Consider the following 66,130-nt stretch of genomic DNA (forward strand, 5'->3'; position numbering starts at 1 on the left):
CGATGATATTTCTATAATGATTCACTGAGTAGTGATTTCTCTTCATATAGCTTGGTGTTTAATCGATTATGTGATTTTCTTGATTACTTATACTTTTCAATTGATATAGCGTGCTTGGTTAAATTCTTTGACGCAATATGCTTTAGGATTGATATGTAATACTTTAGAATCATTACCCGTGAAGCGAAGGAAATTACAACGGAGAAACCATATTTTAGAATTTAAACATATTATCTTCCGAGACATGAGATTGATTTCGAAATTTGTCTTGAGTAATAAATAGAGATTAGTCGAGCTTATATGCTTGAATTGGTGGAAATCGAAAACCTTAACAACCCGTTACCCATTTTGTTTATTGTTAGAATTATTTGTTATTTCATTTTGTCCCGAATATCTGAAAAATTGTCAAACATCATCTTATTGATTTGTTAGTTTTTGGTATTAGTTATTAGTAGTATTTTCACACTCCTCGTGGGAACGACCTGTACTTGTCATTGTTCTACTAGTTAGACGGTGTGCACTTGCAGTATTTTATTGTAGGATTCTGAGCCTACCAAGTTTTTGGCGCCTCTGTCGGGGAGTGGTTGCAAAATACTCTCTATTTGATATCATTGTATTTTTATTTTAGTTATAGTTTTTGTACATAAATTTATTTTTTCTTTTTCTTTTAGACTTTCTTTAGTTTCTTTTTACGCAGTTTGTTTGATTTTTTTTTAGGTACCTTAGTGATTGAAGTGCTGCAATTGAAACCAGTAGTAGGAGAAAAGAAAGTATGCACTCAAAAAACTTTTGCAAGAGCGACTTGGAAGATCCATTAAAGGTTTGCTTATCTCATTTTGGGTATGATTTTGATGATGATGGTGTTATTTGTGAAGGCAATGCTTTGTTAGACTCCACACCGCTGCTAGACACTAATAAATGGAAGCCCAAACTAGAACCTCTAGTTTTTTCTGATTCTCGACTAGTTCCATCAGCCGAGAATGCTCCTACCTTGACCCATAAGCCATTAAGTTCTGAATTTTTTTCGTCTTGATGATATTCATAATGAAACCGTTTTAGATGATAATGGGTCTAAGAGTCGTGATATTATGGCTCCAATGAGGCCTTGTTCAGCGAGTGAATTTGAAAAAATATCAGTCGTGGAAGTTATTTCCGCTGACTTAGAACCAGATTTAGGGAGTACAATAACTGTTCAATTCTTTAGACAATCTTTAGTAATCATCTGCGAACCTGATTTACTTCATATTCAAGGTTTGAATAATGCTTTAAATAAGATTGAATCTAGTTTTATCTCTCTGGGTACTAATCTTTCTTACTGTAGGTTCATGTTTTCAACTAATCAGATTAGTTGGGTTGATGCCCAACTCTCCAGGCTTTATATATATAATATACCTTGGGGTACCAACCCCACATTGTTTGAGAATGTGCTACAGGCAAGTCGGGAGACAAACACATTTCGCTTCATGGGAGTCAACCCATCAGATTTGTTCCCTGCACTCTATCTTTTATTTTTAGTTTTTTAGTTTTTGCATATGTATTTTAGAATTTCCCACATTAATTTCTATGTTGGATGACTCAATGACATTGAGGACAATGTAATGTTTAAGTGTGGGGGAGCGGCGCTTTTGTTAGGATTTTTCTTAAAAAAAAATTAAAAAAAATTAAAAAAAATTAAAAAAAATTAAAAAAAAAAAAAAAATCTATTGCATAATATCTTTGTTTTGCTCGAAGACTAGCAAAATATAAGTGTGGGGGTGTTGATAAGCATGTAAATGCTACATTTTATACCCCTATTTATATTAGATAGGATACAATATTTTAGCTGCTAATACTATTTTAGTGCTTTTGTAGAAAGTACAAGTGAATTCGATCATCCAGCGAATAAACAACAAGATGTGAGACTTAATGGTGTTTGCGACGAAAATTGCAAAATGTGGTTGGCCTGGTATTTCCATATATCAGCAACCACAATGATGAAATGTGGTTGGCCTGGTATTTCCATATATCAACAACCACAATGATCAAATATGTTGGCCTGATATTTCTATATATCAGCAACACTTATTATGCTGGCCTGGTATTTCTATATATCAGCAGTACTTATTATACTGGCCTGGTAGTTCTATATATCAGCAACACTTATTATGTTGGCCTGGTATCTCCATATATATCAACCACATATAATTATTTCACAGTCGAGGTCACAATGGGCAGACAAGTTTTAATTTGCTCTTCAATTAATGCATGGTGAAGCGAGTCGACGTCAGCACACTAATGCCACCTAAGATTGGTCAAGAGTGACTTTATTATTTTTAGCATAAGAATGGAAGAATATCACCTCCATGACCACGTGCAAATGAAGTGCAAATGAAGAAAAAGGAAAGATTAACATATCTTGTCCTTACATAAGTTCTCTTGCTATATATATATAAAGAATATGAAGGAATGTTTGAGACCAAATGACGTCATTTGTGCAAATACAATTAAGGTGGGCCCAGCACATGCAAGAAAATATCATGCTTTTTAAATGAAATTAATTCATTTCCTTGGTGGTTTCATATACTATGGAAAATGTATATTCGCTGATACTTTACAATGTTTCGTCATATTACGACACGCGGCACAATATTATTGGGCAGATTGTATTTCATGACATGTGGTAGACTTCTATTGGAAGGTGATGTGGCGGCGACGTGAATTCATCTGTAGGCTATATTTATGTGTTGTTTCAAAATGAAAAAGGAGGAGGCGGCCGCAGAGCCGTTGACAGAGAGAAGAGGCGACAAGGGTTTGGTGTATTTGAGTTTTCTTTTCTCATGGTTTGCTAAGTTGTTTGTTAGGGTTTAGATTGAAGCCAATTTATTTATATGAACTCTATGATGATATTTATAATAATGATTCATTGATTAGTGATTTCTCTTCATATAGCTGGTGTTTAATCGATTATGTGATTTTCTTGATTACTTATACTTTTCAATTGATATAGCGTGCTTGGTTAAATTCTTTGACGCAATATGCTTTAGGAATGATATGTAATACTTTAGAATCATTACCCGTGAAGCGAAGGAAATTACAGCGGAGAAACCATATTTTAGAATTTAAACATATTATCTTCCGAGACATGAGATTGATTTCGAAATTTGTCTTGAGTAATAAATAGAGATTAGTCGAGTTTATATGATTGAATTGGTGGAAATCGAAAACCTTAACAACTCGTTACCCATTTTGTTTATTGTTAGAATTATTTATTATTTCATTTTGTCCCGAATATCTGAAAAATTGTCAAACATCACCTTATTGATTTGTTAGTTTTTGGTATTAGTTAGTAGTAGTATTTTCACACTCCTCGTGGGAACGACCTGTACTTGCCATTGTTCTACTAGTTAGACGATGTGCATTTGCAGTATTTTATTGTAGGTTTTCGAGCCTACCAAGCAGCACCGTCCATCTTGGCGTTGGGCCTTCCCATCGTTGGTGTTGCGAGTACCAGCACACATTATCCATTATTGGCAAGCCAACTTTGATTCCTCCTTTGTCGTTAGTGCATATTGCACCATCCTATGATCTTAAGTGCTAGCATACCACCGGTGGCACATGAGTGCCCTTACCCCTCATTTGGCACATTCTTTGACCGATATAGTGTGTACTCACTATGTGCTTGTGCTACTCCATTTGATGTCGTACGATATTCATACTCCAATTTGATGCCTCGGGCTACGAGTATTCAACAACCAAGTATTTCGAATATATGTGCCAATATTTGGCCCCATGTCCTTCATAGACATACATCGATGACATGAAGTACTATATCAACTCCGTGTAATTGGCATACTCAGATGCCTGCAGCTGGCATCATCAGATATTAATGCTCTCACTCATTGTTTAGAGCTCATTACTCATAGCTCACTACTAAAAGCTCATACTTAAAACTCATTGCTCACATCTCATCGCTTAGAGTTAATGGCTCCATCACTCACATCTCATTGCTCATAGCTCATCGCTCTCATCACTCATATCTTATTACTTGTAGTCTATTAAAAAAATCAGAGAGAAAGATATAACTTACATACAACTCTAAAACCTGATTTTAAAGAAGCCTTCTCCAGTCTCACACATAGAATCATTTACATATAATATTACATGCATATTGCACTATAAAAGTGGTTAACACTATAATCTCAACACTTTCTTTTGATCTCTCGTTTTCACACAAACTTTAGTCACATTCTTGTTTTCACCCTAAAAGACCATATCTAGTAAAATCATTATTTCTATCTAACTAATTTTATAACCATGTCATGCAAGAATAAATAAAAATTATTTGTTACACCTTATGGTTTATAAAAAATTTAAGATGATAATTTTTTATATAATTCAGTTCATACCAAATGAATTCATATTGTGGGTACCAAGTCATCGGTAATTAGAGAGTCAAGGAGTGAGAGGGTCTGTTTAAAAACGATTTTTCAGGCGACACTGACTAAAGTCAAAGGTTTTTTTCTGATTTAATTTCTCGAGTTTTTTCTCTTAGATTTCTTCTTGTTTTTCATTGATTTTTAACTATGGCTTCTGGTTCTCAAATAGTAGAAGGAACTAGAGTTTCTGCTAGTTCTAAAATGGGTTCAGTGAATTCTCTTAAATAGTCTGATCTTGTTTCCCGTGAGAAGGATGAGGGATTCAAGATCCATTACCCTTTGAACCTCCTTCGATGGTTGAGGGGAAGAAGATGATGGTATTTTCAGAGGAGGATATTGAGAAGGATATTCATAGCTGTGAAGATATGGTTGTTGGATGCTTTGTGGGTCGAAGATTGGCTTATCAAGTGGTAAGAAACTCTGTCAAGCGAGCATGGAAATTGAAGGCAGACTTCAAAATGACTCTACATGGAGATTCCATTTTTGTTTTTGAGTTTCAGTATGAGGAGGATATAATTTCTGTATTGGAACATGGTTGTTTTTCATTGGAGGTCAATTTTTTGTAGTTCGACCTTGGACGCTGTTGATTGAGCAGGAACTGAATGACCTCAGACAATTCCCATATGGATCAACTTAAGGAAAGTGCCTATGCACTTATGGAATGCTAGAGGTTTTGGAAAGTTGGCTAGCTTCATAGGAGTTCCTTTGATGTTGGATAAGCAGACATCAACACAATCAAGAATGGCTTATGTAAGAATTTGCGTGGAAATAGTTGTGGATTCCGAGTTTCCAGCTCACATAGATGCAATGGCGGGTAAAGTGCCAATACAAATTCCAGTGGGATACAGTTGGAAACCTCCTAGGTGCTGTCATTGTGGAGTATTTGGACTTCATCAAGAGAAATGTGTTTCAGCTGCAAAGCTGGTTCAGGGGATAGCTAATCAGAAGAAGATTTCAACTAGTCAAGAAGTCTGGCAAGTAAAAACTTTGAAAATAAGGAGAGACCCAAATGAAGGTAAGCAGGATAGGACTATTAGTGAAGGTGGTTTTGGGAGTAAAGGGGGACCTACTGCTGTTTTGCAGAATAAATTTCAACAACTTTCTAGGATTGGTATAGATGAGGATATGGGAGGATCAAATACTTCATCAAGAGATGTTGAAGTTGAAAATGAGGGTGTAGTGAATATGAAGTTGATTGAATATTCTAGCGAGTCTCAAGTAGGGGAAGGGACTCTTAATTTGACTGGAAATGTAACAGGAGGGTTTGTGCTTTCACAAGTTGGAAGAATAGATGAAGGACAAATGATAGAAGAGGGAGGAGGAGAAAGAGCTCATTTTATCTCTAAGCCTGTTGGGGTAAGTATATAAACCTAATTTGGGAGAGAAGGGAGTAGTGAAACCTGTCAAGGGGAAGAAAGTCATTCCCCCCAATTTGCTAAATGTTTAGAGTGGGATATTGCAATACAAGGTGATTAAATGATCCCTTGAAACAAGTAGAATTTAGTAGATTCATTAGAAATAATAATTTGAGTATTGTAGGGATTATAGAAACTCATGTCCAAGAGGTCAATAAGGATGTAGTTAGAAATAAAATTTGTCCACATTGGACATTCATTGATAACTATTCCTTACATGGTGTTGGTCGAATTTGGGTGGGTTAGGATCCTCAAGTGGTGAAGGTGCAAGTTATTCACTGTTCTTCTCAAGCCATATTTTTTGATAATGTGGACTTGAAAAACAAAATATTTTTTGCAACTTTTGTTTATGGTAGTAATGATATGATAATAAAAAGACATTTATGGAGAGTATTAGTGCATTTGTTGAATTTAACAATAAACTTTGGGTCTTATCAGGAAACTTTAATTCTCTTTTTTTTTTGGAGATCGAGTGGGAGGTGCAGCTGTTACTTCCTCAAATTATAAAGAGTTTTATATTGCTCTCAATAGGCCCATATCTTTGATTTGAGGTACATTGGCAGTTTTCACACTTGGAGTAATAACACAGGAAGGAGCTGATAGGATTGCTTCAAAAGTTGACATAATGATGGTTAATATGAAGTGGTTGTAAATGTTTTCTGACTCAAGTGCTGAGTTTCTTCTTCCATGGATCTCTGATCATTGTCCAGGGGTGGTTAATATTTTTGAAGGTAGATATCATGGTCCTCCTCCTTACATATTTGTAGTGTTTGGGTTGATGAGCCAGACTTTTTAAATCTAGTAAGACAATCTTGGATGGAGCCAATTCTGGGTAATCCAATGATGGTGTTGGTGAACAAGCTTAAGAGATTGAAGAAGATTCTTATTGATTGGAAGAATGAGAGATTTAAGAGATTCTCTGACCAAGTGTTGGATGCTAAGAATGCTATGGATGAAGTTCAAAAGAAGTTGCAAGTCTTCCCTCTGAGAGCTGATCTTGCTACTAAGGAAAAGGACTGTGTAAGGACTTATGCCAGGTTAAATAAATATGAGGAATTTATCCTTAAGGAGAAATCAAAAGTTAAATGGATGGATACTGGGGATTCTAACACAAATTTTTCTATAATTCTCTCAAAGATAGAAGGTCTAGGAATAATATTCTGGTGTTGGATTCTAGAGAGAATGCTAGACTGGAAGAGGGCAAGGATATTGGAGCTGAGTGTGTGGATTTTTTTCAAGACTTTATTTGGGGTGGATGCTAACAAGGAGGATACTTCAGAAGTTATAAGTGGTTTGCATTTTGATAGACTGGTTTCTTTAGAGGATGCTGAAAAGTTGCTTTTGCCTGTGATTAGAGATGAAATTATTGAAGCTTTGGATTCTATTCACTCTTCTAAAGCACCTGGGCCTGATGGATTCAATAGATATTTCTTCAAGAGTACTTGGTCTATCACTGGAGATGATTTGTGAAGGCCATTCGCAATCTTTTCAGGTTAGGTAAGCTTCTCAAGGAAGTTAATAGTACCTTTATCACTCTTGTGGGAAAATGTGAGAATCCTTCTTTTGTCCTTGATTTTCGACTCATTGCTTGTTGCCATGTAATTTATAAGTGCATTTTCAAAATTATTGCTTCTAGAATGAAATTTATCTTGAAAGGTTTAGTGAGTTCAAATCAGTCGGCTTTTATCTCTGGGAGATTAATTCAGGACAATATACTTCTTGCACATGCAATTGTTAGAAATTATCACAAGTTAATTGGAAGTCCTATATGTGCTCTTAAGATAGATCTTCATAAGGCATATGATTTTGTCAGCTGGGAGGCAATTGTTGTTGTGATGAGGAAGTTTGGTTTTCCCAATAAATTTATTGAGTGGATTCATGTCTGTATTTCTACTGCAAAATTTTCGGTTATGATTAATGGATTTCCATATGGATTTTTTGGAGCTAGAAGGAGATTGAGACATGGATGCCCACTATCCCCTTATCTCTTTGTCATGGTCATGGATGTGTCTAGTGGTCTTCTACAACAACAAATTTTATCTGAAAATTATGGGCTTCACCCAAAATGTAGAGCTACAAAACTTACTCATCTTTGCTTTGAAGATGATGTTTTGGTCTTCTTCAAGGGTAATGTGCAGTCTGCTCAGGTGTTATCTCAAATAGTGACAGATTTTAGCAAGTTCTCTGGATTAATGGTCAACTGTGATAAAACTTCTCTATTATCCTCAGCTGTTGATCCAAGGGATATTGTGGTCATTCTTGATTGTTTGAGTTGTGCTAAAGGGGAGCTACTTGTCAGATATTTGTGAGTACCCTTGATTTCCACTAGACTTTCCTATTCTGATTGTCAACCTCTTATTTGCAGTGTGACAAAAAGGGTTAAGTCTTATAAGGCAGAGCATTTAGCTTTTTCAGGTAGAATGCAACTTATAAAAGTTGTGTTGTGTGGAATGGTATACTTCTGGTTTTCATGTTTTATTCTCCCAAAAAGAGTGATAAAGGAACTTAATACCATCTTTAAGAGATTCCTTTGGGCTAGCTCTGACCTTGGTAAAAAGCACAATCCCATCAGTTGGTTTCAAGTTTGCACTGTGGAGAGAGTTGGGGGTCTTGGTATTAGAAATCTAGAGCAGACTAATATTGCAGCTAATTTAAGACATATTTGGAACATCACTTCATGAAGGGAATCAATATGTACTCAATGGGTTCACTTGAACCTCATTAAACATCGGGATTTTTGGGATTTAGTGACTCCTCAGGATTGCTCATGGAGCTGGAGAAGAATCTTGGAGCTCAGAGAAGTTGCTAAAAACAGTTTATGGGAACTTGCTTGTGAAATGGTGCAGCTACTAACTTTCTATTTGGGTTTTGGCACCCCAAAGGAAGATTGTGGGATTGGATAGCTGATGAATGCATGTGTTCTATTTGTCCTGATAGGGAGAGTAGAGTTACTGATTTTATGCAAGATAGAAATCTTGTACTTCCTAACTACTCCCATAGGATCCAATGTGAGTGTGTGGATCTTCTGCAAAGGATTGAGTATGATGTTAGAGATGAAGACAAAACCATTTGGAAGGGGAGTAAAACATGGGAATTCTCCATGAAGGACACTTTCAAGGCTTTATCTGGAGAAGTTGTTGAGGTTGGGTGGACTAGACTGGTTTTTTTTAAGCATAACATTCCAAGACACTCTTTTATCAGTTGGTTGGCTTGTCATAGGAGATTGAAAACTAAAGCAAAACTGATGAGATGGGGAATTGTGGACAGTGCTGGCTGTGTGCCCTGTGAAAATGGGATTGAAGATAAAGAACATTTATTCTTGAACTACACTTTTTCCAGGGATATTTGGCAAGGACTTTTGATTAAGATGGGAGTGTGTAAAGAGTTATCAAATTCTTGGGATATTGAGCTCTTATGGTGCCATAACAATTTACTAGGTGATGGAGCTGTTACTACTGATAAAAAACTATGCTTGAATATCTTTATTTATCATGTGTGGATGGAGAGAAATAATAGAATTTTCTCCTATAAGAATATGACTGTTGTAGGTGTAAGCCATTTGATCTATATGGATGTCAGACTCAAGTGCTTAGCTTCTAAGCTTTATGACAAGGACAAACCTTATATAAGGAGATATATGGAGGTTTGGGGTATTGAATGCATTTATAAAATTGAGAGGGTTGTAAAATGCAGTTCACTTTATCCTGCTGACGATGAGGTCATGGTGAATATAGATGGGTCTAGAAAGGATAATTCAGGAGGCAATGGAGCAATTATAAGAAACCATCAGATGGGAACTATTGCTGATGCTTGTGGAGGCTCTATTCCTGCTACTATAATGGCTCATGAACTGCATGGAGTGGAGGTAAGTATGAAATTGGTAATTGTTAACAACTGCAGAAGAATTCACATTTGCACTGATTCAATGGGAGTCTATAAACTGCTCTCAGGTGAATTAATTGTTGCTTGGAGTGTGTTGCATGTCTGGAGAAGAATCCATCACTTGATTAGGGAGTTCTCTTTTGTTAAATACTCACATGAGTACAGAGAAACAAATAGGGCAGCTGACAGGCTAGCCAGTGAGCACCCCATAGACAATTTTGTCATCATAGATGTTACCAGTTTTGATAGGGAGATGCTTAACATCTTGTAAGAGGATAGGGAGGGGAAGATTTACCATAGAAAGTAGTTTGTTGTTTTTGTTTTTCTTTGGTTTTTTCTTTGGTTCTTAGTTTGTAAGGTTTTGGGTTCTCTTTAAACCCGGCGGAAGGTGTCAAAACCAAAAAAATAAATAAAAATGAATTCATATTTTTTATGAAATAATTTATAAATGACTTAGATAAAACTATGACTACTAATCGTGGTCATGTGTCAGAATGCAAAATTATAAGTGGTGGTGTCCTCTAATTTTTACTAATATGAAAGTCAATTTTGATGTCTCTTTTATTACAAACAATATTCTTGTAGACATATGACTTATAGTGCGCTTTAGAACATATGATTTCAATGGGGGTGGGGAGCAATCATTTACATCAGATGATAAAACCAGTAAAATGGGCTACTAAAAAAGGAGATACCTCTTTTCACTTGGAAGGAGATAATAATTTTAATAAGGAGATAATAAAAACATTATCATTATAATTAATGGTTCATTAATGAATAAAAAAAAGTGTTGTCTATAAATGTTTATTTATCTTTGCTTAAAAAATTCACAAAAGTATACTTGTTGCTCTTATGTTGGAAGAGGTGTAAATTATGTTGCCAATGTAATGGATTATTTTTCAGAAGAATTAATAGATATGAATGGTTGGATTGACGTCTTCCACATTTCTTTATTGAGAGTCTAAAAAATGCTTGTATTCTCATTTATATCTTGTTTTGATACCGCTTAAAAAGTTACTATTTTGACTTCTACAAAGAAAAGAATATTAGAAGTTAATTTGACAACACATTTTTCGAACGATTAAAAGAAAAAAAAATATTTTTTCCATAAAACAAAATATTTGTGCTTATGATTTCTTAGATTGACTTATGGTTCTGAAAATACCGATAGTATCTAAAACATCCTATTAATATATCACTAAAATCTGTCATCTTTTTTTATAGAATGAAAGAAAAGAAGATAACAGGTGAAGTATTGAACTCGCCGAATCTTTCATGCCACTGGGTTAGTGCAAAACGTTGATGGTCTGCTTAAGTTTTTTTTTTTTAATAAGCAATAAACAGATAATTACATATGTCCAGTCCAATGGTTCGTACATAGAGAACCCATGAGCCAGATATGGGGTATAGACCAAACCATATGGTTAATATTTGTTTCAGCCCATTGAGCTAGATCGTGAGCTACTCCATTTGCAAAACGGTTAACAAATACAAAGGATATAAACTTAATCTTGGAAATCAAGGTTTTTATATCCTGCAACAGGCAATGGGTTCTCTGATCTCCCATGAAGGTCTTCTTGTTAATTTGCTCCAAAATACTAGTGCGTCACTTTCAACAATAATCCGATCAAATCTCTTTTTCAAAACCACCATCAAAGCATCTCTTATTACTCGAGTCTCTGATTTTTCTGCAGAAATATAAGCCAAGTAAGTTGACCGAGCATATACAAATATATAGTTCGAGTCTCTAAATATGAAACCAATTCCTACGTTTGTAGAATTTGGGATCCAAGCATCATCGATTCATCCGTATTAATCTTGGTCCAATTCTTAGGTTGAACCACCTAATTAAGGTGAAGCTGGTCTGCTTGAGTCAATTCCAGCCCCCCAGCAACTCCGAGCGTGCACTAGCACACAAAAAGTACACATTACGCAATCAGAAAAAAAGAATCCTAGTAATTGACAGTCGTTTTACGCTCTGTCAAAAGTCGTCAACCAACCCAAATCTTGATTTCTTAATTTGGAAATAAACTAAATTCGACAAAACCCAAAACCTAAAATTGAATTTTGATCTTCCACACAGAGAAGAAAAAAGAAAACGAAGAAGGTGGTCCTGATCTGAATTCATCATTCAATCATGGCGATAAGAGCGACGGTATCTAGATTTCCAATAGATGCTGATGCTCAAGAAGCAAGTGGATTACAATGGGGTGTCACAGTATCACCATTTTCACTTACAGATGAAAATGGTATTGCTCCTGTTTATGGTAACGAAGGTCATCTTCTACCAAGGTGTGAGAATTGTTGGGCTTATTTCAGTACTTATTGTGAATTAGAACAATGGGCATGGAATTGTTCTCTTTGTGGTACTTTGAATGGTCTTACTTCTCAAGCCATTGCTCGTTACTCGCATCCTCAATCCTGTGCTGAAATGATGTCTTCTTTTGTAGATCTCGAAATTCCAGGTAATTTTCATTTCAATTTCAATTGTATTTGTTTCCGTTCAATTTGATTTACTGATTATGGGGAATTTGTAGTTGATGGATCTGAAGAAGAAGCTATGCAAGCTCGTCCAGTTTATGTTGCAGCTGTGGATTTGTCTTGTAAGTTTTCATTTCATTATTTTTTTCTATTAAGGTGATTAGATGTTAAACTAGTAAACAGTGTCGCAGTGGATGCGGAGTTGACTTAATTCCAACTGATAATGCAGTGAATCGGAAGAAGTGGTAGTGAAATTGTAGTTTCCTACTTACATACTTCTTACATAGGGGACATAATTCACCCCAAGAGGGCCTCCAGGGTTGGCCCATGATGTTGGTGTATTGTGTTACTGATAGAAAGTTGATTATGAATTAGCTGATTTAGATACTTCTCCTCTTTGAATTGTTATGATTTTTTTGGTTAGGGATGCTATTTTACTTGTGTATTATGTCTTGTAAGAACGAGGCTATGTGATGTAATCATAAAGAAGTAATATTTCGTTCATGAAACTAAATAATCGGATAATTTTGTGGGTGATTGTTTTCTTATGGTGGTCACCATAATATCTACTATGAATTGTTTACGTCAATAAACTGATGGGTCAGTATCTTTTTATCGATGCTTAATTGACGAGTAGTACTGCGTAGTTCACAGTACTTGACAAAACTAGGAATGGGTGGCTAACATTTTTAAACTTCTCCACAGCATCTGAGGAGTTCTTGGAACTTACAAAAAGTGCTCTATTAGCAGCTTTGGAAGGTAAGTGATTGTTTTGATCAGTTACTGTAATTTTACTGTAACTCTACGATTTTTGTTTGGAAGGCTAAAATCCTCTTTTTATTTTCTTGAAAATGTTGGCAGCTCTTGCACCAGGTTCTCTGTTTGGGCTTGCTACGTTCAGCCATAAACTGGGATTATATGATGTTCAAGGGCCTATTCCAGTTGTTAAGAACATTTTTATCCCTCCAGAGGTGGTGGACGGGGAGCCAGTCACACCACCAATTGAGCTAGAAGATGTCATGCCCCTGCTATCTTTTCTCGCTCCTGTATGTTATTTCTAGCGCATAGTTACTAATTTTGTTTTATTTTCACATGAAAATGGACATCTGGTACATCAGGTACATCAGGTCATGATGCAGTTGGTGGGAAGGCATTTTAGTGATAGTATATAAAACGTTTCTTCTGAAAACAGGTAGAAACTTGCAAGGACCGCATTGCTGCGGCTCTGGAAACATTAAAACCAACTACTTCCTGGGAAAGGAGCACAGCCGCGGGGCAAGGTGTGGAAGGTGTTTTTCTAGGAGGCCGAGGTTTTGGAGTAGCAATGGAAACACTTCTAAACTACCTTGGATCAGAATATGGAAATACATTTGCATTAGGTATGATAACATCCAAATGCATCTCATATAGCATCAAAGGGTTTTAAGCTCTCTTGAGATGGTCTCTGGAGATTAAATATTTTATTTAATCCCGTTAACGGACATATTATATAATCTGAGTGGCATTTCCTTTTCCTGCTTTGAAATGCAGCTAGGATTTTTGCGTTCCTGTCTGGTCCTCCCGACTTTGGAGCTGGGCAATTAGATACAAGACGGTACGGTGAGCAGTACGCTAGCAAAGGAGAGGATGCGGACCGTGCTTTACTTCCTGAGCAAACACCTTTCTACAAAGAGCTGGTAAGATAGGTTTTGTGGAAAGCTGTTTATTTTCTAGAAGTTGTCGTATATGTTTATGCTGACCGTTTTTGTGCAGGCTGCTGTTGCTGTTCAATCAGGTGTTTGTGTCGATATTTTTGCTGTTACAAATGAATATACAGACTTGGCATCTCTTAAATTTCTTAGTATTGAAAGTGGCGGATCTCTGTTTTTGTATTCCAATACGGATGATTCAACTCTTCCTCAGGACATGTAAGCTTTTACTTCACTAGATAAATTCAAGTCCATATCATTACAATAATATGCAAGTTTGTGACTGAAAGTCTCATTTCAAATGTAAGCTACTGAAGAAGGCCGGTTATAATGTAGCAGTCCAACTCATTTGAATGATTGTCATGTGATTCTATTGCAGGTACCGGATGTTGAGTCGTCCATATGCATTTGGTTGTGTGCTTCGATTGAGGACATCTACCGAATATAAATCCGGTCATTCTGTATGTTCTTCCACTTAAGCGGTGCTGGATTTTCGTTGTGCTCATCTAATATGGAATTAATCTTTGTGTTTATTTTTGCAGTATGGTCATTTCTTCCCAGATCCTCAGTACGAAAATGTTCAACACATTATCTGTTGTGATTCGTATGCAACTTATGCTTATGATTTTGAGTTCGCAAATAATGTGGGCTTTTCAAGGTATATCTCATTTTGACACTAGGTTTGTTGGGTATTCATTCCTGCTTATTCCTCAGGCTTGACACTTGACAGAAGCAGTCATATGTTTCCAACTGCTATTGCTTGACTGGTGTACGTGGTTGATGCAAAGGAACTCCTGCACCTAAAAGTGCATATCAGTTAGTTCCATAAGATTGAGCCAGATAACATTTAAATGATGAGTTTAGCTAAATCATACTTGAGGCCACTATACATTGTTTCCTACAACTAATTTCTTTTAGCCACCCTTGCTGCGGGTGAGATTGTTTGTATCATGCTTCACCTATAACTCTGATTGACTTCATTAGCTAATAGAAGTTGAGCTGGATTAGGCTGCAACGAAGAGGGTAGAGTGTAACACAATTAGCTCTTTCTGAATATCTGATGTGTTACTTTTAGACCATAAGTTGTAGCTGGTTCTATATTTTAGGAATCCATTTTATTGGGAGATATATCAAATTGGTTGCATTTATGGTAGATGAGACTAATTTTCGCCTAACTTCAGGTATACTCTAAAGCATGTTACGATGATTTTGAATAGTTAGATGAAATCTGAGTTTGTGCTTTTGCAGACATTCAGAGCCTCCTGTTGTGCAGATTGCATTCCAATATTCTGTTGTTGTGCCACCAGCAGAAACGTCAAATTCGAAATTGATCTCTTCAAGTAGGTATGAAGTATGATAAACCTCACTTGGTAATGTCAGTGCATGTCAACTTTTATTTGTTTCAATGAGTATGATTTACTTTTATGCAGGCCCAGCTATTCCGTCCAAAGAAGATTGAGGATACGAACTTTACAATTTGGGACTGCTAAAAATTTTAATGAGTTGTATGACAGTGTAGATTCTGAAGTCATTCTCTCTATACTTGTTCACAAGGTATTTTATTCTGCTTTCTTTTGATTTGTCCAAAACTCTCAACCAGTAAACATTGTTTAAAGTACTCACTTCAGAGTCCATACTCATAACCTGGTCCTAGTGCTAATAGATAGGGTTGACCCGGTTCTGGTAAAAGTCTCTCTTGCTATTCCCCTGAGTTGCTCCGCAATTGCAGCCCTTTTAGAAGCAGAATATAATTGTCCACATTCGACGAACAACTAAGTTTGATCAACTAACTCGTGGTGTTTTTTTTCTTTTTTGTTATTTGCCAACTTTTGCACTTTAGGTTATATTAGCTTCTTTGGAGCAAGGAGTTCGTGAAGGCAGGGGACTACTCCATGATTGGCTTGTAATCCTTACAGCTCAATATAATGATGCTTGCAAACTATTTCCCTCCCAAAATGGAACTTCAACAGTTTCTCAAGTTGATGTAGCCTTCTCTCAATGTCCACAGTTACAGTCTTTACCTCGCCTTGTATTTGCTTTACTCAGAAACCCTCTTTTACGCTTCCATGAAGAAGGCGTTCACCCAGATTACCGTATATACCTACAATGTCTTTTCAGGTACGAGTTATATAAAACATCATATCCTCTAGGCTTAGTGGTTTTGGCATTCTTCTGTTTTTCTAGCTTTCTTAGCATACATCCTTTTCGTCTAACATATTGGAGTTCCGGAATCTAGCTTTAACAAATTGACTAATTATGCTTCCAATGCAGTGCACTGGACCCAAGTTCGCTCAACCGTGCCATCTATCCTGTATTGACATCGTTTGCCACTCCAGACAAGCTAGCATATCCACGCCACTCATTGAGTCGTGCTGCACTGTTAACCAGTGGAAGTCCAATATTTTTCCTTGATTCTTTCACAACCTTGATCGTCTATTACTCTTCAACTGCAGACCCTTCGCTTCCCTTTCCTCCTCCCCATGATTGTGAGTTTCTTTTTTCCATAGTCCTTTCTTCTTCAAGATCAGTGTGATGTGAGTTTTGACATTTCTACTATGTTGCTAAGAAGAGTTGTCTTTTGCTGCAGGTTTACTGCGAACCACAATTAACAAATTGAAACAGGAGAGAAGTATCACGCCAAAGCTCATGTTTATAAAGGGAGGGCAAGATGACGCTACTGCGTTTGAGAATCATCTAATTGAAGAACAGGATGTTGATGGAAATGGGCTAACTAGCATAATGGGTTTTGTTTCATTCCTCGAAGAGGTTACTCACAATGTGTTAGAATACATGAAATAGAATGCTGCACCATATACCAAACCACAAATGTAACATCAAATATAGGCTTCTCTAAAACCCCAATTTGCTGATCCATTACGATCAAGAAGGGGAGAAGGATTTTGTATGAACTTCTTAAATTTGTACTGTAGGTTCTGAAAGGATTATAGGTCATGACAGGAGTCTTTTATAGCTGTAGTCTAAGGTGCTGAAGCTAATCTCTGGGAGCAGCTTACCATCTCTTTTCTTTTTGTTGTAAATTTGCTCAAGAGGTACGGTTTTCTTATGCAGATATCATTCTTTACATCCACACACAAGTGGAATTTCTGCAGAATTTGATGAGAAGAAAGAAGAGGATGACCTCTAGGAGAAACTAGCATATGGTGTTTTAACTTTCGTTCGATATGATCAGCATATATGTTCGATATGACCAGCATATATCTGGAGGTGGTAGTTGCCGTAAAATATGGATCTGGTGTGCTAAGGAGGGAAGTGTTGTAAAGTATGTATGGCGTTGTGGCATAGAGGGAGGGAGATGTATTTGTTCTAGTTATTAGCTCCTTCACGCATGGAAGAGAAAATTAACGCAGATAATCTGTTTAATGCGATTGCCATTGTCACGAACAGCAACTGCATCTTACACACCAACCGAGCAAGGTTCAATTTGTAGCAAACCACATGCAAAAGCTTCCCACTCGGCACATCTCTTAAAATCTGCCAAGATCCTTGACTAGAATATGTGCCTATTAACTGGGGTACCAAAACGTTTTTTATGCAAGACTTGCCACATCAACAGAAACATTTTATAGTTAAAGAAATTAGAGATTATCAGCAAGTTTTTTGACAAAAAATCACCACCCTAGTTTTAGTTGAAAAGACTAAAAGAACAACGGTACTAAAAGAACTATTTACTACCAGGTTGGGCATGAAACCAATTGGAAACATAATGTACCAGCATATGCTCATTTGAAAGAGATAGAAGCACAATTCAAACAAACAAAGAAAATCATTTTCATGAAACCAATTGGAAACATAATGTACCAACATTTGCTCATTTGAAAGAGATAGAAGCACAATTCAAACAAAGAAAATCATTTTCATGAAACCAATTGGAAACATAATGTACCAGCATATGCTCATTTGAAAGAGATAGAAGCACAATTCAAACAAACAAAGAAAATCATTTTCAACTAAAAGAAGGTGCAATATTAAGTTATCATTACCAGAGAAACGAGATCTTGAAATCTAGAGAAGAAAAATAACAGCTAGTCCATGACCAGTCTATGAAACTGAAACTGACAATGCAACTCTAATTATCTTTCATCTAGGTATTAGTGGCTCTGGTGTAAATCTGCTGACTGGCATGAGAAGATACCATCCTGATGAGACCTTTTGCCGTCAAATCCTTGATTGCTCTTCTAGCCAAAGATCCATTAATCTGAATAGAGGGCAAAAAGTGAGAAGAGATTTCACCATTCAACAGTATCATGAGCTTGTGGGTATGACAGCGTTGTAACAAAATATAAACCTAAGCTACGGAGAGCATAGTGAAAATGACTCGGAATAGACATTAAACATACTACGAGCTATTGCAAAGGCTTTGATAAACATAATGTACAACTGAGAAACTTGAATAACTAATAAGGATGATAGAGAAAATTGTAAGACAACCAGCGATGTTGCAATGCCAGATTACGCAAACATTTTTCTTACAAACTAGCAACAAGCTACAATTGAACATCACCGTACTATTAACATTTTTTTTGGAACAAACAGCGAAGTACTACGAGTGAAAACTCATACAGAGTGCTACGAATTCAATTAGCATGACTCAACACCCAAAAATAGATCACATAATAACTCACTATTGCGGCTTTATTTATCAAATAATCTACGAGTACGGTTCCAAAGATATTAGTAACAATCTTAGAGACGAACGGATGACACCATGTCAATAAATCCCGATTATAAAACAGTGGTGCCCCCCCACAAAAACAACCATCCCTCCCAACAAAATGTTCTTTTCACTAAATATCAATTAACTAAGCATACAAAGTGGAGATCATATAAATTTTCAATTCAAAAGAAAGCCTAGTCATTGACAATCTGAGACACACAAATAAGCTAGATGACCCAAATGTGTAAAAACGTTATATTCACTAACAATAGCATAGTTATACACACACAGAGTCAAAGTAACACAAAGACACAATCAATAATGCTGTAAATTATTATCAGAAAGCTAAAAATATATACTCCATATGAAATTATGACGTTCTAAAACCCAAGTATCAACTAAAAAGAGTCCATGAGTTCGAAAATTCATCATACCCTCAATCTGTCGGACAATACTGAGGGAGTGATAAGCTTGTATTTGGGAGCTTCAGTAAGAAGTTTGTCATAACTAGCTTGATCAAACAACACCATGTTGTTCACCTTCTCCTTTTGCTTTCCCTTACTCCATTTCTGAAAACGGAAAACCACAAACCATAAATTTAACTCATCAAAAAACCAGTAATAACCACACAAAAAGACCATAATAATATCACGAATCCCAGGATTTATCCACATTCTTACCTTCTTCTTCTGCTTTCCTCCACCTGATTTGGCAGGCTTGGATGATGGTGGAGGTGCCTTCTCCTTCTTCGGTGCCATTGACTTCTCGGATTAGGGTTTTGGACGGAGAAGATGAAGCTGCGGCCGCGTTTGGAGAAGAGTTTTCTTTAGAATCCTCAAACAGAACAAATAGGTTTATAAATATATTAGGGTTTTGGTTTTCTTTACAAGTCTCTAATGTACGCCGGGGTGCTGATGCGCTCGAATGTTAAGGGCACCCGCTGTAGGCAAGATTGCTATAGGGGATCACCAATTTGTATTGCAATGATTCTAGATAGGGGTGTCAACGGATCCGGGTCCTCCCGGGTATCACTAGATCCGAATTCGGACCCTACTTATAAAGGTCGGGTCCGGTTCCTAATGGTTCCGGGTCCGGTTCTTAAACTTGTGGATCCAGAACCGGACCCGTTTAAATATCCGGGTATCCGTCGGTTCCGGGTACCCATTGGGTCTAAAGAAAACTATTTAAAAAATCTCAAAAACTTAATATATTTCTCTTTTTAGCTTGGATTTAAGTAATTTTTATAAAAAATTATTATTATGTCTTATGAATGTACTAAATAAAGATTAAATGTAAGAGAAAAAAATTTAATGAGTAAAATATCGAAGTTAAAACTAGAAAAAATACTTATAATTTTGCTAAAAACATGAATAAAAGAATGAATAAACGGGTACCCGATACCCGCGGGTACCCAATGGGTATTACCCGTTTGGACCTGTTTAAATTCGGGTCCAATCGGGTAATTACCCGCAAGGGTCCTAAGTAGCTAATGGGTCCAACTTTAGGACCCGGAACCGGACCCTAATATACCGGGTCCGGTTCCGGATCCGGGTAATGTGTACCCATTGAAAGCCCTAATTCTAGACATACAACATTTTAGACAACACTAAAACAACCTCCTCACATGGAGTTAGCAGAGGGTCCATTTTTGGGCCCTACAATTAGAAGGAACCATTTTTTGGGACCATGGTTTTCTTGTGGGGGATCATGATTCTATTTTAGCCAAGACATTATAAGTAATCCTAAATCACCTCTTATCTAAATGTTTTTTTTAATACCAAACTTACCCTCCTTAATTAAATGTGTTAGTTTAATGATTAGTTAGTTATTAGTTAATGATTAGTATGATTAGTGGTTAGTATGATTAGTTACCATTAAGAACTTCTATTACAAAAAATGGAAAATTTTCTTTGCAATAAATTTTAAATTTTTTGCGATTAAGTTCGTTTACCCAAATTATGACCAAAAACGAACTTAATGATTAGTGATTGATATGATTAGTAATGATTTGTTACCAGTAAGAAATTCGGTTACAAAAAAATCGAAAATTTTCCTTGCGATCAAACCGAACTATATATTTGGTGTGACCATTAAATAGTTCGGTTACAAAAATATTTAAAACTTTTTACGATCAAACCGAACTTAAAGTTCGGTTAAGAAACATTTTTTGTGATGTAACCGAACTGACCAGTTCCGCTGGGAAATATTTTTTGCAACTAACCGAACTACAAGGTTCGGTTGGGAAATGTTTTTTGAAACTAACCGAACTGTTAGGTTCGGTTGGAAAATATTTTGCGAAATAACTGAACTAAGGTTCGGTTGGAAATGTTTTTTGCAGTTGTTCGGTTGGGAAATATTTTTAGCAACTAACCGAACTATTAGGTTCGGTTGGGAAATGTTTTTTGCTACTGACCGAATTATTAGGGTCCGGTTGGGAAATGTTTTTTGCTACTAATCGAACTAAGGTTCAGTTGGGATTTTTTTTTTTGCGAAATAGCCAAACTGTTCTTCATGTTCATGATTTCCATTAGGTTCGGTTAGTTCGACAAAGTTTTTCACATAATTCCTATATGAACTTCTCTCTGCAACTTCCATTTTCAACTCATTTGATGGTTAATACTCATTTTTCAATCGAACGAGGAACGTCAAGGAAAGAGAGAAGAAAAAGAGAATTTTTTTTTCAAAACTAAATTTTTTGATTCGCCTCTGTTTTTGTTTTTGATTTTGATTTTGGTTAATAGATTCATTTAGATTAGATATATATGATTAGATTTATATAGTTATTAGGTTAGTTTTAATTTAAATTAAAGTAAAGGGTAAATGTGTATTTACCCAACTTTAGGACACCCCTTATAAGTATAGGTAGGTTGGCCTAATAACACCATGGTCCCCCCAAAAAAACCATGGTCCCTAAAAAATGGTTCATTAGAAATTATGTGAGAGGATAGTTTTAGTGTTGTTTAAAATGTTGTATGTCTAGAATTTTTGTATGGCTTGGGGGTAATACCAAAGTCTATTAAGCATCGGTAACCCTGCAGCAATGATAGCTTTATGATGTATGATTGTAGGCTGATCAGTATTCTTGCTTCTTTACATCGGAAGTCGATAAATGCTAAATGCTAGATTTTTACATTTACTTTTCAGGAAGTTACATGATATGTTGCACGTCACATAATATTTTTTTTTCATTTGTCATCAAAATATATACTAGTATGGATTCGTGTTATGTACCGATTGAGAAGGAAAGGTCTCAATTAACTACTCCAGAACTAAAACGACATGATATATATACTAAGTATACGTACCATGTATACATACCCCAAGAAGTTTATGTATTTTTTCTCTCATGTGCAAATTCATAAACATTCCCAATAGCAACAGATATGCATACTCTGTATGCGTACCTTAATAGCGTGTTCGGATACAAATTTGCTTCTGAATTCTGCTTCTCCAAAAGTATAAATCAGAAGCAAACATATTTTTCTTCACAAAAGTTAACTTTTTTGTTTCTAAAAGTCGTTTTAAAATTCTATATACAAACAGACTTTTTGCTTAAAGTAACTTCTGAAAACGCGCTATAAACAGTTCGTGCACTGTTTTGCTTGGGAGATTTCTTAAAGATCAATATAAACAAAAATAGTTTGTGAACAATAAATTTTTTTAGACTAAGATAGCTAAAGATCTATGAACTTTCATTGATCGAATCATATTTCGAGAGTTTATACAGGACAAGCTTGAACTCGAATTTCTTCTTTGCAATATTAAATTTATTAAAATCATATGACACAGTTAAAATCGTAGATGCAATGAGTAAATAGGATAAGTAAATCTTCACATACCTCTTGTTGATTGAAGTTTTCGCGAGTGTATCCGTTTTTTCTCCAGTCTTCAATCTTTGAAGATATTCGATGATATCTTATACTTAACTACCATGCTATAATCCTAGTTCGAGACTTCACTTTAGCATAGTAGAAATCAAGATGTAGTTTTGTACATATAACGATGACAACAAGCTTGAGATATCAAAATTTGTGAGTTCAACCGAGCGATGCTCTAACAGTAACCATGCTAGGATGGATAACGAAGAATTTGATGAGAGCACAACTGCTAGTCACAGATCAATCATTGGAGTACAAATAAACATGATAAATCAGGTTTTTCTCAAGCCCCTTTCCTGGTATTTCAATAATCTAGTAGTATTGTTTGGTTCTATCGTTTTTTATTTGATAATTTTTCGTGCAACTTTAAAATTGTCTGTCAGATTTGGATTGTTGTGAACTTTAATTTTCTTCAAATTAGTAGTATGTTGTTTTTTGTGAACCTTAATTCTGATTTTGATTCTCAAATTAGGTTTTCCAAAATTCTTTATATTAATTCTAGAGATACCACATCATTAGGATATGAAGGTATTGTCTTGGAATGTGCAGGGATTTGGTAACAAGTAATACTAGGTATCACATGGGAGAATTAGTGAGATCTAATTATCATGACATTGTGTTTTTTCTAAAACTAATAATATAGATCAAAAAATGATTAAATACATCAATTTCCCTTATTATTGCTATATTGATCGTATTTGTATGTCTGGTAGTTTGTTCTGTTTTGGAAAGATGCATAGTAACGAACATAATTGATTACAATCAAAATTTTATAGTTCGCTTTGTTCAATTTGATGCTAGAAGTGGATAAAATCTATAGTATGCATGTATGGTGCTCTGGATGACGTAAGAATTGCTAAATAATATGATTATTCGACTAGGCTCTATAATAATAATAAATGCCCATGGGTATGATAGGTGAGTTGAATTTCATCACCAGAAATGATGAGAAACTAGGAGTAGTCTTGTTTGTCAAACTCAGCTTAATGAGGTGAATGCTCATCTTGATTTTCTGGATTTACATAGTACTAGGTTCATTGAAAACCCTTATACTTGGTCCAACATGAGAAAATGATTCTAGTATTATTTTGGAAAGTGCCCGTTCTCCTTATAGCTTGATAGGCAATCTTAGTTGGTTTAATTTTTTTCCTAGCTATAAGGAGTGACCATTGCCTCATTCTATTTGTTAGCTAGTACTAGAGATGATACTCCCACTATGAAACCATATATAGGTTTAATAAGTGTTTGTTTAATTTTTTGATGAATCTTAAGCATATTCTTAGAGATCGAAATTGAGTTGAAACATGTTTAGGATCAGTTGAACATAATAAATACAATAGTAATACTTATGAAAATCATAGTTTGGTGAGAAACCTTGAGGAAAAATTAAAGCAACGATACGATGTACAACAAGATTTCTATATGTAAAGAGCTAAGAAGAATATCCTTAGTTTTGATAATGGAAACACTATATACTTTCATGATAAGGTAAAACATAATGGAAAACTATATACTTTCATGATAAGGTAAATTTTAGGGGGGAGAAAAACTCAGATTGATACTTACATAATAGGTTGGGTATTTGGTTGTCATATATGAGTAGCATACCTGAGGAACTTAAAAGTCACTTATCTCATATTAGTATAACTTCTAATCCCCATAGCCCATGTGTTTTCTAGATAGGATTCATCCTTGCATTACTGCTGAAGATAATGAAGCTCTGCTTAGGTGTCCTTCTCATGGAGAAGTTAAACAAATTGTTTTCTAATGCAGGTTTGGACCTCTTTGAGTCCATATGGCTATCCTCTGGGCTTCTATCAATAAATGCGGGGTATAGTAGGTGATGATGCTATTAAAATGGTTCAAGCCTTCTATCATTCAAAAAATATTTTAAAGCAAATGAACCATGATTTCATCTCCTTGGTTCCTAAATTTTCTTGTCATAATCTTGCTTGTGAATTTAGACCTATTAGCTTAAGCAATGTGTCTTATTAACTATTAGCAAGTAGACTTAAAAAAAAAATTATGGATGAATTTATAAGCCCTTATCAAGTTGTTTTCCTCTCATCTAGACAAATTACTGACAATACTGTGCTTGCTCATGAGCTTGTTAATAGTATGGGGAACTAAAGCTAGAAAAAAAGGTCCTATGGCTATCAAAATTGATATGTTAAAAGCCTTTGCCAGAATAGAGTAAGGTTTCCTAGATGCAACTCTAAAAAAGTTAGGATTTCATGAAGATCGGTGTGAAATGATATTTGCATGTGTTTCCACTGTATCTGCCTCTATCTTATTGAATAGCTCACCGTGTGATGCATTATCCTACAAGTGGTTTTCGACGGGGAGACCCCTTGTCTCCTTATTTGTGTTTATCATATGCATGGAATATTATTTTATATTACTTATAGATGCTGAAAACAACGGGCTCTTGCAGGGTGTTAAAGTGAGACAATCCAGCAATAAGTCTTTTTATTATTTGCTAATGACTGTCTCATTTTCACTAAAACTAATAATCAAAATGCTAGGCAATTAGATAGTATTATTTTAGTACTTATTTTGGATAGTCAATTATCTTTGACAAGTCAGGAATTGTTGTAATCCCAAATTAAACAAGTTTAACAAACTGCATATATACGGAATGTTAAATACTAAGATGTTAGCTCTTAAAGACAAATATTTAGGGGTGCCGCTCCTAATTCAGGTAAACGAGATGAAGTCATTTGGAAATTTGGAGGAAAAACTTCATGGTACGTTAGTTACATGGAAAAGTAAACATTTCAATCAGCCTGCTAGGACCATTATGACACAGTATGTGTTGGGCTCTCTAGCTTCTCACCAGTTGGCAGTCTTTTCTACGCCACTGTTAGTCTTGATAATGTTTAGGAAAAAAAATGTGGAATAAAAAGCATGATGGGAAAGGTGTTTACCTTAGAAATTTGGATGTTGTTTCTAAACCAAAAGATTAAGGAGGTCTTGGTATCAAAAATGTTGCTGACTTAAATAAAACATTACTAGTTAGGCTACCTTGGAGAATGTTGTGTGAGCATGATGCATTTTGGTAGAAATTTTGAAACATAGGAATCTTCCCAATGCTAATCCCTTGCATTTAATTAGTGATCCTGAGTATTTTATTTGGAGAGGTATATGCATAGGTTTTTATATTGTTAAAGAGCATTATTGTTGGGAAATAGGAGATAAGAATAATGTCCCTATATGGGATGATAAATGGGTTCCTAATACGTCTCCTAATATTTGTGATAAATATAGATCAATAAATATGAAGATTATTAATCGATTGATCACCCAAGATTAAGAAAAATGGATAAGGATCTTCTGAATATGTTACTTGACAGTGATATTGTTTATAAAATATGCAATCATAATACCGACATTAGGATCAGTCGAGGTGACCCCTGTTAATAATGGTATTTTGTCTGTTATATCTGCTTATATAGTTATTAATGATGTGGAAGTGATGGGTGGAAAATATGGCACGAAAAACTCGAAATGAGTTCATATTTTACCGTTAGATGGAACATGTTTGATGCTAACAACGGATAATGATCCTTGAGGGTTAAATGGGTAATAATCCTCATGTAGGAACTTGTGTTTCCTAACCATCGATGGCGATTGTTCGTGCCGGATAACAAAAATGAAACGAGTAATGATCCTCGAGAGCAAATGGGTATGATCCCAATAAGAACTTTTGTTCATGACCATCAGTGGCGGTTGTCCGTGCCGATAAACGATATGTGGGTGTACGAACCAATTGACATCCTTGCATATTTCACTAAAGTGGGAAGTGGAAGTTAGAATTGTGTAGCTTAGTGATTTTGGTGCGTCCTTATAATTGTTTGACGTATAATTTGATATCATTAGTTGTTTGAAATATAACTAAAGATGTTTGAATAGTTAATTATTGTTTTTAAACTGTATTTTGCTTCGTGAAATAACTTAAACAATAAAAATAGATATATGTATAAGTCTCTTTACCACCCGTAATGCTTCGAGTTCGGATCTCCATATGAGTTTGACCTTAATTTGAAACTCGGGGGGTTACAAAACATGTTCACGCCCATCAAAACGCGTTATCAATGTCACACTATTTTTCCTAAATAATGCATTTTTTTCCCGATACTTACTCACACCTGTCAAAACGCGTTATAAAGGTCACACCTAGTGCCAGTGACCTGAGCTATGTGACCTGTTTTTCAAACCTCGGGCAAGAGTTTATTCGACGCTGCAAAAATTTCACAACTGCGGTAAGCTGTTGCAAAAATTTCGTAACTATTAACAACTGTTGCGGCCATATCATTTTCGCAATTGTTTCACGCAGTTGTGATTTCTTTAAGTTGCAACAGTTCACAACTTACAAAAAATTCCAACGACAATGTACCCGTTGCAAAAAAATGCGACATCGACTTTTCGCAACAAAGTTAAACCGTTGCCACCCCGCTTTGGAACTGCCACCCACCCTGCTAATCACTAATTTTGGTGTAGTGAAATCTTAGGAACATGTTGAACAACATGGAGAAGATGATGAAAACATTTCAAAAGAAAAAAGGACAACTACTCCATAACTTAAATGTATAAATAATAAAGTAGTTGTATAGTTCAATTTTACAGTCCAAAATTAACATTCGACATCAGGATCATCATCCGGTATCATGAAGAAAAAAGATCAAATTTTCTAATAAGTAAATAACATATCAACAAACAGTAAATTTAACAGATAACCACTTAGTTTAGATGAAAATTCTAATAAAAATATTCAAATTACCTTTTAAACTTGAAAATTTCAAAATTCAGAGAAAGGAACGAATTTCTCCAAGGAAAAAGTAGATCTATCAAATGTTTGTCTACTACATCAGTACATCTTCTTGTGTTTTTAATGGTCAAACATAAAGAAGAGAAAATAAAATAATAATAGTACAATAATGATTTTATTTGTTAAATAAGGAAAAATGAAAAGAAAAAGTAACAAAAGGATGCGACATGTTGTTCATTGCCTTACCCAATTGGATCAACTTGAATCTTCGAGTAAATCAAGTCCACTGCTTTATTAAAACTTAAGATTCGACAAATAAAGAGACAAGTCTACCTAGCTAAGTTATGCACTTTCTCATGTTTACGACAAAATTGCACGCATTTCTTTTGAAACATTATTGTTTATCGAATTGATGATCGTTTGATTCTTTCTCTCCACATTACTTATGCATGTATTGCATAATTGTTGCCGACAAATTAAACTCTATAATTTACCGTCACAAATTTCATCACATTTTTACAAATTTGTATAGTAAAAATACTAAAAAAAAATTATTAAAAAGAAAAACTTAGTAACTACATTTTCTAGACTCGTTATAATCTTTTCACGCACGTTATAACCATTAGATAGGAATTTTAGATCATAATTTTTCTTCTTCTATTTAACCGTTATAACGCTTGTTATTTTTAAAAAGACGTACAAAAAATGTGTTTTTTTGCGCGAAACATGTAATATCCGGTATTTTTATTTACCGTTTCGCCAGGGACAAAGCCAAAAATTCTTCACAAGGAGGCTAATCTATAAAAAGATATATTTATGGGGGGATTATTAAGAGATTTTTCTTTTAATTAGTAAGAACTTTAAAGTATCTTTAATGAAGTAACAAAAAACAGGGGGGGTATGGGGCACCCTTAAGCTTAACTCAGATCCGTCCCTGCGTTTCAGGATGGGTTATACCCGTCTTAGTTTGTTATTTAGGTTGTTTCCTTTGCCTTAGTTTAGTTGGGTTGTTTGGACAATAAGAGCTACAAAGTTAAGGTGGAAATATAGTCACCTAATTTATTTTAATAAGTAAATAAAATGAATAGAAAATGAAAAGACAATTAAAATAAATAAAAAAAATATTAGTATCATTATTAATATTAGTATTATTAAATTTCTTATAACTAAAAGTTTTGGAAAGGAATTTTACAAGTTAGAAAACAAAAGGCTAAAAAAAAAGAGATGGATCTAAGGATTTTTAGGGAAGAAGGATTAAGAAAAATCAAGAGGAGTTTGTTGAAAATTGAGAGGCAAAATGTGAAACCCTTTCTCTTTTGGTGTTTATTTTATATGCTTTTGTATTGTTATGATTCAATAATTTATTTGAATACATATGTCTTATTGATTATCAGGATTCTTCCATTGATAACATGATTAGATATCTCTTGTTAAAATTTGAGAATTTTCCAATGTAAATTCACCGTTGAATATTTGTTTGAATTTGGGTGATAATTTCAAAAATTCTGGACAGTTTCGTTTTGCTATGCCTTTGGTGTGTCTAGGCAATCTTGATGATTTTAGAATGATTTGTAATCTTGACAAAAGGTGTATCAATGTATGGTATCTTTCATTGTGCTATGGATTTGGTCAGTTTCAGGTTGTTATGAATTTATCATGAATTTTTTGGTAATGACATGTAATCTGCCCAGTTTTTAGGATGTCATTGTAAATTCAATATCTTTTGTTTGAATATTTAGTTTTCTGTGAATTTTGGATATGTTGTTGGTTTATCCAAGCACGCTCTTGTAAAATTTGAAGATGATCGGATGAAGTTATCACCATGAAACCTATAACATAACATTATGCAGTTAATATGTTTGCCTAAATGCGTAAAAGAAACGTATGTTGTTTGTCATATGTTTCTAAGCCATGATTTGATTGTATTGTTTGTAAAAATGATTTAAAAATTCGAAACGAATTCATGTTTTACCGTTAGATGGAACATGTTTCATGTTAATGGCGGGTAATGATCCCCGAAGGTTAAATAGGCAATGATGCTGAACTTGTGTTTCCTGACCATCGATGGCGATTGTGCGTGCAGGATAAAGAAAATGAAAAGGGTAATAATCCTCAAGGGAAAATAGGTATTATTCCTATAGGATTTTTTTTTCTTGACCATCGGTGGCGGCTGTCCATGCCGGTAAACGATAGGTGCGTGTACGAACCAAGGTTCTCGTACCGTGAACTCATGGTTTGTCGGTGATAGTGTTAATTTGTGAATCATGTGTTGAAATATCTATTGAATGATTTGTGGAAACCTTATTGGCTTTATGAACTCAAGCATTGAAATACGAATTGAAGTATTTGTAGGAAATATTAATAGTGTTATGAACTCATGTGTGAAATCTAATTGGATGAATTGCTAATTAAAAATAGTATTGGTGCTATGAACTCATATATTGAAATCTTATTGGATAAATTGTTGACAATATTGGTATTGTGAACTCATGATTGAACAATTGAATCAGATGATTTGTTGAAAATAATATCTTGTTGGTTCAATATATGTATCATTGATTGCTCGAAATCATGTCGTATACCCATGCTGTATGTTACTTGACTCATTGATATTGTTATGCATGTCTGAGATTGACAGTGCTTTCTATTGAGCTGTCATCTCACCCCAATTGACATCCTTGCAGATTTCACCGAAGTTGGAAGTGGAAGTTAAAAATGTGTATCTTAGCGATTTCGTTGCGTCCTTGTAATTGCTTGACGTGTAATTTTTTGATGGAAATATAATAAAATATGCTTGAATAGTGAATTATTGTTTCTAAATTGCATTGTGCTTGGTGAAATAACTTAAACAATAAAAGTATATATATGCATAAGTCTCTTTTCCACCATAACGCTTCGAGTTCAGATCTCCATGTGAGTTTGACCATAGTCCGGAACTCGGGGTGTTACAAAAAAGTTCACGATCGTCAAAACGCATTATAAAAGTCATGCAATTTTTTCCTAAATAATGCATTTTTTTCGTATATGTACTATAAATATCACACCTAGTGCCAGAGTACTATACGAACTATAAACCTAGTTATCTGGTTTTCAAACCTTGGGCAAGAGTTGACTCGACGTTGCAAAAAATACGCAACTATACTTTCACAACTGTTGTGGCCATCTAATTTCGCGATTGTTGCGATGAAAATTTGCAACGACAATGTAGTCGTTGCGAAAAATTGCAACATCGACTTTCGCAACAAAGTTAACCATTGCTACCCTGCTTTGAACTGCCACCCACCCTTGCTAATCACTAATTTTGGTGTAGTGAAATCTTGGGAACATGTTGAACAACATGGAGAAGATGATGAAAACATTTCAAAAGAAAAAAGGACAACTACTCCATAACTTAAATGTATAAATAAGAAAGTAGTTGTATAGTTCAATTTTACAATCCAAAATTAACATTCGACATCAGGATCATCATCCGGTATCATGAAGAAAAAAAATCAAATTTGCTAATAAGTAAACAACATATCAACAAACAGTGAAGTTAACAGGTAAATACTTAGTTTAAATGAAAACTCTAATAAAAATCTTCAAATTACCTCTCAAACTTGAAGTTGAAAGTTGAAACTTGAAAATTTCAAAACTCAAAGAAAGGAAAGAAATTCTCCAAGGAAAAAGCAATGCTATCTAATGCTTGTCTACTACATCAGTAGATATTCTTGTGTTTTTAATGGGCAAACATAAAGAAGAGAAAAGAAAAATAATAATAGTACAATAACGATTTTATTTTTTAAATAAGGGAAAATCAAAAGAAAAAGTAACAAAAGGATGCGACATGTTGTTCATCACCTTACCCAATTGGATCAACTTGAATCTTCGAGTGAATCAAGTCCACTGCTTTAATAAAACTTAGGATGAGACAAATAAAGGTACAAGTCTATCTAATTAGGTCATGCACTTTCTTATCTATCTTACAAAAACAAATGTATTTTTTCCGATCTGATAGTTCTGGATGGGCTTATTAAGTCTATCAATGGTTCATATTGCTTTGAAAACGTAGGAAAGTGCAATAGATAAATCGTGGCTTAGAAAACACCCCTGTTCTACGCCCAGATCCAACGTCTGCGAGTAATTCAACGTATGCAAGTAATTCAATAATAAATTTTTATTCAATGTTGCAAGGCGTTTCTCTTCTTTTCACTGATGAAATGAAACGTCCATGTAGAAGTAAAGCCCAGTTAGCGTCCATATAAACCAAAGAGTAAAGTCGTTTCTCTTCATCGGAGACGCAAATCCCAGGTATAATTATGTCAGGTGTTTTTTAAGTTGATTTTGAAGGTATTTTTGAATTGTGAAAGCTTACCATAGTTTTGTGTTGATTCTGATTGATTCATCAGTTATGCAAGAAGAAAAATTATGGAGTTAAAAAATAATAATTCATCATCCTCAAATTCTCCGAGTTTCAGGTAATACAATCCCCTAACTACCACATATCTACGTTCTCTTTATCTTTATTCTTTATAATCTTTTGTGGTATTACGAACAAATTCTTTATAATCTTTTGTGGTATTACGAACAAATTCTTTATAATCTTTTGTGGTATTACGAATAAAACATGATCATTCAGTGGAAATTATAGCTTCTGGTAGTATATAACATGGAAGAAGTTGAAAGAGAAGCTAGAAAAGTTACAAATCCATGAACTGCACAACCAATTGAAGCGATTCTCATTTGCCTATATCCAGGGGTGCTACTTCGTAAATTGAAGTTATCAATGTCAAAGAAAACAAATGAAAATACACAATCAAATACGGGTCGTCGTTATTTTTCTTGGTAACCCCTTATTTCAATTAGATTTTAGAAGGAGTTTAGGCTTTGTTCTTCCATAATACACTGTTGCATTGTAAATGTTTGTTTTTATGCCTCAACCAAGTTAACATCAGCTTATAGATGAATAAGTGAATAAGTGGCAGTGGTGGTGGTGGCGGTCAATTATCCAAAGTTTAAATTTGGAGTTTTGTTACTTCTAATGATGGTTCATTAATTTTATGTGTTACAACTAAGTTATATCAGGGACACTCTCGGTCACAAAACTTCTTAGTTACTAGATTGAATTATAACCTTCACACCCTTATCATTAGGTGGACAGAGAACATGTATATGTACCGTATTTTTGAAAATCTTAGGAGGTGGTGATTCTGCAACTTTTGACTTGATCTTCTAATAAACCTGTTTGAGCCTTAGCTACCTGGAACGCTTTGGTGAAGACATAAAAGAAGCAGGCGCATCCAGATTGTTCTTATGAAAGTAGATCAGACCCTTTGGAAATACAAAAACCGGTGGTGTTAGGTCCAGTCACATTTTTCGACATTAACCCTAGACACCTTGGAATTGTTTGTTGCTCTTGATTTTGACCTCTTAGAACATTGGGTGCATCCTTCTGACTACTTACAAATGAATGAAAACTCCTTTTGACAGTGTGTGCACAGATTTTTCACGATCATCCAAACACTGAGTGTGTGCAAAATGTTTTTAGAGAGTGTGTTATAGACTGATCACACTAATTGTTAATATTTATTAATTTATTTGGATTGACGAGTATCATTTTTCTAAATCTTTGTCGTGCCTTGATTTACAACACGTATTTGTATTTCATTTTGTAGTGTTTGGCACTTACTGGGGAATCTCTTCCTACTTCATTCGATGTGTAGTTTGCATTTAAAGTATGGATGTAAATTTCTGTTGGGGTCAGTGACTATCGTATTCCTTATATGAACCAACTGTGTTTAGCTTAATAAGCCTATACAGATGCAACCTACATACATATTCGAGTTGTAGGTGGGTGTAATTACTTCTTCAATTTGGGCTTCTAATGTTTTCACTTCAGTTTTCTAATTTCAAGTTTTTCTTTATTTCTTTTTCTTTGACTTTGATTTTGAGATTTATGAACTAAATACAACACGTGCTCTATTGGACAATCTGTTTGGACTTTGAGACTTTCAGGACTATATGGAGTTAATATACGTTCTCTAGGTACTCTTTTGAATGACATATATAAGTTCATATATATCATGCAACCATCTCAACACTTTATTTATAAGTAACCGTATAAGTGCAGTGTGTCAACAATGTTTGTGTTTAGTTTTTTCGTCTTCATCATTATCCTTTTGAATACAGGAACATTTATATTTTTAGTTTTCATTGTGAGAACGTGTCAGCGATGCTTGGTTTCTCCTTAACTAGTTTGGAATACACTGAAAATCCTTTGTTTTGTTAGCTTTTAAATAAATATGTCGATATTGTTCTCTGTTGATCGGTGAAATGCCATCCAAGACTGATTTAGTGGTTCGACTATTTTGGTATGCTATGAAAAGGTAACTTCCACGGCTATTTGAGAGGTTCTTTATTGGAGGTTCTTGGTAACGCAACTGTATGCAACCAGCCTCTGATACTTAAAAATGCAAAATATCTGATCAGTTGTCTAAAATATCATATATTCTTTGGTGTCCTATTCATTGTTAGTCAATTAATCAAATACTCGACCACCTACCATGCCTGGATACTAAAATATTTGTATATGAATGTGCAGTTCTACCTATTTATCCGCCTTTAGGATACGTATGACCTATGCTCAGAGAGAAGATGAACCTATCTGCAGAAGGCGGCAGTAGTACCATCATCTATGTATCCTTTTTTGCATATACAGGATCTCCACAACCATTTTTTTTTTGGCGAGAAGAACATATTGCATATCCAGGACGCTAGAGGAATAAATATATTTCTAAGTCGGGAATATATCTCAGCATATCTCACACAAGGGAAAAATGCATTGTTTGCTCATTGGGATAAAACTGAGTTTTTCTTCCAGATCGCATTCTTCTGTCCTTCACATTTGTTTCACCCGTTAGTTAATTGTGATGCGAATATAATGGTCTAAGAATCTGATTTTTGTCTGATTCTTACTATTTGTTAGTAATAAGGTAGTCTTATGGTTCTGAAATGGATGAATTCAAATGTTTGTGATCATTTTTTAATTCATCTCTTTAGTCTTTGCACATCCATTTTATAATCATTATTTTAGTTTTACTTTACAGGCCTTGGTATCCTCGAGTTGAGACTCACAGGGATCTTTAATCATTTTCCCTTTTATGGTGTGCTAGAAGAAGTCCTTAACTTTCGCCATATCAAACGGAAGAGGCACATATACTAAAAGTAAACAATTTTGGGCGGTAGAAATTTGCATAAATGGGTAATATTTCATTAATTATTGTTTACTCAAGGCTTCTCAATAATTTGTCTTATGGACGTTTCTTTCCCAGGTTTAGGCTGTCTCCCTTTTTTTTTAATTCGCCATATACATTCCTTTGTGACCTTTTCTGCATTTTCGTGCAATCTTCAGTCATTATCCAGATTATTTGGCCATATATGGCTGGGTCCATAATCCAACTATTGAATCCATAATGTACTAAACAGGTTGTGTTCCTTTTTTGTGTTTTCTCAGAAATATTGATGGGTATTTATCTAAGGAAACCAAATGTCTCAGATATGCCACATTAATGGAATACCTCTACAATAGTTGAGTGATTTTGTTTGGGTATGACCCTTTCTGATTAGATGGTTTCAATCAGGTAGATTTAAATGGCACTCGCTATCTCTCATTTTACATTTCAGGTATCGTGGTGGAGTAGAGAATGAAGGGCTCCCGGTAATGGTCCAAATTTAGTTACTGTGTTTTAGCTCTTTAGGACGTATAGACTAGGAAAGTTCAATTTATAGCGAAATTTATTTCTCCTTCAGAAAACCTTTCGTCTTACTTTGACGATTTTAAAGTAATCGAATCATGAAACAAAAATGTTCTGCATTTGACATTACCGTTAATGATAAAAAGTGGATTTATTCATTTGCCTGCTAAATTTGTGTGCTCTTGATTGCTTGGAGTTGCAGAGCTCAAACCCAGCCTAAAACTAAATAGCGTGAGTGTTTTAACCATGTGATCATATCACGTCTAAGACCCTCACCTGTTAGCAAACTGCAATCCAGTTTGTTAATTTCGATGGGATTCTGAGACTGTAGTTTGACCAACGCCAAAGAAGCAAGTGTATCAGCAGAATTATCTCTATTGAATACCGCCATGGACATCATGGTGCCACTGTAGTATCCTCGGACCTCACTTCATAAAAATCCATGTGAACATCATCTCACGTGAGTTGAGCATCCTTGAAGGATTGTAATAATTTGGCTAAAAACCAAAGAAGGTGGCAAAAGTATGTAAACCAGCACAAAAGCCCTGTAAACTGTAAGTACACAATTTGGTCGGATATATTTGTCACCAACTTTGTCTTTGAAAATCGGACGCTTCTATTTTAATTTTGAGATATTTGACCGCTAAGAAGAATGAAGCTTTGGTATTATATTCCTTACCTTAAAAGGAGAGGGGATTTCATCTTGGGCCTTATGGTTGTTGATTTGTCATTCAACGGTTCAAAACGGATTGCAATTTTAATTTGTATCATCAAGCTGCAACAATCATTAAACTAATTAATTTACGACATAGGTTCTATGACTATTTTATTGCAACATGGTCATATCGAGATAATCTATGCGTAGTAGTTCGGACATTTGTTTTTTGTTTTCTCTGGGTGTAGACTCTATATCAAAATTTATATCACAAAATTGGTTAAAAAGATCAAAATCAACAATTTCTGGGTAAAATGGACAGTTAGATTTTGATACTGTTTAAATGGACAAAAATGTAAAAATAGGCAGGATGTAACCAGTTATATCGTGCCCATTTTCAAATATTTTTTCTTATTTTTAATTTACACAGGATGTATCCAGTTTGATCCTTGCTATTTTTTAAATTTAAGCTAGGATGAAACCAGTTTCATCTTTACTATTTTTCTTTTTTGGCCATTTCACCCAAACTATTTTTTACTCGTCCATTTGAACCGTGATTTAAAAATATTTAGACAAATGACCCATTTTCCGAATTTATATACAAAGTGACAAGCACCAAAGAGTCGATATATAAAGTGGAAAAAATAAAAGTGCATGAAAAAAATATGTATTATGAGGAACCGAATATTAAAAACGATGTTCAGGAAACCATCGTTATAAAATAGAAAACGAGAACTTTATCACTAAATATTGCAAAAACTAATAATAAGAGAACATTATTGTGTCGTATGGGGTATAACGTCCAAAACAATCCCGGATCATTACGACACATGTCATATTCTAGTGTTTATGACAAAATTGCAAGTATTTTTTTGAAACATTATTGTTAATCGAATTGATGATTGTTTAATTATTTCTCTTCACATTACTAATGCATGTATTGCATAATTGCCATCGACAAAATTTTAATGGCAATAATTTACAGACACAAATTTTATCACATTTCGCAAATTTGTATAGTAAAAATACTAAAAAAATTAAAAAAATTAAAAAGGAAAAAAGAAAAAAAGAAAAACTTAGTAACAACATTCACGCATGCTATAATCCTTAGATAGGAATTTCAGATCATAATTTTTTTAAATTTTCTATTTAACCGTTATAACGCTCGTTATGCATTTTTCCTAAATACCGCGATTTTTGCACCAAATATGTTCACACTCATCAAAACGCGTTATAAAAGTTACGTGTTTTTTCCTAAATACTACTTCTTCTTTTTTCCGAAACGTACTCACACCCATCAAAACGCGTTATGACGACCACGCCTAGTGCCTGTGACCCGAGTCGTGCGACCCGTTTTTCAAACCCTGGGCAAGAGTTGATTCTCCAAAGTAGCGCAAGGTAGGTTTTGATCAGGTAAGAACCACTATTTTTTTGACGTTGGAAAAATTTCGCGACTGCAGTAAGCTGTTGCAAAAATTCCGCATCCGCACTTTCACAACTGTTGCGACTGAAAACGCGGGAGTATAACAACGACACCCAATATTTCGTTCGGAAATATGTATGAATTAAACTCCAATATAATTCCCAGAGCACCAACTTAAAAGTGAGACTCAATCAAGAAAGATATCAAAGAGCTTTATCTCTTTCTCAATACAATCAATAAATCAACTAGATAGAAATTCGTGAGACTGATTGATATGAGAATAACTCGGATAGTACCAAAGACCAATGTTCGAGTTTCAATCAAGTCCTATCCAACAAACAAGGTTGGATTTATCAACTATGATTGAACTATGCAAAACCTGTGATATTTCAATTACATAACAAAATTTAATGCGGAAAAGAAATAACACGTACACCGGAAATTTTGTTAACGAGGAAACGACAAATGCAGAAAAACCCCGGGACCTAGTCCAGATTTGAACACCACACTGTATTAAGCCGCTATAGACTCTAGCCTACTACAAGTTAACTTCGGACTGGAATGTAGTTGATCCCTATCCAAGTCTCACACCGATTAAGGTACAGTCGCGTTCCTTACGCCTCTTGAATCCCAGCAGGACTCTACGTATGTGATTCCCTTAGCTGATCTCACCCACAACTAAGAGTTGCTACGAACCAAAGTCGAATACTTATAAACAAATATGTCTCCCACATATAAGTCTATTCTAGTTGTTGTTTCAGTCTTTAGATAAATCAAGGTCAACAGGAAACTCAACTAATGATCCGGTCTTATACTCCCGAAGAGATCTTAGAAATATTAGATCACAATAACCTAACTGATTAACATTAAAAGTTATTGCGAAATCACAAGAGTCTGAGACGAAGAACTATTGTGATTACTTTTTATATCTTACCTGTCGTAAATAAATCTCGAGAAAATCTTAGAGAAGATTAAACGCAATACGATAGAAAAAGTAAGATCAAAATATGCAACTACAGAGAAAATAGTTGGATCCGGCTTCACGAATCCCAAATGAAGTCTTCAAGTTGTTAACCTAATAATGGTTTTGAAAAACCCTAGGTTAATGGAGAATCGACTCTAGTTTGCAACTAAGACACACGAGAGTGTCGGGATTAGGTTTCCCAGATGCTAGAGTTCTCTAGTATATAGTCTTTCAAATCAGGGTTGCCTACAATCAAAGATAAGATAGCTTAGTAACAAAGCAATTGATATTCACCGTTAGATGAACTCCTGATTTAAGATTCAAGCTAAGTCTGCTTAGAAACTAAGCAATCAATCTCCACTGTTACATGGTATTCGCTTGATATACACAAATGAAATATACCTATATTTAGATATGGATGAACCGTACCTAAACGTGTATAACCGTTGGCTCAATAATAGTTAACCGAAGTTAGCCACATGAACACTTATAGCTTATCCATATTCATTTAACACTTCTAGATCAAATATGATGATTTATCAATCATGATAGATAATCAAATGAATCTAAATGTGTTTCAAGAGAGTTGTTCAAATGTTCATCATCTCATAGAAATATATATGAACCATTTGAAACATATTCGGTTTGGTTTGTAGTTGTACAAAGTACTATACAAGAACCGATTCATGAACATAATGCCACGGTTTGCAAAACAAGTTCACATACCTTATTTCATTAAAGTTCCAGGGACTTTAGTTCGCAAACAAACCTGAGTTCATGAGTATGAATTTCATACTTACCAATTTTAGAACCTAACCACTGTGATCGCAAACATAGTACGCGAACCACAGTTCCGGACTTGGCCTTGTCTAGCCGTTCGTAAACACTGTTCGGAAACCACAGTTCCAGACCTTTGACAGTTAAACCCGTTCGCAAACATGAGTTCCGGACCTGAACTAGAGCTTCGCAGTTCGCATACAAAGTATACAACCTATGTTATATCCAGAAATTGGTAGTAATTCTAAATTCTGATTTAATCATTGAAACATCCTTAGAAGACAAAATGTTAATCTTACACACACCACTAGCTTCAAGTAATTTTCAAGTGATTAATCTATCAATACGAAATATCCGTAGTTAGCATCAAATGATTCTCACACAAATCATGTAAGATTTTCAAGGTAATTTTCACACGATCATGTTGAAAATTAAGCTAAAGCTAACAGCTTCCAACACGTTTCGAGAAATATATAAACGAGATAAACTCGACTCAAAATTTCAAATGTATATAACGTAAAAGTCTATATAGCTATACGACTTAGTCTCTCTAGAAGATAGAATAGAATAGACTTCTGAGTGATAGATAAGTTTTAGTCTCCACATACCTTTTGTTGATAAATTTTCTCCAAGTTCTTCAGTAGATCTTCTTCTTCAATTGGTGAACGTCGTGAAGTCTAAAGCTCAAATACACACTTATATCCTAATCCGAGACATAGTTATAAGTAGACTAGAAATCAAGTATATAGTTTTGATCAAATAAACTTGACAAACAAGCTTGAGATAGCAACGCTTGCGAGTTTGACCGAGCATCGCTCTAACAACGACCATCTAATTTCACAACTTTTTCACGCAGTTGTAATTTTTTTACGTTGCAACAGTTTGGAACTGTTGCCACGAAAATTTGCAACAACAATGTATCCATCGCAAAAAGTTACAACATTGACTTATGCAATAGCGCTGAATCGTTTCCTCCCTGCTTTACGACTGCCACCCGCCATTGCTAATCACTAATTTTGGTATAGTGAAATCCTGGGAACATGTTGAATAATATGGGAAAATAAAAAAGGGCAACTACTCCATAACTTAAATGTTTAAATAAGAAGTTAGTTGTATAGTTCAAATTTACAATCCAAAAATAACATTCGACATCGGGATCATCTTCCGGTATCACGAAGAAAAAAAATCAAATTTTCTAATAAGTAAACAACATATCAACAAACAATAAATTTAGCGGTATATCCTAATAAAAATCTTAAAATTACCTCTTAAACATGTAGTTGAAACTTGAAAATTTTAAAACTCAGAGAAAGGAAAGTATTTCTCCATCGAAGAAGTAGAGCTATTGAATGCTCGTCTTCTACATCAGTATACCTTCTTGTGTTTTTAATGGGAAACATAAAGAAGAGAAAGAAAAAAAGCAATAGTACAACAATGATTTTATTTGTTAAAAAAGGGAAAATGAAAAGAAAAAGTAACAAAAGGATGCGACATGTTGTTCATTACCTCACCCAATTGGATCAGTTTAAAACTTCAAGTGAATCAAGTCCACTACTTTATTAAAATTTATGATGAGACAAAATAAAGGGACAAGTCTACCTAACTAGGTTATGCACTTGCTTATGTTGACGACAAAATCACAAACATTTCTTTTGAAACATTATTGTTAATCGAATTGATGGTCGTTTGATTTTTTCTTCACATTACTTAGCATGTATTGCATAATTGTTGTTGACAAAATTTTAGTGGCTATAATTACCGTCACGAATTTTATCACATTTTTGAAACACTAAAAATATATATATAGGAATTTCGTTTTTCATTTAACTGTCAAAAGAAAAGCGTACGAAAAACGTGTTTTTTGTGAAAAATATGTTCACACCAGTCAAAACCCGTTATAAAGACGTTTTTTTTTTTTTATAACGGTCACGCCAAAAGCCAGATTGCCAGTGACCTGGCCGTGTGACCCGTTTTTCAAACCGTCGGCGAGAGTTTGATTCTCCAGAGTAGCTTAAGGTTAATTTATTCATGAGAAACTGTGTTACAGTTTGATTAAAAAATGAAATATCCTTTCGTATTAAAAGAATAACGAGGGTACAAAAATATCCCAATTTCATACTCGAATCCTACCCCCTTGACTCCGTCCGGTGAAAGCAACCATCATCAATTGGAAAAAAATGGCAATGAGAATGTTAGGGAGATCTGTTTCTAGAAGGTTTTCTACAGGTGGTGGTAAAATTCTTAGCGAGGAAGAAAAAGCTGCTGAGAACATTTACATTAAGGTGTGTTTCTGCAATATTTTAATGGTTATTCATCTTCTCTTATTAGGTTCTTGAACATTTGTTACCTCTAAATTTTGTTTAATTTTAGCTTTAAATTCCCACAATCTCTCCTGATATGCCATAGCCCGAAAAATGGACTCCCCCAAGTGTTCTTAAAGGAATTGCCCAGTAGAAGATTGCTGCTTTGTAAGGTATCGATTTCTCTGAACACCTGAGTGATGGCTGCACTACACATCCCACTGGCTGATGCTGCAGTTATGAACAAATGATCGACAATTTCTAAGTTGTTCACAGTGTCCCTCGAGGACCTTTGTAGGCTGTCTTGAGTTAAGATGGAATTGTGGTACATCAAAATTCCATCCTGACTCCTTAAGAAAGACTGTAAGACCATTTCTTTAGAAAGAATCGTATAGCAAGGCTTTACTCTAAACACCCCATGCTTCTCCCACTTCCATCTTCTCGACTCATCTTCATTATTAACCCTTGTTTTTATCTAAATTTCTAAAATTGTAGCAGCTTCTTTTTCTATCTTTGTATGTGTCACTTGTCTTGTATAATTGATTCCAAACTACAGTCCATCAGGATTGACGTGATAAAACTCATAAACCAAGACGCTCATATAAAAACTGGAAACTTTAAAATGATTAGGGAAAGTGATCTGTAGAGGAGCTTCCCTAGGATCCCTACCCATCTTGCCAAAATTTGACCATGTACTCCTTCCCCACCTTGTACTGCATCCCTTTTTGAAACTTCTCTAGTCTATTGGTGATTCGTCTCCACACTTTTCTGCCATAAAGCAACCTTGACACAGTTGCATCCCACCCATTTTTGTCAGCACCATACTTCTGCCTCGCCACTACCCTCTAGAGTACCCGTTTTTCACTTGAGGACCTCCATACCTGTAATAATAAGAACACTCTTGATGATTGATAACCCTCTTCCAGCCTCGTGACTTTAACTTCTTCTAGTCCTCTCACTTACTGGTTCCCAGTGAATCTTACTTCAAAAGGTGACCCTGCAGGTATCCCTAAGTAAGGAAATGGCAAAACCTCCCGGGTCCAACCCATATTATAAGTTTTTGTTTATTATTTTCTTGGCACTTTCAGCTCTTATTTTGGTGATTTTGTGTGTGTTTTCATAACTCTTACTAGTGAATTGCTTTAAAGATTTTTTACATTTCCTATCAGCATTGTTTTGTTATGTGATGATTAGTCTTCTAACTTTATCTTTGTCTGTTAATTATTGATGGTCATTTTTTACCCGAGTAAAATCCTATATTTGTGTGGTTTGGGAATGGATGGAATGCGTACTGTGAAAAATCCTGTTAATATTTGTGGTATCTCTAAAGATTCTCTGTGTGACTTTCATCATAGGAGTTTGGATCTTTGTTAGCATACGAATAGCTTGGGCTTAGAGTTGTCCTAAGGGTTTATTGTTGTAGCAGTCCCAAGTCAAATGGCTGTCTAATAAGTCATAGCCAGGTTCTGATATCATGACAAGAGGGCTATTCCTCACAAAGATGAACACGCTTGTAAGAATCTGTTCTGGTCATATAAGTAAGGATCAAAGCATATATAACTTCATTTCGAAGTGGTCACTCATGAATTATACCATGTACTTAGTGATTATTTGATGAATGATTTTTTGTTGACTGATATTGGTTAGCAATTTGATTTCTCTAGGCTTTATCTATTTGGATTTGGTTGACTTAAGGACTCATGTAAGAATATGCTTGTAGGGGTATCCACTTTTAAGTCACGATTCATACTTTGTTCAGAGTATTCAGCTTGTGTATGTGTCATGCACTTTCTTTGTCAATTGTATCTACTACAAATTAGTATTCTACTCTCATATGTATGAATATCTATACAAGATATATGTAACGGTGTTAAATAATGTTGTTATTTGGTATAATCCACTCAGCTCATTGGTAATACCGGCAAGCTGAGGTCCAAACTCTTCTACATTTTAAGTTACCGATGAAAAAGATCTGCAATAGGATGCATTATATTTGTAAGCTTCCAGATATTAGGTATAAACTTGATAGTCATCTTTATTGTCTTGGCAGTAATCTTGCATTTCCTGTCTCCACTGTCTTATTGAAACATTTCCTCTGACTGCTCTTTAGAAAATTGAGAAGGAGAAGTTGGAGAAGCTTGCACACAAGGTAAGCATATCATATTCTGTTTCTTCATAGGACACTTTACATTAAAATTGTTAACATTCCTCAACTTGTTTATATTTTGCTGAGGAGTCTATGCTTTAATGGGTTCTAGTTCTGAAAGTAACAGAACCCTCATTAGGCAGCTTGAAACACAATTCTGATACATGTTTATTTCTTTACAGGGTTCTAAGCCAGAAGAACAGCTAGCATCAACTACTGGAATCGAAGCTGCAGAATCAGCATCTGATGCTAAGCTTAGTGTTGGCTCAACCTCTTCCACTACATCAGGGGTATACCGAAACTACGCAATATATGCTGCGGTTGGCACTTCATGCGCCGCTCTCGGTTGGTACCTGAATGGAAGCGCATAGAGACAACAACGAGGACCAAGGCTGAGTTGAAGAAAAGAAGCAAGGTTTTACTTCCGCTGGTCACTGTTTTCTACACTGAGTTCTACTCTAATCTAACTGGTACATCAGGGGAAAAAGTCGCTGTAATTTATGATTCGTAAGTTTTGTAAGCTAAATATATGGGACTGCTTTTGAAACCCACTACCCATGTGAATGACTGGGTTATTGAAGCTTTAGGTGAGAAATCACTGCATGGATGTTTTAATCAGCTTGGTTAATTTAACAGTCTATTACATTGTTCGGTACCACTAAGAAAGGAGTTGTGTACCCCAAATCATGCTATTGATAAATCTGGAGTCTGGATGAATGAGCCATGCATTCACTAGAGGATATTCAAGTGAGACAGAGGGTGCATCTTACTTTTGTTACAATTAAAACCAACTTAAAATTAAGGAAATCTGGTGAGTACTTGAAAAAAAAAAAAAAAAACACTACAAATTCTACCATAAGAACAACAATAGTCATCATCCAATTAAAAAAAACACCATTAAAAGTAACAGAAGAATGAATGTCAGGAGAAGATTTTCTTTCTTTAATTCTCTCTCAATTTCTTGGCCACTGCAAAAATGGCTCCAATCACTGCTACAATCACACCGGAGATGATAACAGTAGATGTCACCTTATGTATTGCATCCTCTTTCTTCCCTTCGTCTTTCTTCCCCTCCACCTCAGCTTGTTCCTAATCAATCACCATCCAATCAATTTCTAAAAATCCAATAATACTAAAAAAATAATCACTAAATCATGATAGGATTATTAACTTGAATTTCATTACCTTGATTTCCTTAGAGGTAGTTAGTTGTGCAGAGACAGAATCCTCCTGCAGACTGCCATCAGTGTTGCCTGGATGCAATTCTGCTTCTACATCAGCTTCAGGAAATTTGGCATCTGCAGCTCCATCACTTATTACTGGCTCTGGGTTTGACATCTTGAACAGTAGAGAAATTGATAGCTTCCTAGAAAGGGTTTAATGGTTGCGAAGTTGAACTGTTCTTCTTCTTTGCTGTTGAGATTGTTACGGTGAAATGAGAAGAAAAGGAAAAGCCATGTAAATAGACACATGCCGGTTACCACCGATTACCACGTGTTTACATTATCTCAAGAAATCTTTAGAATGCTTATGGACCGTTGGATATGCCAACACATGTGGAATCTTTGGAAAGTCGAAAGTGACCTTTACTGTATATTCCCGGAATGAAGTCTATGTTCTGTCTTGGGCCTTGGGTGTACATGAAAATATCCCCGAGGTCGACTCGAGGGTAGTATTGTAAGTGTTGAGGGGATAATTAGTTGAAGCAAAAAATAGAGAAAGTCGACAACAAAAAAGAAAAAAAGTCACAAAAATAGTTTTGATTTGGAGGCACAAACCTAAACAGATTACTGTAGTGAGTGATAGAAAATGCAAGTTCTGTATCATGTCATGTGAGTCTGAAAGCATTCATCCGTGACTTACAAATTACAAGAGGAAGTTCTGGTACAAAACAATTTCCGGCCACTCTTTCTTACGTGTGACGTACTGAGATATACAATCAAAAATGTTGATTCATCCTGATCCAGCGGCAGGCTGGAGGAGCACTCGTCATTGTAGGATCATGGTGTTTTAGTAGTTTTACCCTTTGATGGTTTAGCTATCATTTGGATCCGAAACCCCGTGGGCTTGGCCTTGTGTCTGATGTACCTGCAAATTGTTTCCTAGAGTCTGATTTCCTCTTCCTTCTTGCAGTACCAGGGGGTGCCTGACACATTGAGCATATGAGAGGGATTTTGTCAGGAAATCATATTCTAATCATGCTAATCGTCCAAGAATGAATATCATCATCTAAACGGTGTGAATAGTCAATATTTTTGTTTTTAATACAGGTTTTAAAGCATATCCTAAAAGATTTCAGACATTCCCGAGGAGGGCAATCTCTTAGAACCACACAACTGACACAGGACTCCAACATCTCAATGTGTTTAACCTCCACATCAGGCGCTTCTTCACCAACAAGCTAAAAACCGGTCACGAAAAAAGAAATCTAATAGCCACCCATGCCTCGGATTTACCTCCTAGGAATGACGAAAGGGCTGTACTGCTATCTATAGTTCTGTAGATGATTCTTATGTCTTTTATTTCTGTATAGAATGTGTGTTTAATGTTACCTTTGTTTCAGCTTTTAGTGCTTCTTCAAGGCCACTCAGTGCAGGAATGGATCCTTCTTGACCTTCCATGACTCCCATTAGATTTTTCATGCGGATACGCATTTGGAAAAGCTGAGCAACGAGCTGACTTACCTGGATAATTTAAAACTTCATAAGTTCAACTGCACATCAAATACTTCTTTTTACACATCTTACAGTGAAACTTCTACTACTTTGGAACATAATTAGACTGTGTGACTAATTGCATTAGTTGTAAGGAACAACAAACTAGTATTAGACATTTACTTACTTGTTGCTCTGTTTTACCAGAATCTTTGGCGATTCTCTTTCTCAGCGCAGGGGATTCCGCTAGCAGTTCAGGCTTTTCTCTTTCCTCTGCAAATTACAACAAGCTGATTAACAATCGCCATCAAGTTGTTCTTGTACATTTAAATTTTTGATAACAGATTCTTCTTCTAAACAAATTGCACAAGGTTTATAGGTCATGAAGTACTACGCCATGCTATTAAGGGTTTCTAATTATAACAATTCCTTTGAGACAAGAGTGAAGTTACCAACCAGGTGTCATGACTTCAATCATAGATTCCATTATCTTCAAGCTCTTCTCAGCATCTCGAATTTGGGCAGGAGTCACCTGTTTCATAAAAAAGGTAAGAAGCTTATGGTGGGACCTTTCTCAGCCTACTAAACTATAGGGGTCAAACTAGGTTGTTGAAGAACTATTTCTCACTACGTATTAGTGTCATGTGTCAAACATCTAATGAAAACAGGCCAGAAACCAGCTACTATTACTTTTTCATAAAACCAGAAGTAGGAGAGCAACCAACTATTAAAGAAATGCATATGAAATAAGGAAATTAGGTAGTTGTACCTTTCCCATGCCTGGAATCATTCCCATTACACGCGTCATAGAACCCATCCGGGCAACTGAACGTGTTTGCTTTAGAAAGTCATTGAAGTCAAACTTTGCACTCATAATTTTTTTTTGCAATTCCTCGGCATCTTCTTGTTTCATCTGGTCAGAGAATAATGCATTTAAAAACCACCCAACAGTTTTTCTCTTAAACGGATAGGTGAAAGAATTGATGGGAACTCACAACTTCTTGTGCCTTCTCAACAAATGACAGAACATCACCCATTCCTAAAATACGTCCAGCCATACGATCTGGATAGAAAGGTTCCAGATCTTCCATACGTTCTCCTCGCCCTACTAGCTTGATTGGCTTTCCTGATACCTGTCAATCCACCCCAAAAATATTAAATTTATGAACATTTTGAACTATATCAAAGCAAAGTCATTTCTGTATATTTCAACCAAAAAAAAGTAGAATCTAGTGAAGCAAGGAACTTCTAGTCTGATTATCAACCTCTCTAACACTCAGAGCAGCTCCACCTCTTGAATCACCATCAAGCTTTGTGAGTATAGCACCAGTAATACCTATCTCGAGATTGAATGTTGTGACCAAGGCTGCAATGATTTCCTCAAGAGTTTATAAGTCACGACCACTATGTAGTTCATCCAGTGTGAGGTAAAACAGAATTCTGTATACCTGCTGCTTCTTGCCCTGTCATGGCGTCTACCACGAGCAATACTTCTGTGGGGTTCAATGCCCGCTTCACTTCCTTCAATTCTTCCATCATAGATTTGTCTATCTAATAACAATTTAACTGTCAGGTACCATGATGCATTCAAGATCGACTTTTCATCAGAGAACGGACATCAGAATATACGAACCTGAAGTCTTCCGGCAGTGTCAACTATGACTACATCCATCTTCTTCTTGTTGGCCTCTTCTAGACCTCGTCGAGCTATCTCGGATGGCTTTACGTCATTTCCAGCTGTATAAACAGGCACACCTACCTGTCATAAGCTTAAAATTGAAAATAAGAATGCGTTAAGAAGAATTTTTAGACCGGGTCAACTATAAACAAACTCGAGCTCCTTCTTCCGTAATGCAAAAACTATATGAAAATTTGCACTTCTCATCTCATTCTCTTAAAGAAAAGGAATTATGAGAATCCTCTTTACCTGTTCACCCAATATAACAAGTTGGTCGATAGCAGCGGGCCTGTACACATCTGCAGCAACCAGCATGGAACTCTTTCCCTATAATCAATGCCAAAACTACCAAGTTAGTAAGATTAACAAACAGTACCTAACAACCAAAACAGATACCATAATGATCAAACCTGTTTCTTAAGATAATAGGATAACTTTGCACAGACAGTTGTCTTGCCGACACCTTGTAGACCTGCCAATAGTATCACAGTCGTCCCAGATTTCGCAAAATTCAGCTCAGATACCTCTCCACCCATCAGTTTCACAAGCTCACTGTGTACTATCTACACAGACCAAAAGTAGACACTAAAAGCTGTAATACCAGCACAAGTCAAATAACATCCAAATGAGCTAGCAAAAAAAAACTTTACTAACTTCTCAAGCAAAAAAAAAAAAGTATTCATTTAGTGTGGATCAGCAAGGACTAAACCTATGGCTGTAACCACTATGAGTAGGCTCAAGCCTTCATTTTAACACCCTAGAATTTGTTCACAAGCTTAGACTGTTAAGTGTTCGACACTCTAGTTTGTATCAAAACAACACTGTGACTTGATCACCTCACCGGTATATATAATCCAAGGAAAAGCTGATGAACATACCTTGACTAATTGTTGATCTGGTTTAACCCCGCGAATCAACCCAACACCAACAGCTTGTTCACTTACAGCTTGTACAAACCTTCTTACTACTGGCAAACTTACCTATCAGCAAAGTAAAAAAAATTAAATTCTCCCATTTCTGATTCAAGGGAAACCCAATTAATACTGAAATGTATAATATTATTCAATCATACTTACATCTGCTTCAAGTAAAGCTCTCCTAATTTCTCGCATAGGTTCGACGATATTATCCTTAGTCAAAACCTCTAAATACATAATAAAAAACCAACTTATTAACATGAAATGCAAATGATAAAACACACAAAAATTCACTCAAATATCCATTCAAAAAACCTAACCTTCCCCTTTAAGTTTGTTCCATGCTGATTCAAGTCCACTTGTTAGCTGCCCAAACATTTCTGCCTTAACAACACCGCGCTCTGCTCTTTTAATGGTTGTGCTGCTCTTTGAATTCACCCAACCCCATATCTCTCTCTGTAAATTTCAAAAACAGTAAACCCAAATGAAGAAAAATCGAACTGTTACTGCTGAAGATTTTCTCAAATGGATGAAAAAATAGTTGTATGATGTTTACCGTGAAAAGATTCTTTGAAGAGTTTCCGATTGAAACACTCGAACCAGTCAAAGAAGAGCAAAATTTGGTCGATTTAATCGCACTTTTCTGTTTGCTGAAGCTTCGATTTAAAGTAGAGTTTTGAGAGAAATGGCGGGAAACCACTACTGAATGAGGAATTGCTTCCATTTTTTTAATGAATTTCCTTCCTTCTCAAAGCTCAAGTTCCCATTTTAAAGGTGGTCTTCCCTCTTAACCCTTTATCCATTTTCTTATCCAGATTTTGAGATTTCACTGTCTTTTTTATTTTATTAGTTTTTCGCCCGTGCGATGCACGGGTCTTTTTTATTGCTTGTGGAACATCAGATGCCCTTTATCTATATAGAATAATATTACAAAAATCAGTGAGTATGCAAGAAAATAAATTGAACAAAAAAACGCTAATACAAATATGAACTCAAATTAACTAATTTTAATTTTTAATTTTGGCATGGGGAGGGAGTTTTTGGGGCTTTCCCTTGTATTCTGTTTTTTATTTTTAATTTTCTTTTTAATAAACTTTTTTACCCTCTTTTTCAAAAAAAAATATAAAACTATAAACTCAAACGAGGACAATGCAATGAAAAATGACTTTCTCTTATCGTTATTTAGTTCCATGTTTGCCTTGGTGAAGAGTATCATAATTATTGGCTTCCAACAGATGGACAACTAAATGAAAATCCAACTATATATTACTGCACACAACACATCAATGGTCTGCTCTGTTGCAATTTTTAAATTTGCACATATATATGTATATAACAAGAATTACCTATGTTAAGCCATTGTTGAACAAAAAAAAACTCTAAAGCACAAGTCAAAATTGTTGATTGATAGTAAATAAAATTTTATTACTTTTTTAGCTCTGCGAACAATAAATAATTGATTGAAAATAGTAAACATGTTCTTAAGCAAGGAAAAATTAAATTATTTCTTCTCTTTAAACTTCTTTTGGTTGGTTGAATAAAACCATACCATCCTTATCGAATTTACACCTCTTTTTCCTATGGTTTCCTTTTTGTTTTTGTATGTCAGTTTTTTGGTTTTGATTGACGTGAAGTTCTTCAAGGTAGATATAAGTATACTTTGCCTTCTCATATTGTTCTGTAAGTCTTCTATATTCTTCTTTTCGTGAATTTGTATTTCTTTTGCTTTTCTTTTTTCTTTTTAATACGTCACGTGTTTGTTGTTGTTTTTTTATTACTGCATGTAGGTAATAACATATCTGTATCTGTTACGAAGTTTTTCTAGCTTCATCATGTGATAAAGATCGCTTACATTCGGTTTTTATATATAGAGGATAATTAGTGTTTAATGTACTTTATTTTTTTTCCGTGTCTCGGATTTTTTTAAAATTTTGGTTAGATTCTGAAGATATCTTGGTTAAAAAATCGATATTTTGTTCGTTAATAGCATTTCATGCAAAACATGAGCTCTGTTCAGTTAGGGTTTTGAGGAGTAGAATTCAGCCTTAAACTGAGCAACCCTAATTTGTATTTACGGTAAGAAAGATCTATGTTTACATGGAAAAAAATCCCACACGGCTATTGAAATTTATTACCTGATACCCACAAGATTTATAACACCAAAGTACTAATTCATATGGTAGTATTAATCCCATGCCACGCAAAGGATGATTAGAAGATTGATTATCCTATGATCAGTTTGAAAATATTCTGGACAAAACTGATTAATTGAGTGATGCAGCGTGTTAATAGTAGTCTTCATCAGTTTGTTACTTAACCATTAATAAGGGTCACTTTTCACAATAACACATCAAGTAAAACAAATTATTCTCTGTTCTGAAAAACTTGCAAGCAAGAAAATGGTAGCATAAGTGTAAAACTGCAAAACCATAAGAACCAAAACATTTACTAAAAGGAAAATTTGTAACTATTTGTGAATTCTAAAGAACCTTCCTAACAAACAAATATATTCGTAAGAAAAAATAAAAGGAAATCTCTAGATAAGTACCCCAAAGACACCAAATCTTTTATAAGGAGATTAATTTCCAAATGAGTTATTATCTAAATTTACAAAGTTTCCAATTTCCTTAATCCTTACTATTTTTATCCGAAATCATTTTGTTCCAGACAATAGATATTATTTTAATATTTTTTTAACATGGCAATAGTTTTTTTTTAGCATGGGCCATAGGTAATACATTTCTTACCCATTTAATCGGAGCAGTAAAATGACGTCAAGATCGTTCATTTCTTTTTTGCAACTAAATATCCTGCATCGTTAATGAGAATATATTTTTTTTATAGATTTTATCTTCCCTTATATGATTTTGAACCTCTTGGCGTTGTTAATTTAAGCAAAATCACTTTCTTTTAATGAATTATACTTCATTTCCTTGACGACCTATTGATTTTTTGAGCTGCAAAAAGCATTAACTTTCCAGGAATGATCTATACGGGTAGCGATGTTTCGTTTAACTGTCATAAAATTTAATAAACATATTAAAAATAAGAACCTTGTAGACTACTAAACAAAATTACAAAGACCTGGTGGGGTTTGGTTCGACACAGTTCCATATTAGGATAAATTATTCTGATATCCATTCAAATTAAACAAATGTTACCAAAGACAAATGTAGTGCCAGAAAAAAAAAATTCCACTACCCAAAGATTCCACCCGATATGTTGCCTTTAGTTTCTATGTGCAGGATCCACAAACCTTTTCTTTAACATCGTAGTCGTATATATATCTCACTCATACTCATGGATTTTTCGAAATCCTACTTTAAGACTTGGAATATCATATTTCAAAAAATCACTGGATAACGGAGAAACAAAAATTGGTGCGTAATGCTCATAACTGATAAAACAACGAAGAACTGTAGGATTCAATATTGTTACCAAACATTTGATCACATCATTGAGAATTCAATAAAAATCTTACATGTGAGAAGATCTACCCGTCGAGAGAAAGAATGTTGTTGAGGGAGAATTTAAGATGTTTTGAACTTTCATTATATATGTTGTTTGACCTTCCCAAATATTAGGGAACTCCAAAAATCTGTTTTGAAACAACACAACCATTCCCATTATGGATGTATCTCTCCAAATTAATCCAAATTGTACATCGTATTTGTCCAACAACTTGGAAGGTAAAAAGCTATGTGCACCCAAAAGTAGAGGTGAGCAAAACGTCCATATCCGTGGATTTACCCGGCCCAATCCGGAATTTAGCAGGTGGACATCCATCTCGCGATTTAGCAGATTAGACGTGGACATATTTCTTAAACCGGTCATTTTCACAGGTTAGACGCGAGTGGAACATCACCCACCTGTTGGACACCCGGAGCGAAAGATAGTTATAAATCCTCACACATTAGGGAGGATGCAAAGTTTTTATCACTTAAAGATATAATTCTCTAAGGTTGCGCCGAGAATCATCGATAACCTATTTGAATTTAAAGTATATTCAGTGGCAACATATTCTTATAGTTCTTTTCCCATTGGAAGTTGCTGGGACTTCAATCTAAAAGTGCAGGGTTTTTACCATCGAGCTTGGCATTCAACAGTTCTCCTATTCAGACATGGTAGAGTATAGCATTTTTTCTTTTAGATTAATGTGAGACATGTTAGTCCTTTGTTCGACGGAGAACTCAGGAAAAGAAAAATGCGAATTAGAGTCTGTGAGCTCATTAGTGTGTGATGACTTGCCTATTGTTATAGAAAATTCCCTTTTAGTATGAGTTTATGAGCTCACTGATGTAGAATCAAGCAGATAGTGCATTTTATCAGGGTTTTGAAGTATTGTTTTACTGGTTAGAGATTTAGCTAGGTAATTATATAAGTACATTAACATCAATTTTTTGTAGTTATGTTTTGAAATCCGCCAATCCACCTGTATCCACTTGGTTCACCTGCTCACCCGCGGGTATCAAATTCATCGAGTAATGGATTAGACGTGGGTGCATTTTTAAAACCCGTCATTTTAATGGATTGGATGCGGGTGATACCAAATCTTCCATCCACCCATCGGTTGATCACCCCTTCCCAAAAAGAATGTAGCCTCCCTACAATAAACATCAAAACATGGAACATCGATCTGTGCAATATGATCCCTCAAACACTCATTCCAAACGAATCGCCAAAAAAATAACAAAAATAAAAACCCTTCTCTCACACATTTTTAGAATATTGTGGTTCCTAATGGGCCCTGTCCCTCAAGAGTTTAGCAGGGCCTATGTATTGCGTGGCGCTTTTTAGTCGTTTATTTCTCGGTTCACTTAAAGTTTTTGTCCCTCAAAAAGCAGCAATGAGCACTATAAGAATGGATAAGTGTTAGGTAAATATATATATATATCAAAAATTAATTTTACTTAGACTTTCGGATAGGTCACCACACATGACAGACAAATTATATGTAATCTATGTACGCTCTATTTATTTGAAAATAATTGTTGTAAGGAATACATTCTCATTTTTACTTTATTTTTATTCTGGTAAAGATAATTTAACATAAAACAGTAAGGAAATGTGACGTACATATAATCCCGCGCACAAAAAGAAGAAAAGAAAAATCGCAAAGGGTATATCATGCGACACATTTCCCCACATTTTTTTTTTAAAAAAAAAGAGAAGAAAAATGGCTTCGATTAAGAAATAACATCAAAAATAATCAATCACTTCAAATGCGGCAACCAAACAGCTGTGTCCCCGCTACGATTTTTATACCCTCCTCAATACCCGAATAATAAAACCTTTTTGATCCCATATTGCCATTGGGTTTAAGGTATGTTCGAGCGGGATTTTAATCCGCCCTGGTGGTGAGCATGCCACCTGGAACGACCGTGAGTGCTGCGGCCATCATAACCCGTTGGCGTGGCCTGACCGCCTCAGCGTCCTTGGTGGGAACAAGGAGAACACTCTTCGGCTCAACCTGTCTCGATGCCGAATGATTAGTTCGGCTTTCCCTCCTCAATACCCAACACCTGCATAGTATGTATGTCCCATCAAAAATAATCAATCACTTCAAATACGGCAACCAAACAGTTGTGTCCCCACTACGATTTTTATACCCTCTTCAATACCCAGCATGCCGATGACCCATCTCAATACCCTCCTCATTTTAGGAATATCTGTTAAGAATGAGGAGGAATAACATCTCCTCTCTCTGGTACACATTGGATCAACATCATTAGCAATGACCCGCTTTAGGCAATTTGGATGTCCATCATCTATTAATGAAGCAAGGCAGGTCTATCTGTTATTCGATCGGAATGAGTGTTTATACTACATACACATACAAAAGAGTTTAAGTCTACAATACGTGGAACTTTAGCACAAACAAACCATTCAATAAAGAATACCCGTGATTATTAGCTTCTGAATAGCTACAATGTAAGCTGTCACCCAAAGCTAAAAATTGGATTTTGTTGGAATGTACAGACTCTGACACACGCAGAAATGAAAAAGTTACAATCTTTCTTAATCCATGAGAAAGTTTTCCACACATTTTCGACTCAGATAAAAAAAGTATAATGTAATAATAATCAGCTTATATATAAAATAACAACAAATCATAGTCTATGAGAGAAGATTGAAAGAAACCAACTCTTTTTGCATACACTCGATGGCCTATGTCTTTTTGCCTTATGATTCATAAAAGAATAATCAAGATCCTTGCTAATTCTCCTTTTACTATATGATATATATATATATATATATATTAGCAACAAAAGAATTCTTAACTTTGTCAATCAAAAAAGATTGTACCTCGCTTTAATGTAAATTTCAGAAATATTGTCAAATACAGGCAAACTCGTGTAAACAAAAATTCAGCTTAAGTTACAGTAGTTAAAGAATATATTTAAAGACTAATCAAATGGAAAGATAAAGAAGCGACATAATATTATTAGGAATACTGGCACTCTTAGAACCAGACGAAAAAAAGATTGATAGAGATGTTAAGTGTACCTGAAGAGATTAAAAGGGCGAGAACAATACCTGTAAAACGAAAATGCCTTCTGAAGCTATAACCATCACTGAACTAAACAATCCCAAGTTAGCAATGATTTGTCAGGCTCAGAGGATCAGTTGGTGTGAATAAGGTATGGAGATAGCAACGATTTGTATTAAACCATTAAGATAACAGAAAAAACTCAGAAAACTGATTTCGTTGTCAAGAAAAATTAAGATGTAGTTATAGAAAAAAGGGGGCTACTGCCTACTTTCTTCTCTGTTAAGAAAATCGACTACATGAACTTGATGACCATTAATTCAAATCCTCCTTTGTATAATAAATATACATGTATTTATCAATGAAAATAAAAATAAATAAACTAAAATATTATTTAGGTTTAAGTTCTTATCAATTTCAGACTCAAGATCAGACTCAAGATCTCTCAAACCAATAAAATTGATTAGTCTACCAACAACCAAATTGTTAAAAGATAAAATGAGCAAAGAACAATTATACAAACATGATCGTTAATAAAATTGAACAAACCTTTCTTTATTTTTCTGAATGAATAATAATTAGCAAAACGCGTAGGATGCATCAAAAGACCTGCAAAACAAAAAAACAATAGTTGTGTTTCATATCAGAATGACAACAATATTTGATATACCTTGATATTACTTGACTATGGACGGCTACAAAAGCTACATACATGATCGAGGATTCCTGTAAACAAACAATGACAATGGATCAGACAAAACCATATAAATTTCGGGAAGAAAAAAATCCGGAAGAAAGAAGCACCGTCGAAACAACTCGGTTAGGCTTGTTCACGAATGCTTTATATAGAGAACCACCAAACCAACAAATTCCATAAAAAAATTTTTGGAAATATAATATCAATTAATAATACCTGAAATATATTGAGTATCTTTTCAAACGGTTTTGGAATAAAGTCAATGTTTTTCATTATTTTGGAGATTTTGGAGATAAATCGCATCGTGAGAAATAATATTCAGTATATCATGCACATTTTTTAAGGTAAAAAAATTCATTAATCCTTTATTTATGGAATTTTTATGGAATGGAATGTTACGTAAAATATTTATCACGATTTTGAATAATTTTAACAAAAATATTGACACTCATTCATATTTTCTATTGCATTTTTCATACAAATATTTTCTTATTTTCTCCTTCTGAACGTTTGCTTGGTATTGTTTAACACGAATTTGTTTTTGATGTTTTTTTTTCCGATTTTTTATTAATAATTTTGTATTTTGGCTTTTTGGCAGGATTATCAACTAATGTTTTCGTAGAAGGAAGTATACTTCAATCTACGGGTGCGTATCCACAAGTTTGTATAATGTAATATGATTTTAGATTTTATTGATGGATCTAAGTTTGATTGATTTTTTTACTTTTTTATTAGTGGTTTGTAATTGTAATTAAAATGAATATAATCAAAGGAAGTGTGATTGGACATTACACATTCAACCTTTTTGTTTAATTATTTCGTGATTGATTTAAGTTTCTGATAAACGGTGATGAACAATAATATCTTGATTTTATTTACATATTTTAATTATGGATTATTAGGATTAAATTAATTTTTGTCGATTTTTTATTTTTGGTAATTTTTAATTTTTATTAGATTTAGATATTTTAGGTAATATATTTCCTTGAATATCGTTGGCCAAAAAAATATATCATGGGGCAAAAGATTCTCCTCATTTTCAATGTTAGATTAAATTAGGTGTAAATATATTTTTGACAATTTTTTTACATTTATTTAGTAAATGAATAATATTTTGTGAAAATTTTCTCTTTTTGATGATAACTTCTCATAAATGTGAATTTTCGGAAAATATATTATGGACAAAAAAATATTTTCTTATTTTTTTTTCAAAACTATTTAAAATTACCAGAATAAATAAAATGGTGGGGCCAGAATCAACCAGAAGCTCCGATTAACCACAACGCTCAAAAAACTCTATTTTTATGTAGAGAGTTTTTGTGTTTTATTACTACAGCCAGACACGTACTATAGGTAAACCCGGATAATTTTTAGATGTGAAAATTAGGCGCAGGCCCAAAAAAATAATATTCTCATTGTGAGGCCCACAATTAATTTTTAGTTCTGTGACACCCATAATTATATGAAATTATTAAAAATGTCTGCATCACGGATTATGCATCAGGGGTATAATTGGCAACACAATTTGGATATAACATATCTAAAAACCCGCGCCTTGGAATTTTACAAACTTTATATCGTTGGAAATCTTTTTAAGAGAGCTACGCAACGAGTACAAACAACAATATCAATTTTTTGTTTTTCACGAAAAAATCGGAGGTGATCATCGTTTTAGGGAAAGTTTTCGAAAACTGACTACATATTCATTATGTAGCCTCCAAAAAAGATGCATAACACATTATGCAGACGTATAACGAATTATGCAACCATTTTCTCGACTGCATAACAAAGTTAATTATGCATCTATAACGAGTTTTGTAGCCATTATTTTGGTTGATTTTAGTGCGTACATAAAAAATTGATGCACAATTGGTTATGCAGCCATATTTAAGGATGCATATCAGGTTATGCATCCATTTTCTCGATGCATAAAAGATTATGCAACAATTTTCTCGATGCATAATGCATTATGCAGCCGTATTTCGGATGCATATCAGGTTATGCATCCATTTTCTCGACTGCATGATGCATTATGCATCAATTTCAATTTCACACAAAATAACAAAGATGCCGGATAACGTGTTATGCATCCATTTTTTCGACTGCATGACATGTTATGCACTCATAACAATATCATCTTGTTCTTCTCTTCTTCGTTGTTTATCATCCCAGCTCAAATAAGCTTTATTATTATTCCCTGTATTTTCTAAATCTCAAATCAACTTTTCGTCCTGTTCTACTTGATTGAAACAATTACAAACCCTATATCCATCTCAGAACACATCTCAGATCCATCTTCTCAATCATAATACCTAATTAAAAAAAAACATTCATACATCTTTCGGAAATAACAAACAACAAGATCTCGATTCATCTCAGAACATCACCTCAAACCCTAACTTTCGATTTTATTCATCTATTGTTTCCAATATTCATGTGATTACATTGTCTATCAATATTATTGATCGTAAGTCACAGTTGAGAGGAAGAAAAGAAAAATAATTGAAGAAGAAATTCCGTGAAGAATAAGACGAAGAAGAAAAGACGAAGAAACCGAATTTTATAAATTGTGGGTTTGGGAGAAATTTTCTCACGAAAATTGGTAGCGCGCATGAACTTTTCCGCCCGTGGGTTTCACGGTGTTGAAAATCTGTAGAATGGGTCTCCCTGTAGTTTTCACTTTTTAGATGGGTTGCCCAGTTCCTAATATGGACCCAACAAGCTTCAAGTTTATTCATTCATCTCTCACAATATATAAACTCAACAAACATGAAAAAATGGTGGCCAAACTAACAAATTTGATGATTTATCGTGGACCAACATGAGACATGCGTCTCATTTAAAACCGCACGGATGTATAAAACTCGCTAATGGGCAAAGTGAAACAGCGCGGACTATGATAATCCGCCAGCGGGCGATCATCAAACGCCTGCGGCTACAAACTCTCATCATCCAACGATTAGAAATTTTGAGATCTGTAAATACTCCTTACTTAAACTCCAAATTCACATATTCTACACACTTTAGTTTCTTTACTCTTCTTTGAGTTAAAAGAAAAAACTCTTCACTTCAACAAATTTGTCGCAAGATGTCTCGATCCTTGTTAGTTCGGCCAGCTCCATATACTGCAGAAGAAAAAGATGAAGTTATTTGCAAAAACTATGTTTTGTTACAACAACAGTTTGCTTGAGCATACTATCCGGGTGTGAATTTCTAGGAGGTTATTCATGACGGGTTCTGCATCGAAACCCGTAACCTGAGTCGTCGTGCTACATGCGACATAGAAAATCGTTTTCAAATAATTAAGAAAGAATCAAGTTAGTTTGTAGATTTAACCATGTTAGCCGACCAATTTAGACTAAGGGGTGAAACTGATGCTGAAATGGTAACAAGATCTTTAGATGAAACTGTTTTTTCGTCTGAAATCATGAAGGCGTTGAACATATTGTGACTCGATTCTTTCTTTTATGCCGCAAACTGTTGACGACAGCTCTTACTAGATTGTTCATTTTGTAACAAGATTTAGTTTAGAAGAATAGGAAGAAGAGAGTTGAGTGTGTGAGTGAAAATAAATTCAAATGTAGGATTTTATATCATTTGAAAGTTGTAGTCGTTGAGAAAAGAGTCGTTAGGTTTTTACCCGTTGGTGATTTCTCTAGATCCACCTGCGGGTTTTGTGCGCTTTTCGCATGTTTTGATCTCCCGCTGGCGAGCTGTGTTTGACAGTGCATTTCTTACCCTCCTCTCACTGATTTTCCCATTGTACGAAATCGTGTTTGACCATCCACCTGGTTCACAAAAAATCATGTTTGTTGATTGCTATAAGAACTGTCCTAAGAGGGTTCGGTTTTTTAATTATTGACCGGATTCAACTATGGAACTGATCCCTTAAGGTCGGTTCCTATGTACAAAGGCATAAAACTCCATCTGTTATACTTGGCCGCCTGACAAACTAGCCGCGTCACTATGGGAAAAGCGTATAGCGATAAATATGCTAACTTAATAGAGAGTTGTTCACTGCCAGTGTTGAAAACTCCATTGCCCGACAGTTACTCTGTCCTTAATGACTATTTTGTAAGGGATTTTTCCTCCCATTTACATTCCTATATATACGTCCCTTACTTCATCAATTCACACACTCCTATTTTTACATAAAGTTTATACTGCTTACCTGTTTCTTTTATCTTTATTCCCAAATTATTTAATTTTAGTTTCATGATCAATAGACTACGATGAAGAATAGATGAATATATATGCATATGAATCTGTTTAAATCACAACAAGAAAAGAATCTTCGGTTACGACAACTTAATGAGGAGTCAGATGGAGATTGAGAACTAAACAACACTATGATGCTGATACATTCGGGTCGATTTAATACTTAGAGCTCCATAGCCAAAAGAAATATTCACAAGAAGATATACGTATTGAGTAAGGGAATGGTTCCATCAGAAGCTGATGCACAATTATTTTCTTCCCAACTAATTTTGTGTACTCCGATCAAGAGTACCCAAACCAATTGTTATCCTTCAAGATATTGTCTGTTGTGATTATTGGACATGGCACTTTTTTTTTGTCTTCTGGGTTCACAAAATGACATTAATGTTTTGCAAAAATCGCCTCTAATTGAAGATTTAAACTACGAAATTTGTGCCCAAGTCTATTTCGCAATCAACGATCACTAATACACTCATGAGTATTATTATCTTGCGTACGATATCTATCCAAAATGGTCAACTTCAGTTCAATGTTACATCATCCCCTTGACGGTGAATTGGTTCGTTCATACCGGTATTGAAAAGGAAAGGATAACAGGTACACCGCTAAATTTTTCGTTCAGAAACCTATATGGACAAAACATAATACAATCACAGTCAAAGCAAAAACCCTTGAGAAAAGTTTTTCTCTTTCTCTTCCAAAATAAAATTTGGCTAAATGAACTTCAATTATTGATAGATAATATAATATTTGAAGTAGCTAATGTTGAACACATAAATAGACTACTTCAAAATCTAGTTTTTTCTTAGAACAATAAAAATAAATTCCTATAAGGAGTTAACTAGTAACAGAGAAATATGGTAATCATTTACCTTTGGAGGAAACATATCATTGGTTTTGAGACCTTCGAATTTGTCTTCAACAACATCACGAACTCTACTGGGAAAATATCTTCATTGAAGAGTTCATTGACATGAGATCTTATGAGAATAAGATCAGAGGAAACCTATTTCAACTCAGTTATTAACATGTCTTGACCCTTCAAGGCTTACACAAGTTGAATCTTAACTTCCTCAAATTGTTTCAGAATATCGTAGACAACATTAGCAGAAATCATCACTTCCTGCTCAACATATCGATGACCATAAGTAAAGTAACAATTTACTTAGGGATGATTCTCAGTAGTAGTACCTTTATTCTTTCATGGTTCGATATTTTGGTGTCCTATAGGCATACAGTAACCACACCAATCCATCTCGAACTTGGTGGTTAAACTCTACTGCAGTGACAATACTGTAGGGGAGGTCTTGCGGAAAAATAGCTCGACGCCAGGATGATAAAAAGCTTAACACCTTTCATTATTATTACTTATTCAATATGAAAAAATATATCAAAAGTTCATTTTATTCAAAACTCCAATTATGACATCCCTTTTCTCTCACTTAAAGGAAAAAGATAAACCATAACCAATAGTTTGTTTAACATATCAGATGATTCTTTTTACACCTGCAAGATGAGACTCCTTCGGATCTGCTTGAGATCTTGCACAACAATTGACACTAAACAAAATATGAGGTTTAGTTTACGTTAGATATAACAGACTTACAATCATGGATCTGTACAATTTTTGATCTACTTTGACTCCATTATCGTCTCGCTGTAGTTTCCCATGTCGTATTCATGGGAGTGATCTTTGGACTGGCTTTTTCTAGGCCAAACTTTTTTACAAGTTCCTTGGCATATTTCTCTTGAGAAATATAAATTTCATCCTTATGTTGTTGAATTTGTAGTCCCAAAAAGTACTATAATTCACCAACATTGCTCATTCTGGATTCCTTTCCCAAAGAGGTTTGGAATTCATCAGAAATTTTCCTGGATGTTGATCCATACATGAAGTCATCTACATAGATCTAAGCTATTAAAAAATCTTTTCCACTCCATTTGGTAAAAATCGTTTAGCAGCGCTTCCTCTAGCAAAACCTTTTCTAAGAAGAGAAATTATAAGCTTTCCATATGAGGCTTGTGGAGCTTGTTTTAGTCCATATAATGCCTTATTTAGCTTAAAAGCATAGTCGTAATTTTATAGACATTTAAATCCGTTAGGTTGAGCAGTAAACCTCTTCCTTAAGACACCCATTTAAGAATGGGGATTTTACGTCCATTTGATATAGCTTAATATTGAGAAAACAAGCATGATCTAATAGCAAACGTATAGAATCAATACATGCAACAAAAGTGAAGGTTTCGTCAAAGTCTATCCCTTCAATCTGTGAGTATCTTTGACCGACAAGTCTTCCTTTATTTCGAACCATCGTTCCAAATTCATTTGACTTGTTCTTAAAAATCCACTTGGTACCTAGAACATTTATATTGGAAGGACAAGGAACAATATTCCAAACCTCTTATCGCTTGAATTGATTAAGCTAATTTTGCATAGCATTAACCCAAACATGATTATTTAAATCTTCATTGGTATTCTTTGGCTCAGCTTGAGGTAGGTAGCATGCATAATTGCATATATATCGGAGCTGACCTCTTGTCTTAGCAATTGAATCTGTTCCTCCAATAATATTGTTGGTGTAATGATCCCTACTCACCCATACATTTAGAGCATGGGTATTTTCATGGTTTTTTTCCTCGTCACTAGATCCATCAAGGTCAGAAACCGTTTGAACAACTTCTTCTGACGTTGGTGCATCTTTGACTTTCTCAGTCATCTCCATAGGAGGCAACTCAACAGGAGTGTTATCATGATGAAAATTGCTCTAAATCATCAATAATAACATTTGTTGATTCCAACATGATATTGGTTCTGAGATTATATATTCAGAAACTACGACTATCAAATGCATAGCCAAGGATCAAATTTCCCTTTTTGTTCCCGATTCTTAAGAATGTAGCACTTACTGCTAAACACACGGAGATAACTCAAGTTAGGTTTCTTACCATACCATAACTCATAAGGAGTATCTATAATTTGGGACTGTAGATAAACACGGTTAATCAAATAACATGCCATAAAGACAACTTCTCCCTAAAACTTAAGAGGTAAGTTCATATTCATGTTCTTCCTTTCTGCAACTACACTAGCTTGTGGAGTAATTGGTGGAGAATATTGTTGAATAACACCCAATGTGTCATAAAACTCAAATACCTTAGTATTTTTTTTTAAAAAAAACCACGGTCACTCCTAATTTTATTTAGACTGCGAGCACGTTCATTCTGGATTCTATTTACAATAATCTTAACTTAACTCAAGGTATCATTCGTATGAGAAAGAAACGCCATTCTAGTGAATCTGGTGTAGTCATCAACCATTACCAAGGAATATTTCTTCTCTCTAACAGTAGGTTGTTGGATAAGACCAAACAAGTCCATATGTATTAAATCAAGTAGAGCTTTGGTGACAATATCTTGTGATGACTTATGTGGAACACTAGCATGTTTACCTTTCTGACAAGCACCACAAACACCATCCAATTTGGCACTGATTTTGGATACACCTCTAACAAGTTCTTTATTAATGATCTTTCCAAGGAGGCGATAATTGATGTGACCAAAACGTTCATGCCAAAGTTGTGTATATTCTACCTTGTCAAATTGCAACAAACATTAAACTGAATATCAAGAAGATAACAGTTATTTTATCCATGAATACCGTGAAAAAAATTATTTTTCCAGACTTATATTCAATGTCACATCCTTTAGCATTAGAGACAACCTTGTGGACTTTGTCACAAATTTGACTAACAGAAAAGAGATTAACAGACACACTTTTGAGGTAAACAACATCATGAAGTTCAGGCACTCCCGTAAGTTTGATCATTCCCTTTTTGCTGATATAACAAAACCTCCCATCTCAAAAGGTTACATGCCTTCCTTTAAAGTCGTCTACGTTCACGAACCATGAAAGGTCACCTTTCATGTGCCGATTACATCCACTGTCGAGAAACCATTGAAAGGGTGAAGTTGACTTCAAAGACAAATATCCTAGGACGGCATGACTTTCATTGAATTAGGATATCTTGTCATTCCTTTTGTAAGTCTTTTAATATTAAACAAAAGTTTTTCAACTTGTTTATGTAAAACATTAACCGCTTTTGACATTTTGTTTAAAAAGTTTCATGTATGTTGGTAATGATCACAAGAACCGCAGCACATATAAGAGCCTACAGAAGTGGTGGATGCATTATTAGGTTCTTTCAATAAAATCTGAGTCACATAAACAAAGCCAGGACCTCGTTTATCTCCTGATCTATGACAATTCTTTGAACAAAAATCAAAAGGAATATTATTTAGATTTTGTAAAGAACTAGATGTTTATTTTCCAAATTTCAATCCTCAAAGGTTTTTTCTAAGGTAGCCTTTGATCCATCTAACATGGCAACAATATCCTTGTTGATACGAATTTGATCATCCGACTCCTTTTGAAGAACCTTTTCTCTTTCAGATCATTCTCGAAGATCAGAATTCTTGATGTAAAGTTCACAATGATGTCCATCAATTTTTCATATCAATCGTTATTTCTCATGACAAAGATTATCAATTACTTTAATCAAATACATATTTAGATCAACATCGATGTATTCTAGAATACACTCAGGATCTGTTCATGCTCTTATCAAAGCAAGAGATCGTCATGTCGGTTGCGATACTATTAGTACACGAACCTTCTCTGGTACCAATTGAAAATGCAGGGGTATCAAGTACACCACCAAATTTTTTGTTTTGATAAGAGTATGAACCTATATAGTAATTTTAATAATCAAAAGATATGGAAAAGTAAAAGCACACACACAAGAATTTTGTTAACGTGGAAACTGGCCTCGTCCAGATTTGAATACCAAAATGTAAGTCGCTACAGACACTAGCCTACTATCAGACTTCAGACTGGAATGCAGTTGAGACCGAATTTTTAGAGCATTGCTCGGTCGAACTCGCATGCGTTGCTATCTCAAGCATGTTTGTCAATGTTAGTGATCAAACCTATAAGTCTTGATTTCTAGTCTACTATAGCTAAGGTCTCGGACTAGGATAGAAAGTGTAGTTGATCTCAAGAACTCCATGGAAATCATCATACAAGATGAAGGACTACTCAAGGAACTGGTGGATCTTCATATACTAAAAGGTATGTGGAGTCTTGAACTTTTCTATCACTCAAAAGTCTACTTATCTCCGATCTTGAGACAAAAGTCGTTTTGCTATATAGACTTAGATTATACACATTTGGTATTTCGAGCCGAGTTTATCTCGCCTATCTATTTCTCGAAATATGTGTTGGTAAGATTTCGCTTTAGCCAAGTTCATCTTTACCTAGTGATGAAATTCATGTTATGTTTCAATCACTTTGATAATTGCTCTGACGAAAAATGGTTTGTGAATAACAACTATATAACGTCATCTGAGAATGTTTCAATGATTGAAATGAGAGTTTAGATTATATAACCATTGTATGATATAAGCATTATTGTGGAAACACATATATGTATAAGTCCTTATTCCTTGAACCGAAGTTTGCGAACTTTGTTGATCAAGTGAACCGAAGTAGTGCGTGAGCTAAGTCCGCGAACTCAGGCCACGAACTTGCGAAGTTCTCAAACCCGAGAATTTCATCTGGAGTTTGTAAACTCCATCCTGGAACTTAAGTCCGCGAACTTGAGTAGGTTATATCTAAAAACGATGTATGTGAACTTGTTCATATTAACTAAGGAATGCAATTGCAAACCGTGGCTATATAGTTCATGAACCGATTCAACTGAATCAAATCGTTTTTGCTTCAATTGTGTCTTGTGTAGTACATAAGATTTTCTTGCAATTGAACAACTCTCTAACCAGTTCACTTGAGTAATTTGAACTAGTTATGGTGAAAAAAAATATGGTTGATATGAAAGTGATCATATGGCTAACCATTTGGTTAACTATTGTTGAACCAAATAATGTACAAGTTTGGGTACGGTTACACAAGCCTAGAAATGTGCATTTCATTTTTATATAACAGGCTATGTTTTCGATCTAACGGTTGATAAATATTATCTTGAATCTAATCAGGTTTTCATCTAACGGTGAATATTGAATGCTTTGTTACCAAGCTAGCATTGATTGCAAATCCCGATTTGAAAGACTATATAAGGGAGAACTCTAACAACTAGGAAACCTAATCCCCACACATTTTGTGTGATACTAGTTGTTGTAAACTAGAGTCGATTCTCCTTTAACTTTTGGTTTCTTGTTCTAAAACAGGTTAACGACTTCATTGGGATTGTCAAGCCAGACCGA

The 66,130-nt window shown here is 34.8% G+C and overlaps 4 protein-coding genes and 1 long non-coding RNA gene across 9 annotated transcripts; 3 read left to right on the forward strand and 2 right to left on the reverse strand.

The window, feature by feature from the left end:
* The first annotated feature begins 11,685 nt into the window (after positions 1-11,685).
* LOC113321446 (protein transport protein SEC24-like) lies at positions 11,686-17,286 on the forward strand. The gene is made up of 14 exons (XM_026569355.1): positions 11,686-12,177; positions 12,250-12,315; positions 12,899-12,952; positions 13,055-13,239; positions 13,386-13,572; positions 13,724-13,869; positions 13,946-14,100; positions 14,261-14,342; positions 14,424-14,539; positions 15,130-15,225; positions 15,312-15,435; positions 15,722-15,999; positions 16,153-16,367; positions 16,469-17,286. The coding sequence occupies exons 1-14, from the start codon at positions 11,850-11,852 to the stop codon at positions 16,678-16,680; spliced, it is 2,244 nt and encodes a 747-aa protein (XP_026425140.1). The 5' UTR covers positions 11,686-11,849; the 3' UTR covers positions 16,681-17,286.
* A 449-nt stretch (positions 17,287-17,735) lies between these two features.
* Positions 17,736-19,399, reverse strand: LOC113321447 (40S ribosomal protein S25-2-like). The gene is made up of 3 exons (XM_026569356.1): positions 19,237-19,399; positions 18,991-19,125; positions 17,736-18,097 (listed from the first exon to the last, which is right to left on the reverse strand). Exons 1-3 carry the CDS (start codon positions 19,312-19,314, stop codon positions 17,984-17,986), a joined length of 327 nt encoding a protein of 108 aa, XP_026425141.1. The 5' UTR covers positions 19,315-19,399; the 3' UTR covers positions 17,736-17,983.
* An 11,954-nt stretch (positions 19,400-31,353) lies between these two features.
* On the forward strand, positions 31,354-35,093 carry LOC113320591. Of its 5 annotated transcripts, XR_003346197.1 has the most exons (6): positions 31,354-31,492; positions 31,591-31,659; positions 33,783-34,173; positions 34,288-34,442; positions 34,695-34,768; positions 34,865-35,093. It is a non-coding gene; the product is annotated as an uncharacterized LOC113320591 (long non-coding RNA). The 5 variants fall into 5 exon arrangements; XR_003346194.1 differs by having other exon boundaries at positions 34,288-34,768; XR_003346195.1 differs by having other exon boundaries at positions 34,695-35,093.
* Positions 35,094-40,703: 5,610 nt separating this feature from the next.
* LOC113320245 (uncharacterized protein At2g27730, mitochondrial-like) lies at positions 40,704-44,039 on the forward strand. The gene is made up of 3 exons (XM_026568170.1): positions 40,704-41,036; positions 43,165-43,203; positions 43,383-44,039. The coding sequence occupies exons 1-3, from the start codon at positions 40,932-40,934 to the stop codon at positions 43,569-43,571; spliced, it is 333 nt and encodes a 110-aa protein (XP_026423955.1). The 5' UTR covers positions 40,704-40,931; the 3' UTR covers positions 43,572-44,039.
* LOC113320244 (signal recognition particle 54 kDa protein, chloroplastic-like) lies at positions 43,910-49,249 on the reverse strand. Its single transcript, XM_026568169.1, has 16 exons — positions 49,006-49,249; positions 48,770-48,905; positions 48,609-48,676; positions 48,411-48,512; positions 47,943-48,095; positions 47,782-47,859; positions 47,488-47,613; positions 47,303-47,405; positions 47,120-47,220; positions 46,850-46,987; positions 46,624-46,767; positions 46,311-46,386; positions 46,042-46,127; positions 45,753-45,884; positions 44,386-45,346; positions 43,910-44,289 (listed from the first exon to the last, which is right to left on the reverse strand). Exons 1-15 carry the CDS (start codon positions 49,171-49,173, stop codon positions 45,242-45,244), a joined length of 1,716 nt encoding a protein of 571 aa, XP_026423954.1. The 5' UTR covers positions 49,174-49,249; the 3' UTR covers positions 43,910-44,289; positions 44,386-45,241.
* Positions 49,250-66,130: the final 16,881 nt, after the last annotated feature.

Source organism: Papaver somniferum, chromosome 11 (assembly GCF_003573695.1).
Source record: "Papaver somniferum cultivar HN1 chromosome 11, ASM357369v1, whole genome shotgun sequence".
NCBI classification, from domain to species: domain Eukaryota; kingdom Viridiplantae; phylum Streptophyta; class Magnoliopsida; order Ranunculales; family Papaveraceae; genus Papaver; species Papaver somniferum.

Excerpts from the sequence above, each read along its gene's own strand:
- LOC113320245 (XM_026568170.1), top strand. The coding sequence starts at position 40,932 with ATGGCAATGAGAATGTTAGGGAGATCTGTTTCTAGAAGGTTTTCTACA. Across the intron at positions 41,037-43,164 it reads CTGAGAACATTTACATTAAG|AAAATTGAGAAGGAGAAGTT; the intron begins GTGTGTTTCTGC and ends ACTGCTCTTTAG. Across the intron at positions 43,204-43,382 it reads TGGAGAAGCTTGCACACAAG|GGTTCTAAGCCAGAAGAACA; the intron begins GTAAGCATATCA and ends ATTTCTTTACAG.
- LOC113320244 (XM_026568169.1), bottom strand. The coding sequence starts at position 49,173 with ATGGAAGCAATTCCTCATTCAGTAGTGGTTTCCCGCCATTTCTCTCAA. Across the intron at positions 48,513-48,608 it reads GAGCTTTACTTGAAGCAGAT|GTAAGTTTGCCAGTAGTAAG; the intron begins GTAAGTATGATT and ends CTTTGCTGATAG. Across the intron at positions 46,768-46,849 it reads TTGAGAAGGCACAAGAAGTT|ATGAAACAAGAAGATGCCGA; the intron begins GTGAGTTCCCAT and ends TTCTCTGACCAG.
- LOC113321447 (XM_026569356.1), bottom strand. The coding sequence starts at position 19,314 with ATGGCACCGAAGAAGGAGAAGGCACCTCCACCATCATCCAAGCCTGCC. Across the intron at positions 19,126-19,236 it reads GAGGAAAGCAGAAGAAGAAG|AAATGGAGTAAGGGAAAGCA; the intron begins GTAAGAATGTGG and ends TTCCGTTTTCAG. Across the intron at positions 18,098-18,990 it reads TATTGTCCGACAGATTGAGG|ATTAATGGATCTTTGGCTAG; the intron begins GTATGATGAATT and ends CCCTCTATTCAG.
- LOC113321446 (XM_026569355.1), top strand. The coding sequence starts at position 11,850 with ATGGCGATAAGAGCGACGGTATCTAGATTTCCAATAGATGCTGATGCT. Across the intron at positions 14,101-14,260 it reads TCAACTCTTCCTCAGGACAT|GTACCGGATGTTGAGTCGTC; the intron begins GTAAGCTTTTAC and ends ATTCTATTGCAG. Across the intron at positions 15,436-15,721 it reads TCTCTATACTTGTTCACAAG|GTTATATTAGCTTCTTTGGA; the intron begins GTATTTTATTCT and ends TTTGCACTTTAG.